General features: G+C 42.1%; 2 protein-coding genes across 2 annotated transcripts; one reads left to right on the top strand and one right to left on the bottom strand.

Annotated features, from left to right (window-relative positions):
• Positions 1-21,776: 21,776 nt before the first annotated feature.
• Positions 21,777-23,004, top strand: LOC115144573 (urotensin-2 receptor). The gene has a single exon (XM_065002302.1). The coding sequence runs from the start codon at positions 21,910-21,912 to the stop codon at positions 23,002-23,004; it is 1,095 nt and encodes a 364-aa protein (XP_064858374.1). The 5' UTR covers positions 21,777-21,909.
• Positions 23,005-27,424: 4,420 nt separating this feature from the next.
• uts2r2 (urotensin-2 receptor 2) lies at positions 27,425-60,454 on the bottom strand. Its single transcript, XM_029684849.2, has 9 exons — positions 60,245-60,454; positions 59,545-59,768; positions 59,003-59,078; positions 58,868-58,910; positions 56,044-56,108; positions 54,492-54,548; positions 50,562-50,715; positions 45,310-45,433; positions 27,425-28,555 (listed from the first exon to the last, which is right to left on the bottom strand). The coding sequence occupies exons 1-9, from the start codon at positions 60,310-60,312 to the stop codon at positions 28,407-28,409; spliced, it is 960 nt and encodes a 319-aa protein (XP_029540709.1). The 5' UTR covers positions 60,313-60,454; the 3' UTR covers positions 27,425-28,406.
• Between the last annotated feature and the right edge of the window lie 494 nt (positions 60,455-60,948).

Consider the following 60,948-nt stretch of genomic DNA (forward strand, 5'->3'; position numbering starts at 1 on the left):
ACTCACTAAGAATTTCCTCCAAAGCCTCTTTCTCAGTATATCTGGATTTTGTCATCTTTTTACCCCCTGTTGGTTAGTTTGCTTGGTTTTTCGATATCATTTAACATCCCTGTTAAGCCATTTTTATCCCAAAGCGATGAAAGAATGGTAAAAATACTATGATGCGTTCTGAGTGAGTCCTTTCACAATGCAGGTAGCAAAGGACCGCATTATGCAAAAGAGCTACTCAAGTCCTAGTTAGTCCCACTTGGGTCATTTGAGGTGACTGTAAATCTTATCTTATTGACACTTTACAAGTAAATGTAATATGTGAAGGGTAAACAGTGTGCTTCATACATTATTTTCTCAGGGCGAACATTACATTTTTTCCAAATCAGAATCCCAGTCACACATTCCAGTCACACATATCTGCTCTTATCATTACCATTTCATAATAGATTTCAAAGCCAATTAGAAGCCAATGCACAGAATCCCCACAAATATTTTGCCAAATGTTTAACAAAATCCAGTAACAAAATACTGTCAGAAAATAGAAAGGAAGAAAGAAAAGCATTTATCCATCCTATTTGCATGATGCCTAATTGATGTAATAAGCGTTTATGAATGGAATTCATGCCCAACAAAACACACAAAATGTCCTGTTCATTTGATTTCATGAGTGTTGGAGGGAAACAAACATGGTTAAATAGATTCCTAATATCTTTCCCCAGGGCTTTTGTTTGCCTATTTGTTTGTGTGTACAAACAAACAAACACGCAACACAGAGACACGTGCGCACACGCGTGCACACACAGAGACACGTGCACACACGCGTGCACACACAGAGACACGTGCACACACGCGTGCTCACATGCAGACACACACTACAAAACAGTAGTGTGAGCTGGGTTCGCTCCTGGAAGCGTACCATGGTTTAGACAGCTTAGGGAGGATAAAGGAGGAAATGATTTTGCCAAATGCGAGTGTTTAGAGAATGTATGAACAGAAGTCTGTTTAGCGAATGAATGCCTGTATCTATATAGATAGATCAATTCATGAACCAACCAATGGACAGAAAAAGTGAAAAATAAAAAGGTCAGTTACACCTCACATGATTAGGGCACCCAACAATGAACCAATCACCATCCAGCATAGCAGGATCGTGAGCCCAATGAACATCTAAATAACCTCTTTCTTATCCCTTCATTCCAGCTAATTTAGCTTATCGCCCTCTGACCTCGTCCCTTTATTATATATAGTGCACACTCCCCCCTCCATAGGGTCATGTTTATCCCTGCACCCTAAATAATGATTAAATGACCTCAGACCACATATCTCTGTTTTGATCATGTTTAACCACCCGTATTCCCCTCTTACACAGCTATTATGCAATATCTTTTAAAAAGACAGCACTTAACCCCACCTTGTAGCTATCCTACCATGACTGTCATACCGTCAGTACAACTGTACTCTGTGTCACATGCATAGGATGGGACTGGAAATATTCTTGCATCACTAATACTAATTATGGAATAAATAAAGGGAATGGGAATATTTCTGCATCACTAATACTAATTATGGAATAAATAAAGGGAATGGGAATATTTCTGCATCACTAATACTAATTATGGAATAAATAAAGGGAATGGGAATATTTCTGCATCACTAATACTAATTATGGAATAAATAAAGGGAATGGGAATATTTCTGCATCACTAATACTAATTATGGAATAAATAAAGGGAATGGGAATATTTCTGCATCACTAATGCTAATTATGGAATAAATAAAGGGAATGGGAATATTTCTGCATCACTAATACTAATTATGGAATAAATAAAGGGAATGGGAATATTTCTGCATCACTAATGCTAATTATGGAATAAATAAAGGGAATGGGAATATTTCTGCATCACTAATGCTAATTATGGAATAAATAAAGGGAATGGGAATATTTCTGCATCACTAATACTAATTATGGAATAAATAAAGGAATGGGAATATTTCTGCATCACTAATGCTAATTATGGAATAAATAAAGGGAATGGGAATATTTCTGCATCACTAATACTAATTATGGAATAAATAAAGGGAATGGGAATATTTCTGCATCACTAATACTAATTATGGAATAAATAAAGGGAATGGGAATATTTCTGCATCACTAATGCTAATTATGGAATAAATAAAGGGAATGGGAATATTTCTGCATCACTAATGCTAATTATGGAATAAATAAAGGGAATGGGAATATTTCTGCATCACGAATACTAATTATGGAATAAATAAAGGGAATGGGAATATTTCTGCATCACTAATACTAATTATGGAATAAATAAAGGGAATGGGAATATTTCTGCATCACTAATACTAATTATGGAATCAATAAAGGGAATGGGAATATTTCTGCATCACTAATGCTAATTATGGAATAAATAAAGGGAATGGGAATATTTCTGCATCACTAATACTAATTATGGAATAAATAAAGGGAATGGGAATATTTCTGCATCCCTGATGCTAATTCCAACCTTCAGGCATTTTGTCTGCATAGTTCTGTAAGAAATGGCACTGTATTTTTCTCAGTACGTCTGTAAGAAGTTGCATCATCTTTCGGTAATGATACACTAAGGTCATGAAAGGTGCGTGGTCTGACGGGAATGGGGTAAAATTATGAAAAGAAAGTACATGCCTGACAAAATTTTTCAATGAAAGCTGGTGTCACAGCAACAAGGTTTTGACCATGACAACCGACCATCATTTTAATCATCTTTAAATCATTTCATTTTAGTCTTAATGACCCATGTTCACCTCTTCATTGGTCACCAGCCCACCAGATCAAGAAGGGGTGTCGTAGCTCTGCCTGTGTAATCTGTTACTGCTTCTTTATCATGGGGGTGGGTGGGATGAAGAGATGGGAATTATTTTGTACCTCACTCCAGTCTCATTGTTATTATCACAGTGTAGGAACCACTGCTTTCTGATTAAACTGTAATTAATGGAGATGACATAAAAAAAATATATTGTGTATCATACTTTTAGAGGCAGAATTACTGTACAAGTAAATGCTTAGCAGGGGCTGGCGTTTGGCTCGACTTGCAGAGATGCCCTTACTTGCCAGCGTCTTGAACTTTGCAACACGCACCACATTAAATGTTCTATTTCTCGGCCAACGTGTGAATAAGTGGAGATTGCGAACGCACGACATGAAGCATGTTTGCAAACTACTGTGAACAAAATCTGATCTACTAGTCAATTATAATTGACAACCAGAAGAGAAAGCCAGAGTGAGCTGTCACTGTTTACTACCATAGCTTCTCACATTGTCAGTTTCCCCCCAGCAGTCAAACAAACAATGTATAGATACAGATCTCAGTATACCACCAGTACACCAGGATTAGGGTTACAAAGCTACCAGTAATTTAACAAAGTTACCGGAATCTTTGGTCATTTTCGTAGTTAACAGTTCATCAATGTTATCTTGGGTAATAAATATTTCAATAACTTTTTGAAATGCATTGCATTCGGATGGTATTCAGACCCCTTGACTTTTTCCACATTTTGTTATTTTACTGACTTATTCTAAAATGGATTACCATGTTTTTTTCCTCATCAATCTACACACAATGCCCCATAATGACAAAGCAAAAACTGGTTTTTAGATATTTTTGCAAATTTACAAAAAATTTAAAAAACATTTACATAAGTATTCAGACCCTTTACTCAGTACATTGTTGAAGCACCTTTGGCAGTGACTACAGCCTCTAGTCTTCTTGGGTATGACGCTATAAGCTTGGCACACCTGTATTTGGGGAGTTTCTCCAATTCTTCTCTGCAGATCCTCTCTGCACAGCTATTTAAAGGTCTCTCCGGAGATGTTAGATTGGGTTTAAATCTAATTGTATTTGTCACATGCGCCGAATACAACAGGTGTAGACCTTATAGTGAAATGCTTACTTACAAGCACTTAAAACCTCTTCAGGATTTGCCCCTTTTTTTCCACTTTCGCCTAAAATTACATACCCAAATCTAACTGCCTGTAGCTCAGGCCCTGAAGCAAGGATATGCATATTCTTGATATCATTTGAAAGGAAGCACTTTGAAGTTTGTGGAAATGTTAAATTAATGTAGGAGAATATAGCACATTAGATCTGGTAAAAGATAATACAAAGAAAAAAACATGTGTTTTTTGTACCATCATCTTTGAAATGCAAGAGAAAGGCCATAATGTGTAATGCCAGCCCACGCGCAATTTAGATTTTGGCCACTAGATGGCAACGTTTTAGACTGATCCAATGAACCATTGCACATCTGTTCAAAATGTTCTATCAAGACTGCCCAAATGTGCCTAATTAGTTTATTAATGCATTTTCAAGTTCATAACTGTGCACTCTCCTCAAACAATAGCATGGTATTATTTCACTGTAATAGCTACTGTAAATTGGACAGTGCCGTTAGATTAACAAGAATTTAAGCTTTCTGCCAATATCAGATATGTCTATGTTCTGGGAAATGTTAGTTCCTGTAGAGGTTTTAAAATCTGTCACTGTTTTAAAGTCACCATTGTCCTCATGTGAAATCTCTGAGCGGTTTCCTTCCTCTTTGGCAACTGAGTTGCTGTATCTTTGTAGTGAATGGGTGTATTGATACACCATCCAAAGTGTAATTAATAATGTCACCATACTCAAAGAGAAATTCAATGTCTGCTTTTACATTTTTACCCATCTACCAATAGGTGCCCTTCGTTGCAAGACATTGAAAAACCCTGCTGATCTTTGTGGTTGAATCTATGTTTGCAATTCACTGCTTGACTGATAGACCTTACAGATAATTGTATTTGTGGGCTACAGAGATGAGGTAGTCATTCAAAATCATGTTACTGTAGCATAAAGTAATGAAAATGCTATTGTGTTATTTGAAAGAATACATTTTAGGGATTCTAATTATACCCTAGACCTTCATAAACATAAAGGATCATTTTTTCAATAACATGTATTATATATTATATATTTATTAGACTGTTAAAATGTTGGAGTCAAATGTTTGGGTCCAACGCGGCCATCCTAGTGTTAAGGGGGTAAATGCAAAACTAACCTTAGATCAGTCCATAGGGGCAGATCCATCCTAAAGTATGATGCAAATAGCTGTGCAAACTGCCTCCAGCCTCCCTGTGAGGAGAATATAATTAGCAGTGGTGTTAATGTGATTGATGTATCCCTGCGAACAGACTGTTCCCCCGGTGTGGACTGTTAAAGTGATTACCTAATACACCTGCTGACCAGGAAGAACATCACCAAGGAGACAGGACCCCGCATGACTCGGGATATAGGGATGGAGAGAGGGAGGGAGGGCTGAGAAGAGAGAGGAGAGAGAGAGTTGACAAGGAGGAATATGAGGTAGATGGTAAGAGAAAGAAAACTAAAGTAGATGAAGAAGAGGAGGAAGTGATAGTGGAAAACAGATTAAGAAAGAGGAACGCGTTATTTGTATGATGAACTTCACAAAGTACAGAAGGAATATATCCAACCCACTGCAGAGCAAATTCATACACACAGAGTACAGTAGAGAAGGATGAAGGCATTTAAACTGTTACGGATACAGTTATCCTGTGTGTGTGTGTATCCTGTGTGTTTCTTTTCTCTCCTTCTCCCCTCACAGGTGAAAACCATCACTCCCCAATCAGTCAACAATCAATCATCAATCAGAAGACACACCTCCTCCTATTTCCTACCCTATCACAGTTCCTTCCCCATGGTTTAAAAACCCCATCATTTGTTTGATCTCTAGCAATCTCTAGCTCAATCTCTAGCTCAATCTCTCTGTAAATGCCATGTCTGTAAATGCCATGTCTGTAGGTCTCTGTGTTTCACTCTCGCTTTGTGTCGTAACCTCTCTTTTGTTTAAGCACCTCATAGCACTTTGTCATCACCTGTGAGTATTGTTTTTGGTTATGGTGTTTGTTTGTTGCTGGTGGGAAAAGGGGAAACCAAGACAAGTCGCCCATGGGCATACACTACCCGTAGGTGAACTTTGTTAAATACACTAGTTAGAACTGGGCGGACCACCCACTGTATTTTTGGTTAGTTAGTTAGCTGTTGTTAAAGTAGGCTAGTCTAGCTTAGGGGTGTTTTTGAATACTTTTTGAATATATTGTTTCTTTCCTTGGGTCCAGCTCAGCCCCTTTTCCTGCTCCCCCCATTACCGTGTGTTTATAAATAAACCTAGAGTTTGACGGTAGATTTCTGTTGTCGTGGTTATTTCGTGCACACTTTTACTTTGTCACCATAATAATTTGCATGAGTTATGTTACGGGTCTCATTACCATCCCCCCTAGACTGTCGGGCCAAAAGGGATTCGTAACAAAACCAACAGCTCATCCACTGTTCAGCAACCACTGCTCGCCGCTATTAAAAGAATCGCCTTCATTCCATCTCCAATTGCATTCATTCCATCTCCATATGTAAGCATTTGAAAAATATAAAATATACATGCTGTACTTGTACTGCTTCACAATGTGGAGCACTTTGAAGCCGGACCTTGTTTGAAGCCGGACCTTGTTTGAAGCCTGACCTTGTTTGAAGCCGGACCTTGTTTGAAGCCGGACCTTGTTTGAAGCCTGACCTTGTTTGAAGCCTGACCTTGTTTAAAGCCTGACCTTGTTTAAAGCCTGACCTTGTTTAAAGCCGGACCTTGTCTGAAGCCGGACCTTGTTTAAAGCCGGACCTTGTTTAAAGCCTGACCTTGTTTGAAGCCTGACCTTGTTTGAAGCCTGACCTTGTTTGAAGCCTGACCTTGTTTAAAGCCGGACCTTGTTTGAAGCCTGACCTTGTTTGAAGCCTGACCTTGTTTGAAGCCTGACCTTGTTTGAAGCCTGACCTTGTTTGAAGCCTGACCTTGTTTGAAGCCTGACCTTGTTTGAAGCCTGACCTTGTTTGAAGCCTGACCTTGTTTGAAGCCTGACCTTGCTCAGTCCTTATCCTCCTCTCCTCCTTCCCAAGCTAACAGTTCAGTCATTAAATGTCAGTTGGTTATTTCAACGCACGGCAGAAACTACTCATTACCCATTGAGACAAGTCTCATGTGGAGTGATTATGCAAAAAATAATCTCACAACTTCCGTTTGTAGAGCTCCCATTATAGGCCCCGACTTGTTTTCGGACTCACAATAGTTTTCTAGTGTTTCAACTTTTCAAAGCCAGCAGCAGCAAATAATACATACTGAGTTTCTAAAAAAAGAGGCAAAAAAGTCACTAGTCACTAAAGTCACGATTTGCTGCCCGAAGCAAAGTGTTCACACGATGTGAGAGGTTGAGTCCTTGTTCAGAAATCCATAGTCTAATCGTCCACTGGAAAGAGATGAATGGTCACCTTAATCATCCAGGCGAATATAACACTTTGTGTGACAGTGATAGTGCTATTGAAAGTTGACAGGCATAATGATTAGATCTAGTCAATTTCACATTAGTTCCACATACTGTGCATCCAGGCTCAGACCAACAGACTCCTAAACAGCTTCTATCCGCTGGCCATAAGACTGTTAAATGGCTAACAACTACAGCTCTCCCTCTCCCAGTCTATTCACACTGACATACCCATCCACAGGTCTCTAACCACTCTGACACACACACACACAAACCTCCACTGTCACACTTACTCACAGACACACACATACTCACATACACACTCATTACTGATGCTACACACTTACACCCACAAACACACACCCTAATGATTATTGATTAGATGTATTACTACCATTATGCTGCTGTTCACTGACTATTGATTGCCATCACCATTACTGTCTATTTATCCTGCTACTGGTCACCATTACTCCTGTTTACATGTATATATTACATTAGTATATTACCATAAGTATTTATATATTCCTGCTACCAGTCATTATCAGCCCTGTTTACATGTATATCCTACTACCTGCACATTGAATAAGGTAATGGCACTGACCTGTATTGTAGCGTATACGCTTGGAGTCAGAAAGCAGGTGCAGAAGGTATGTTTAATGATAAGAAAAGGCAGATAAACAAAACAGGAGAAGTGTACTGAACGTGAACAAAATCAATGCTGCCTGATGACTGACGCCACTGAGGACTAAATAAAGGGAGAGTAATCAAGGTGATAATGAGGTCCAGGTGTGCGTAATGAAGATTGCCAGGACCGGTGGTTAGTAAACCGGCGACGTGGAACGCAGAGCGGGGGAGAGGAGGTAGGTGTGACAGTACTGGCTGGTCCAGGCTCAACAGCGCTCCTCTGGGCACATACGGAGCAGAAATTGACATAGCAGGCAACGTCCTGCTCCAAGGTGGGCCACCAGTACTTTGCGGTTATTGATTGAATGATGCGGGTGATACCTGGGTGTCCAGTGGCAAGGGATGTGTGCGCCCAGGTCAACAACCGACCCCATACGTCTGTGGGAATGTAGGTGCGCTCCGGAGGGTAGGTAGCAGGTGTGGGTACCCTCCAGAGCCTGGCCGGTGTCTACGTCCCAAAGCACGGGGCCAATGATTCGGGAGGGCGGAATAATGGCGCACTCAGGACAGGATCCTCTCCCGAATTGTGAAGACGGGACAGGGCATCGGCTGTGATATCCTTTGAAACTGGGCGATTTGATTCGGTGAAGTTGAATCTGGTGAAGAAATGGGCCCTGTCCGTATGTACTCCAGTTTCCGATGGTCAGTGAAGATGAGAAATGGATCCTTGGCACCCTCCAGCCAGTGTCTCCACTCCTCTAATGCCAAATGGTTTGTGCACATAGGTGACGTTGTTGCCGGTGATGTCTGGTGAGGACCTGCCTTACAACAGGCCTACAAGCCCTCAATCCAGCCTCTCAGCCTATTGCGGACAGTCTGAGCACTGATGGAGGGATTGTGCGTTCCTGGTGTAACTCGGGCAGCTGTTGTTGCCATCCTGTACCTGTCCCGCAGGTGTGATGTTCGGATGTACCGATCCTGTGCAGGTGTTGTTACACGTGGTCTGCCACTGCGAGGATGATCAGCTGTCCGTTCTGTCTCCCTGTAGCGCTGTCTTAGGCATCTCACAGTACGGACATTGCAATTTATTTCCCTGGCCACATCTGCAGTCCTCATGCCACCTTGCAGCATGCCTAAGGCACGTTCACGCAGGTGAGCAGGGACCCTGGGCATCTTTGTTTTGGTGTTTTTCAGAGTCAGTAGAAAGGCCTCTTTAGTGTCCTAAATTTTCATAACTGTGACCTTAATTGCCTACCGTCTGTAAGCTGTTAGTGTCTTAACGACCGTTCCACAGGTGCATGTTCATTAATTGTTTATGGTTCATTGAACAAGCATGGGAAACAGTGTTTAAACCCTTTACAATGAAGATCTGTGAAGTTATTTGGATTTTTACGAATTATCTTTGAAAGACAGGGTCCTGAAAAAGGAACATTTATTTTTTTGCTGAGTTTACTTATGTAAATGTGATATTGTAATGCATTTGCAAAGATTTCGAAAAATCCGTTTTTGCTTTGTCATTATGCGGTATTGTGTGCAGATTGATGACGGAAAAAACGATTGAACCTATTTTAGAATAAGGCTGTAATGTAACAAAATGTGGAAAAAGTGAAGGGGTCTGAATACTTTCTGAATACTTTCTGAATGCTCTGATTAGTTGATAGGACAGGGATCAATGTCACAGACATCTATTACGCTCTTCTGAATCTGCACAAAACAGAAGAGAAAAAAAGAAAAGGGTTAAAAGGTGAGTTAGCGTGTGAACGTGGGTCAAAGAGATGGAACGGAACAAGACTCTAGAGAGAGGGAGTGTGGGTGTGGATTAGAGAGAGGGAGAAAAAGTGTGTGATTAATCTGGTAAAACAACAGTTTCAAATACCACCTCATGGTCCGATCTCATATACCTTTTCAAAGTGTATCATGTAAGACATCTCAGTCTTAATTCTTAATTCCCCCCCTCCAACTCTTCCTTATTGTGTAAACATTTACTTACTACGACTGTGATATGTGGTTGTCTCACCTAGCTACTGTATCTTAAGAGGAATTAACTGACTGTATAAGTCGCTCTTGGATAAGAGTGTCTGCTAAATGACACATTTCTAAATGTATAGCTGATTGATGTCCAATTTCAAATAATCCGCTCCTTTCCCAACTTGGCTCGGAAAAATGAACCATGGCAAATCAATACACTCAATATTGGATTGGAGAGAAACCCATTTCTTTGAGATATACTGTATGGAATATTAATGACACATGCATAACCTTCACAATCCAGTATGCCGTGCTATTTTCCTGGTTGGATAAGGGGTCTCCCAAGGCTGGGTTCCCAGTGTAGCTGTTCTCCATGGTATAAAACGGAGAAGGAAACCCAGAAATAAATATTAGTGGAGGAATGAGAAAGAGGAAGATGGAGAGAGAGAAAGAGTTCTGTCTTGTCTTCCATCACACCTGGTTCCAATTCCATCAATGCCATGTTGTGTATTTAACCCTCTGTTCTCCCCCCATGTCCTTGTCCGTAATTGTTTTATTGTAGTGCTTGTGCACGTTATGCTGGTATTACCGGGTTTTGTTTGACCCATTTATTGTATTGTTCTGTTGACAGTGGTTTATGGATATTAAATGACACCGTTGTAAATCAGTTTCCTCTCTCCTGCGCCTGACTTCTCTGCCTCCAGTACGCACCTCACTACAAAGACATTACAAATGTCCTATTATGTATATATACATTGTTGTAATGATGTGCAAATGGTTCAAGTACAAAAGAGAAAATAAATCAACATAAATATGGGTTGTATTTACAATGGTGTTTGATTTTCACTGGTTGCCCTTTTCTTGAGGCAACAGGTCACAAATCTTGCTGCTGTGATGGCACACAGCGGTATCTCTCTCTCTCTCTCACTCTCTCTCTAACACAAATGTAATTCCTTCATGCGGACAGGATAGAAGAGAGAAGGTCTTCAGGTCCTCTTCAGCTAAGCCCACTGGGCTACAGTATATTGTATGAATCAGAAGGGAGAAGGTCTTCAGGTCCTCTTCAGCTAAGCCCACTGGGCTACAGTATATTGTATGAATCAGAAGGGAGAAGGTCTTCAGGTCCTCTTCAGCTAAGCCCACTGGGCTACAGTATATTGTATGAATCAGAAGGGAGAAGGTCTTCAGGTCCTCTTCAGCTAAGCCCACTGGGCTACAGTATATTGTATGAATCAGAAGGGAGAAGGTCTTCAGGTCCTCTTCAGCTAAGCCCACTGGGCTACAGTATATTGTATGAATCAGAAGGGAGAAGGTCTTCAGGTCCTCTTCAGCTAAGCCCACTGGGCTACAGTATATTGTATGAATCAGAAGGGAGAATAACGCACTTCATGCACTTGCATTTCTTTTCTTCGAAATGTCGCCTTGAAGAATAATGAAATAAATCTATAAACTGTCAGGAACAGGAGATCTTGCATGTGTATGTGTGTACAAAAACAGTGTGTGTGAAAACTATGTGGAGTATGATAAAACGTACAGGAAGCACCTCTACTCTCCTCCTTACTCTCCTTCTCGCCTGAATTCCCAAAACAGCCCTAAGCTATGTCATTGTGCTGTCCTTACATCACCCCTACCATCGGCCCTTCATGTATATCAGGGCGACTCAATTGCAGTTCTGCGGTTGTCAGTCTCTGGGTTTGTACAACTCTGATTTTTCTACACCCCTAAGCAGTGGTTCCCAAACGTTGTATAGTCCCGTACCCCTTCAATCAACCTCCAGCTGCGTACCCCCTCTAGCACCAGGGTCAGCTCACTCTCAAATGTTTTTTTTTTGCCATTGTAAGCCTGCCACAAACACATACGATACATTTATTAAACATAAGAATGAGTGTGAGATTTTGTCACAACCCGGTTCATGAGAAGTGACAAAGAGCTCTTATAGGACCAGGGCACAAATAATAATATGATAATAATCAATCATTTTGCTCTTTATTTAACCATCTTACATATAAGACCTTGTTTGTTCATCGAAAATGGTGAATAACTCACCATAGTTTAATGAGAAAGGTGTGCTTGAAAGGATGCACATAACTCTGCAACACATCTTGACCACCAAAGCCTATTTGATGTCACAAAGCTGTCCAGCACTTATCCTCTCCTGTTGTCCTGGTTTGCAGGACAACAGGAGAGGATAAACGTAACGTACATATACCAGGAACTGTGCCAGGCCCTGCCACGTCTGTTGACTCATCCAGCTGTAAAGCATAGAATACACTGGCTTGTATGCGAAGCAGTAATTGTTTCAAAACATCTCCTGCCATGTCACTGATGCGTCGTGAAACAGTGTTGTTTAATGAAGGAATTGTATGTATAGTTTTTCCCCCAGCATTGTCCCAGCCATATCCACGGCAGCAGGAAGTCCTCCACAATAGTATGGGACTTGCCTGTCTTAGCCATTCGGTAGCTCACCATATAAGACGCTTCTAGCCCCTTCTTATTAATGGTATCTGTTGCTTTTATACATGTCTTACTACTCGAAAGTCGTCTTAATTCTCGCTCAAAAAACTCCCGTGGCTTATTTTTCAAATTGGCTTGTTTTGTTTTCTAAATGTCTCCACAACGTTTCATTGAGTTATGAGACAGTACTTTTTCACATACATGTATAACACACTGTGGCTGAGGAAAGGCACTACTCACAATATAGGTGAACCCCAAATCAATGTAGTTCTCATCATATTGGTGCCTCTTCGATGGTCCAACGTCCCTGTATGTTGTTCGGTGCTTTCCCGGGTAAGGGGGCAGTAGCTCTTCGGCTGCATCAGATTCACAACTGTCAGTGTCAATGCTTGCTGGGCTAACAACAAATGTAGAATTACTGTTGCTAGCATTGGATGTGCTCGTGGAGGCAGAAGAACTTGTGTCATGACAGGTGCCGGTGTAGTACTGCTGGTAGTAGCATTACTACCAGTAGAGCTGGTATGTGTTTCTATGGATGCGGGCCTTACTTTTTTTAAACAATTGATCCATTTTCGAATCATTGGAATGAGCAGCAGCTACGTTTGGCTACACATGGACCGTTAGTGGAATTTCCGTGATAGAGTAACGGTTAATGTGATTGGATGTTAATTATTTGACCAGGCTACCTGTATTTGACTTCGCTGAACCCAAATGTATTTCGCTGAACCCAAAAGTATAGCCCTGTTGGAAAATATAAATGGACTGTTTGAAAATGTGAAGATTTTTAAAATTATTTTTAAACATCACTCACATTTTTTTCTACCTGCTGTAGAATAAAAACATTCTGAATGTTCTTTTCAATCTCTGCAAAAAGCTCCCTAGGTTGAAGAGCTGTTATTTCAAAGGTCATGATTTTCAGTAAGAAGTTTAGACTTTTAAAGGCAGGTGAGAAACTTCCTGGAAAGCCTCAGGTGAGAGAACATGACATGTCCTCCAGCACAGTACAACTAACAGAGTTAAGAATGTACCATAAGCTCTCTCCACCGCTAGTTTGTAATATCGCAGTTGGAGCTTTCCAACTGGTACCTTTTTTGTACAACTCAATCGGTTTGCACGTTGTCAAAGAGGGCGGTCACGTGTGTTGTGAAGCAGAGGATCACTGGTTTGAGCCAGGTATGGGGACAGGGACAGTGGAGGAAGCTAAACTGTTAACAGCACACTAACATCGGTTGCACAAGCGCCTGACATTCAGATTGTAAAAGGCAGGAAGGCAGCCATGCCAGGCCTCTGCCTGTCTGCGTGTTGTGCTCCTGTAACTGGCTAAGCCTGCCTGCTCTCTGGTTTACTGCTAATGATCTTCACAAAGGTTTTCCAACAGGTCGATGGAGATGCTCTCAGCCCACCTAAGAGTAGCTTGCCAAACAGCATGTATTTTTCACATGTTCCACCACAAACTGACATAAACCAATCTCGCAGGTATCAGACAACTCAAGGTCCCGTCTACTATCCATTCAAATCCACATTGACATTATCCCACCACTAGTTGGGCACAATTGGCTTCAAACGCCAAACGTACCACAATACCTGCCATTTCATTTCCAGCAAAATTGGCACTGTATCTCTGTGTGGTACCGGCGTTTGTCTATCATTCACTTTGTGTAGCCAGTTAGCTACACACATTTGTATTTACATTTCAAAATGTTAACTTCAAAGTAGGCTTTGCTGGCAGAATTATATCATGATTATTTATCAATTAAGGTAGGCTTTGTTTAGCAAACTCTGTCATGACGGCACCAAAAACATTGCTAGCACAAAAGAGATATTACACAAAAAAAGATAAATGTTATAGATATTTTTCTTCCAGCCCTCAAAAATTGTCTTCTGATCATTTAAGCATTGACACGGATTCAGAACATCCAAATCCATTGTTTCTCTATGAATAATTGTAATTTAGTAAATACATTCCATAAATAAATCTGGGAAAATAGAACTGAGAACCAGATTTCGGGAAAATACAAAGAGTGCCTATTTGAAAGCTGGGGGGCTCTCATGCTAGAAAAGGTTGGAGACCTCTATCTACACCATGGCTACCTGGTGATTCTGAAAAGGCATTTGCACTTAATAAAAGCTAGAAGGTTAGATATGAGACATTTCAGTGAATTTTAAAACTCACGCACAGTTACGCGTTCCCACACATGCACACGCACACACTCACACATTCTAGGGCTCCTGAGTGGCGCAGCGGTCTAAGGCACTGCATCTCCGTGCTATAGGCATCCCTACTACTACCCTGGTTTGATCCTGGGCTGTATCCCAACCGGCCGTGATTGGGAGTCACATAGGGCGGCGCACAATTGGCCCAGCGTCGTTAGGATTTGGCCGGGGTAGGCCGTCATAAATAAGAATTTGTTCTTAACTGACTTGCCTAGTTAAATAAAGGTCAAATAAAAAACACAGAACATTTATTCTGAGACTGTTATCATTAAGCTGATTTCATCTTCATCTCCCCTCTCTCCCTCCCTATCCTTTTTTCTTACCACTTTAGTAGCGAGAAGCCGTGAGGACTGTGCAAATTTAAATGTAATTATCTCTATTATGAAGATCAGTAAGGTCGCTTAGTCATTTTCCATATTGCATATTAATGGAGGCAGATGTAACAGTGCATTTTGGAAAAAATGGCATACAACCATAGAAAAAGCATCGCGTTAAAATGTAAAAAAAAAAATCAATTAGGTAAATGTTCATTCCAGTCTGACCGCTGCATGTGGTTGATATCAGATCTCCATAACATCCTGATATACAAAAGTATGTGGACACCCCTTCAAATTAGTGGAGGCTGTTATAGCAGCAAAGGGAGACCAACTCCATAATAATGCCCATGACTTTGGAATGAGATGTTTGATGAGTAGGTATTCACGTCATATAGTAAGCCTTTTAGCTACGTCAAAAACTTCAAAGAACACAACAAAAAAACAACACTCAGGTAACCTTGACTCTCTGTCTGACTCATCTCATTTCAACATCTAGATGAATAAATACAAAACAATGCCCACAAACCATGTGTAAGCGAAATACATCTGACAACTCTAGGGGCATAGGAAGATGAAAAGAAAATGCTCGATATGCAGGACACGTGAGTAAACTAGATGAGAACACAGAGGGGGAGTGCAAAGCATGCTCTGTACAAGTCACTGCTCCTCAATATTCCTGAACAGCCAGCTACATGCAGAACTGATAGAGAATCAGAAAATGACAGATCATATACACTGGGTGTAAAACAAAAACGTTAGGAGCACCTTCCTAATATTGAGTTGTACCCCCTTTTGCCCTCAGTACCGCCTCAACTCGTCGGGGCACGGGAAACTGTTGAGCGTGAAAAACCTAGCAACATTGGAGTTCTTGACACACTCAAACCTTACCCAATTGAAGGGCACTAAAATATTTTGTCTTGCCCATTCACTCTCTGAAAGGCACACATACACAATCCATGTCTCTCTCAATTGTCTCAAGGCTTAAACGTTGTTCGTTAACTGGTCTCTTCCCCTTCATCTACACTGATTGAAGTGGATTTAACCAGTGACATCAAGAAAGGATCATAGACTTACCAGGTGAAAGCTATGTCATGGAAAGTTCTGTACACTCAGTGTATAATAGGTATATCACGACTGAGGATATGACCCAGTCAGACTCAAGAGGCAGATAGTATGATTCTCAGAATATTTATTATAACAAAGGGGCCGGCAAAGGGCAGGTCGAGGGCAGGCAGAGGTTCGTAATCCAAGGCAGAGTCAATCAGGGACAGAACGGAAGGCGAGTTCAGGGTCAGGACAGGCAGAAAGAGCAAAACCGGGAAGACTAGAAAATAAAACTTGAGAACATGGAAACACACTGGTAAGACCTGACATAACTAGACGAACTGGCAACAGACAAACAGAAAACACAGGTATAAATACACAGGGGATAATGGGAAAAAATAGGAGACACCTGGTGGGGGGTGGAGACAAGCACAAGACAGGTGAAACATATCAGGGTGAGACACATAGACCTTTAATGTAATTGAACTGTTTTACAGAACATTTCATTGCTTTTTGCTTTTAACCCGATGTGTTAGTATTATGTTCTGTTTCTATTCATTTAAACTCAATAATTGATCTTGGGGTGATTTGTTTTCATGAATATGGTTTTCATATTTTCAAGGCAAACTTCCTCCCAGAGGGGAGAGGCTTTTTCAATTCAACATTCTGTCTTTCTCAAAGAGTGTAACTTTAATTATGCATTTCATGGCCTTTTATTCCATTTTATATCCATCGGATTCATACTTGGTAAACGTTGAGGATACCATTGATCAGACCAGCCAATCTGACTAACAAAAGTCGAACAGTGACTAGTAACTCTTGACTATAATAATGTTTCATCAAGTGTTGAGAACTGATCTTCCTGCCGTTAACAAATAATAATGTTTTGTTGAGCTTGGTTGAAGGAATGTGTACCTAGCGACATTTGCATGTCAAAAGCACATTGTCAACGCTCCCCGGAAGACACTCCTGATGTCATGGGACCAAGAACTAGAAGTTGGGTTCCATTAGTTGGACTGAAGACTCAAGAAGGAACTCTCTTATATGGTACGGGCTGTTTCTTCCTATATTGGACACAGGCTGTCCATGTACAGCTTCTGTCCAGGGGGGATTTGTGGGCTCAGCCCTAATTTATGTGCTCTCTGACACCTGGAGCTGCATGGCAAATGGTCCAGGAACAAAGGACAATGCCCATGGACTAGTCAGCCCTTCCTCCTCTGAGGGGCCGAAATGTATCTCTGTTACAGTATGCAGAGGACTGACTATTGTGGAATAATGCCTTGTGAACTGGCATTGTGGTGTCGTGACAACAATCGCTCCCTCAACGTGAGCAAGAGGGCACAATAGTGTCTCTACTTCCTAAGGCGGCTGATGAAATGTGTCATGCCGCCCTGAGTCCTCTCCAAATACTACCGCTGCATCATCAAGAACATCCTGACCGTTTGATTCACAGCCTGGCACGGGAAATTGCTCCGTAAACAAACGCAAGGCCCTCCAGCGGGTGGTGAAAATGTACTGGGACCGTGCACCCACCCATCTGGGACATCGCCTCGAAACGGTGCCTGATGAAGGCACACAGCATCATCAAGGACCCCACACACCCCAGCCTCTAGCTGTTCTCTCCCTTACTGTCGGGCAGACGGTATCGGAGCATGAGGTCTGATACCAACAGGGTCAGAGAATATTTCTATCTACAAGCTATCAAACTGCTGAACACTTGAACTGGACTGACCACCTGCTCTGATTCTCCACAACTTAGCACACATGCACTCACTCATGCACACCCCCACAGAGACACACACACATACATATACACTCATGCTACACGCACATCACTGCTGCTACCAAACTCTTATTATACTGCTCAGTTTATACACTGCCCCCCCCCCCCTTCCCCAATACATGTGTAAATATTGGACTATAAATTGTGCTTTCCTGTATTATACATACAGTACATTCGGAAAGTATTCAGACCCTTTGGCTTTTTCCACATTTTGTTACGTTACAGTCTTATTCTAAAATGGATTGAATAGTGTTTTTTCCCCTCATCAAACTACACACAATTCTCATAATGACAAAGCAAAAACAGTTTTTTTTTTAAATATGGAAATATTATATTTACAAATGTATTCAGACTCTTTACTCAGTACTTTGTTGAAGTACCTTTGGCAGCAATCACAGCCTCAAGTCTTCTTGGGTATGACGCTACCAGCTTGACACGCCTGTATTTGGGGAGTTTCTCCTATTCTTCTCTGCAGATCCTCTCAAGCTCTGTCAGGTTGGATGAGGAGCGTTGCAGCACAGCTATTTTCAGGTCCTCTTCAGAGATGTTAGATCGAGTTCAAGTCCAGGCTCTGGCTGGGCCACTCAAGGACATTTAGAGACTTCCGAAGTCACTCCTGCGTTGTCTTGTCTGTGTGCTTAGGGTCGTTGTCCTGTTGGAAGGTGAACCTTCGCCCCAGTCTGAGGTCCTGAGCGCTCTGGAGCAGGTTTTCATAAAGGATCTCTCTATACTTTGCTTCGTTCATCTTTGCCTTGATCCTGACTAGTCTCCCAATCCTTGCCATTGAAAAACATCCCCACAGCATGATGCTGCCCCCTCCATGCTTCACCGTAATGATGGTGCCAGGTTTCCTCCAGACATGAAGCTTGGCATTCGGGCCAAAGAGTTCAAACTTGGTTTCATCAGACCACAGAATCCTGTTTCTCATGGTCTGAGAGTCCTTTAGGTTTCTTTTGGCAAACTCCAAGCGGGCTGTCATGTGCCTTTTACTGAGAAGTGGCTTCCGTCTGGCCACTACCATAAAGGCCTGATTAGTGGAGTGCATCAGAGATGTTTGTCCTTATGGAAGGTTCTCGAATCTCCACAGAACTCTAGAGCTCTGTCAGAGTGGCATTCAGGTTCTTGGTCACCTCCCTGACCAAGGTCCTAATCCCTCGATTGTTCAAGACTAGGAAGAGTCTTGGTGGTTCCAAACTTATTTTGGTACCCTTTCTCAGATCTGTGCCTTGACACAGCTCTACAGACAATTCCTATGAACTCATGGCTTGGTATATGATCCGACATACACTGTCATGTCAGAGAATTGGATGTGGAACTGGAGACAAGTGGGAGTGGAGTTGCTAGGCGGGGGATAAATGACGGTCAAAGACAAAAGTACAAAATAAATTCAAAATAAACACAAAAGAAGTTAGTTTGAATGACACTGTGGTTTCAGCTAATGCCTGCTTGCCCGAGGCTGATGCTGTGGAGGTGTTTGTGCCCGTGTACACATGCATATACACACACTCTCATTCAAATGCAGACACGTGCCCATACACGGACACACACACACATACACACATGTAAATAGTGCCATATTGTACATGCACTCCAACATATTCAGTTGGCCTTGCTGTTGTGATTTTTGTTGTCCTTGATGTTTTTTGCTTTGTTGTTTTCTGTTTTCCTTTGTCTTTTTTCTCTTTTGTTCATTTTGTTGGTTGTTGGTGCATTAGGGGATATGTGCTGAGGGGGGGGGGGGGGGTGTCTTGGGGGTTATTTAATTTGATTATGATTTGTTATAGCAAGCCTAAATAAGTTCAGGAGTAAAAATGTGCTACAAGTCACATAATAAATTGCTTGGACTCAATATGTGTGCAATAATAGTGTTTAGCATGATTGTTGAATGACTCTCTGTATCCTACACATACAATTATCTGTAAGGTCCCTCAGTCGAGCAGTGAATTTCAAATACAGATTCAACCACAAAGACCACGGGGGATTTCCAATGCTTCTCAAACAAGGGCAACTACTGGTAGATGACTAAAAATTATATACAGTAGACAGGTGTGTGCCTTTCCAAATCATATCCAATCGATTGAATTTACCACAGGTGGACTCCAATCAAGTTGTAGAAACTTCTCAAGGATGATCAATGGAAACAGGATGCACCTGAACTCAATTTCGAGTCTCATAGCAAAGGGTCTGAATACTTATGTAAATAAGCTATTTCTGTTTTTATAAAAAAATGTTTTTGCTTTGTCATTATGGGGTATTGTGTGTAGATTAATGAGAAATGTTTTTATTGAATCAATTTTAGAATAGGGCTGTAACGTAACAAAATGTAGAAAATGTTAAGGGGTCTGAATACTTTCTGAATGCACTGTATACTGTATTCTAGTCAAGGCTCATCCTATATAACTACTGCTGTACACAACTTTCCTATTCATATACTGTCCCTACTGTCTATACACACCATTATATATATGTGTGTATATACTGTACCAGTCAGAAGTTTGGACACACCTACTCATTCAAGGGTTTTTCTTTATTTTACTATTTTCTACATTGTAGAATAATAGTGAAGACATCAACACTATGAAATAACACATATGGAATCATGTAGTAACCTAAAAAAAAGTGTTCAACAAATCCAAATATGTTTTATATTTGAAATTCTTCAAAGTAGCCACCTTTTGCCTGGATGACAGCTTTGCACACTCTTGGCATTCTCTCAACCAGCTTCATGAGGTAGCCACCAGTTTAAACCGAATGACCATGCTTTACGAGAGAGAGAGAGAGAGAGAGAGAGAGAGACGGAGAGAGACTTATGAAAGTTTTCACCCCCTTGGCATTTTTCCTATTTTGTTGCCTTTACCAGCTGGAATTAAAACTGATTTTGGGGGGGTTTGTATCATTTGACTTACACAACATGTCTGCCACTTTGAAGATGCTAAATATTATTTTTATTGTAAAACAAACAAAACAAAACAAAACAAATAAAACTTGAGTGTGCATAACTATTCACTTCCCTGGGCTTTGACTAGGCCATTCCAAGACATTTAAATGTTTCCCTTTAAACCAGGTGAACCTCCGTCAAAGGGGGTGAATACATATGCACTCACTACTTGAAAAAATTTCAGTCATTTTCTTTCATTTCACTTCACCAATTTTGACTATTTTGTGTATGTGCATTACATGAAATCAACAAAAATGCAACAAAAAAGGAAAAACGCCAAGGGGATGAATACTTTTGCAAGGCACTGTATGCTTCCTATATTCTGTTCCCCTCCCATCTTGCAGACATCTTTTATCTCACATAACACAGTCTCTCTTGGGACTGGAATAAAGACGTTACACCTGTGCTTCTTCAATGGGGCTGTATCTGCACACACCTTTTCCGTAAATTGCTCACTTAATCTATTTCTCAAACCTCAACAACTTCTTTATGCACAAAATCGAGTGAGTGGTATATTATTATATGGCCTGTGCAGCGTCATTAGTCTAAACGTTTTTGAGGAAATGGAAAATATATTTTCACCTCTTAGATTATACAAGGGAATTAAATCGAACGTTTTTTTTGTGCCAGAAGCAGGGACGTTTGATGTTTCCTAATACCTACGCTTGTGTAGGTCCAGGTGAGAAAGATGAATATCACAATACCCTTTTTATGCGTAAAAGTGTCCCGCTCTCTTTCCTTGAAATAATGGGAATTCTACCATTTTTAAATTAACATATTAATCTGTAGGAAATCCATACTCAATCTTTGTTCATTTTTTTGCAGGCAAAGTTTATGTAAGAAACGCACCTCCTTATTTCTCTCAGTCCCTCTTGTTTGGCATGTGACTTATTTTGTCACAGCTCAAAATTAATGAGTTCATGAATAAATTCAGAATTAATTAAATATAGTGTACTATATATAGTGTTATGTTTGTATATGTTATGCAATATCCATGAGAGTGTGACTGGGGAAGAGTTCAGTGACTGACGTCAGGAGAAGCGGAGAAGAGCAGCGGCAGCGCGCGCAGACAGATATCACTAAAGTCAACACACAACCTGCACTGGTGCGCTTCACTGACCAGTGACCAACTAAACCTAGCTGCATCTTTTAGAACTTCTTCACCATAAACAATACATCGGAACAAAAACGGAACGACACCAGAGAGGCTCCACACACAGACAGTGCGATGAACCACAACAAGACTGTTAACCATAATGTCAGTCCGCCAGCTCCAAACAGCGGCTCCGGGAGCAGCGTGGACGAGCTGGTTATCACCTCCACTTTCGGGACCTTGTTGTCGGTCGTCTACATAGTCGGCGTGTCGGGGAACGTGTACACTCTAGTAGTGATGTGTCATTCTATCCGCTTCGCCACCTCCATGTACATCTCCATCATTAACCTAGCGCTAGCGGACCTCTTGTACCTCTCCACAATCCCGTTCGTGGTGTGCACCTACTTCCTCAAGGACTGGTACTTCGGAGATGTGGGCTGCCGCATCCTCCTCAGCCTGGACCTGCTCACCATGCACGCCAGCATATTTACCCTCACTGTGATGTGCACGGAGCGCTACCTGGCCGTCACCAAGCCCCTTGACACGGTACGGCGCTCCAAGAGCTACCGAAAAGCCCTGGCCTGGGGGGTATGGCTGCTCTCTCTGGTCCTCACCTTACCCATGATGGTCATGGTCACAGAGACCACTAAGAGCGCGCCCAACGGGGGGGTGAAGAGGATGTGCGCGCCCACCTGGGCGCCCCGGGCGTATAAGATCTACCTGACTGTTCTGTTTGGCACGAGCATCATGGCACCTGGGTTGATTATCGGCTATTTGTATACGAAGTTAGCCCGGACTTATTTAGAGTCCCAGAAGAACTCGGTCATCAACAAAAGGAACAAGCGCTCCCCGAAGCAGAAAGTCTTGGTAATGATTTTCACTATAGTTCTGGTGTTCTGGGCGTGTTTCCTTCCGTTCTGGATATGGCAACTGTTCCCGTTGTACCACAACAAACCGTTAAGCCTGGCATCTCACACACACACCTGTATTAACTACCTGGTGGCCTGTCTCACCTACAGCAACAGCTGCATTAACCCCTTCCTCTACACCCTCCTCACCAAGAACTACAGGGAATACCTGAAGAACAGACACAAGAGTTTCTACCGCTACACCTCGTCTTTTAAGCAGCGCGCTCCCAGCTTGTATTCCTGCGGGAAGTCGGCCTCCTCCTCGAATCAGTTTGATTTTAACTCGGAGACGCTGGTGATGGGGACTCTGCAGGGACAGTGAGCCCGTGCAAAGAGAGAGTGATTTTGGAACTGCAACAGGTAACAGGTAATCATTATCCCTTTTACGCATCTGTCAAATGCACAAAAGTAGTTTGCTAAGATATGCATTTGTCATATGGCTGGGTATATTATTCTTGTATTATCCTTCCTTCTTCCTATCCCTCAAATTAGATATGACTTGACAGTGTACAGGTCAATCAGGGCTAGTTTCAATTCATGGCAGAGCAATGAATTGTGTAGAGGAGAAACTGGTTTTACTTCTGTTTGACTCCGAGTCTCCTGTGCTATATTCTACTACACTTGTATAATCTATCTGACTCCCACCTGCTGTCTTTCAGTGTTTAGCATCCGTGGCTACAGTGAATGGCAGGTTGACTCTAATAACGACGTCCACTGAATACCACAGCAGGTGGGAGGAAGATTCGCCATGGAGGTGGAAAATATAGCAGACAGATGTGAAAGTTACACAGTAAAAGCATCTCTTCCCTCTGCCCTGGTTTGTCACCGTCTGGATGAGAAGAATGTGTTATCTCAATAGTCAAAAATATACTTTCCTCTCCTTCATTTGTACTGCGGTGAGGAAACTGTATAGGCCTTCCTGTCTTTATCCTCCGAGTGCAGAGTTACTTCCTTCAGTGTAAGCACCTGAGTGATGGTCGCTATCTACTGTCATGTGGTGCTGACGGTCGGAACTTTGGAACACTAGTATGACCGCTGGCCATGGTGCTGAAATCTCTGCTATTAGATTGGCTTGTTTACATCGGGCCTTCTACAAGTGACAGTCACCACAATTCTCATTAATCGTGATCATATATCAGTGTTTCATTGATCATTAATGGAAACCTATCGGTGTGTGATCCATAATTGATCAGACTGGATCAATATCATAGTTTGATACAGATACAATTATCTATTTGTTATTTTGGACAGGAATGTCTGTTCCGGTTGTGCTGTCCTCTTGGCGGCTAATGAACAATCGCTAAATCAGCCCTCATGTTTTATGTAGAGTCTATAACGGTGATTAAGATGGCCTCCTGTGCTGGGCAGAAGCTTGTTTAGTCTAATCTGCTCCAACGGGAACCGTATCAGTGTCACGTCAGACCACCATCTGCCTTCACATCTCCACCTCCTCAAACTCACCTCTCACCCACGCAGATAAAACACAGCCAAATGGCAGGAAATTGGTTTTATACACTTCCTTTCACACACACGCACCCGGGCACACACCAAGTCCCAGGTGGCCTGCGCATATCGGTAACATTGACATTTGCCGGTGAAAAAGCTTAAACGGTGTACCTCGCTCTCTCTCCTAATTAGTCCCAGATAATAATAAATGACTCCAGCAGATAACACCGGAGCCTAGTTGAATATTTCACATTCTCTCTGATGTTCATCATACTCTCAGATTGCATTCTGGGTCTAAAATGGCACACTTCTCCCGATATAGTGTACTACTTTTGACCAGGGCCTATAGGATGCCATTTGGAATGCACAGCTTGTGTGGAGCTGAGCAGAGCCGAGCGGATTCCTATCCCCATCTGTTTTTTTTCAAGGCGGAGGATGGTAAATAGGCAGTTTAAGGAAATTATAACGCAACGCAGCCTCTTCAAGTGTAAACACTGGGATGCGGTTTATCAGCCAATGAAGGCTTGTATTACTCAGAGCACTCCAACAGGCGCTGGGCTATGCCCGTTACGTACGTGGAGCAGGAATGAGAGACAATTGGAGGTTTAACCGTTTGAAGTGTGTTTTAACGAGGGAGGACATGTTAGGAAAATTAGGTGAATGGCACTGGACCTTGACTTTCCATTTGCATCAAGTAACCGCAAGAAAGTCTTCATGTGCCGTTTTTAACTACGGAACTTCTTTAATAGTGAGGAAGCGGAAGACAGTGTTCAGCTAAATCTACCAATTCATTTGATATTTCACAATGGAAAAATGATGTGATCAGAAGAGATCAGCAATGTGGACAACTGATATAGAAGGGTGATCGTGCTAGTAGGTGAGTGTCGCTTTGGAGTTGAGACTTGGTCCTACAAGGTCCTCTTTGAATGGTCAGAACTTGTTCACGGCACTCTTATCTAAAGGAGGTGAGAAAAAAAGTGTGTTTATCAAGCCTGTATTTTCTTGGTATTGATCGGAGTCCCTGTGACGCATTGAACTATTTCTGAAGAAATCTCAAATGATTTTCAATACACACAAACAAGAGTGCCTCGAATCCCACAGGTTTCCTGCGTTTCAACGGTTTTTGTTACCCAAAAGATCGGTCCAACAGCTTTGAATTAAACACTTCCCCTAGTGTGAACCAGAACTCTTATGCACAGCACTCCACCAACACGTGGAACAGACTTTCCACCGTTTCTTGCAGTTTATTTTACGTGTGCTCCATCGTGTGTGTTCCATTCTGTTGTTTCTACCTCCCCTCTCCTAATTTCACACTCTTCCATCCTCCCACCCACTCCTCGTCTCATCCCTTTCTTCTCCTCCTCCTCCTCATCCTTCTCTCCTCAAAGATGAAAGCTGTGCCTGAGGAGCAGATCTAGGTAACACACTTGTACTCACATGCACTTCTGAACAGTTCATTTCTATCCTCACTAAAGATAAGCTATTGGGCTCACTCACAACTAATATTCCCCCTCCAGACAGAACTGAAGGGAGGGATTTAGTTCTGTGTGTAACCGATACTGAAGCTAAAACAAATGAACGGAACATACACAGACTCTAACAAGACTTGTCATGCATTACAATAGCTCAAGGCATGCTGTTCTTGTCAATCATCACTTTATTGATGTTTTCAACATGGCTTCCTGACAACAGACTCGGTTATTAATATGCATCCGATGTCCAAAAAGACTGATCTGATTGAGGGTGAAATAAACTGACCGACATGGAGCTGACTGAGGCTTTAAAGATCAGGTAAAGACATAATAGGATTTCAACTCTGCCAACTCACTGGCATGGATTACAGGGCACACTGGTCCTGTGTGCCAGCCGTCTGATACCCAACCCAACAGATAACAGTCCCTAGGGCTACCTCTCCTCGTGTCCTTTCCTTCGCCAGCACTGGAATAAATAGCACAGGTGAAAGTAATATGGCGATGCCTTATTTTGAATTGGTGTGTACAAAGGAGAAGAAGCCACTTTTGACTATTGTGATGCAACCCCTGCTCCAATATGTCATGTGGTTCCCTCCCACAACCACAGAATCTAACCAACTCAATTGTCATTCTGTGACAAAAGTCAGTTGATAATCAATGCATTGGCAATTGAAATATACACTGAGTGTACAAAACATTATGAACACCTCTTTCCATGAGACTGACCAGGTGAAAGCTGTGATTTCACCTGTTAAATCCACCATCAGTGTAGATGAAGGGGAGGAGACCGGTAAAAGAAGGATTCTGAAGCCTTGAGACAATTGAGACATGGATTGTGTATGTGTGACATTCAGAGGGTGAATGGGCAAGACAAAATATTGCAGTGCCTTTGAACAGGGTATGGGTAGTAGGTGACAGGTGCACCGGTTTGTGTCAAGATGTGCAACGCTGCTGGGGTTTTCACACGGAACAGTTTCCTGTGTGTCAAGTTGGCTGGATGTCCTTTGGGTGGTGGACCATTCTTGATACACATGGGAAACTGTTGAACGTGAAAAACCCAGCAGCGCTGCAGTTCTTTACACACTCAAACCGGTGAGCCTGGCTCATACTACCATACCCCGTTCAAAGGCACTTACTGTAAATATTTTGTCCTGCCCCTTCACCCTCTAAATGGCACACATACACAATCCATGTCTCAATTGTCTCTGGGTTTAAAAATCCTTCTTTAACCAGTCTCCTCCCCTTCATCTAAACTTTTGTCTCGCCCATCCACCCTTTAAATGTGGTAAGCATTGGAGTTAACATGGGCCAGCATCCCTGTGAAACATTTTCAACACCTTGTAGAGTCCATGCCCCGACAAATTGAGGCTGCGCTGAGGGCAACAGGGTGCAACTCAATATTAGGAAGGTGTTCTTAATGTTTTGTACAAAATAAACACTGTACTTGCTGCATGGGGGAACACGCTCATTCATTTTCTACCAATAATATTTTATTTAAAATTGTTTGGGAGTAAGTGGGTAGAGAGGTTAAGAATAAAAATGCATTTGTCACGGTATGGATGCCATGAGCATCCTCCCGATTCGTTTAGGGAAGCAGGCTTCATAAGCAGACGCATGGACCATGTCCTTAGCTAGAAATTGCAAACACCATGTCTTATCCTGAGTATCAGGGCGTAAAATGGCTGAAGGCTCGTACAATGACTTCCTGAGGGGCTTAGTGTGTTTCAGATAGCCAGAGGTGGGGAGGTGATGGCACAACTTTAAGTCGTAAGCCCAATTCTGCACCCCCCCCCCCCTTCAATGATTTTGTTGTCCAAAACTAGGTTACTTCAGGTTCTTTTATTTCTTCCAAATCCCACAGACAATCTTCAAATAATATCCCATTTGATCAAATGCTAAAGCTTGACACATAAAAATACTAATTACTTTTCAACTGTGGGGTTTCTTCTCAGAAGAAAACACATTGTCACATTCCCTATGTAAGTGAGAGTGAAGGGCATGGAAGTGCCCTTTGGTGCTTCGACAGGTTGATACTTTCACATGAGGGAATAGGAAAGTTGTCAAGAGGTGTACAAATACCACTACTCCACCTCTCCAAAGCCCATTTCTCTGAGACCCGTTTGTGCTTTGAGCCATTCAGTTTCTAGTGGGGCAGAAACCATTGGCGCACAAATATTGAAAGAGAAACAAAACAGAGGAATAAACAAGGCAAAGTTGAAATTAGATAGAAATAGAGGGCACAGGCATTTGACCTAGCCTAAGTACCGGTCTCTTTCGCTAACATTCCACACCTTGACACTCTTTGTCATTGCCAAGGAGGAGTGGAATGGTAGCTGAAGAGACTGGTACCCGGACTACATTTGACCCCTTCTGCAACACAATCAGTATAGAGACAACCATGGAATGGAAATGTGACAAAGAAAAGAAAAAAGGCTAAACATTGTATCAAAACAATTTACTTTTAAATCACTTAATTTATATTGTGAAGAACACACTGTGTAGTAAGTGGAATCCTATTGTCAGAAAGCAGTACACCCTGTTTACTTTGGCACTGATAAAACTGATCTTAGACCAGTGTGTATTATCCTTTGTCCTTCTCCTTGCCTCTACCATCAGTGATGTGATCAGCACCACATAGAAAAGTAAAAAGCATTCATTTCTGTTTAAGTATAAGATGCTGATATAGAAAATATTATTTCAGGTGTTGCTGAATTATCAGGGAAAATCACGTATCTGCCCCCTCTTCTCTCCTCACCACCCTTTTCTCTCCCGTCTCTGGGTTGCAGGAGTCCTCCGGGCGACACTGTCACACAGAGGTAATGGGCATGGCGGGGTCTGAAATGGCGTGGGCGGGGTCACAGGTGAAGGAGACTGTGATGGCGTAGCGCGTTCCCCACGAGACCTGCTCTACGCGGTGAAGGTTTTCCGACCCTGAGGAAAAGAACGACACTCGCCCTGGAAGAGAAGAGAAAGAGGGGTCAGAAGATGGGTTGACGTCTCTCTGACCCTGGAGGGGAAGAGATGTTAGGAATGATGGGATCGATATGGGGTGGTGATCATCAGACCTTGGAGGGACCTTTGAGGGAGAGAAGAGAAGATTGGGGGTTAAAAAGAGGGAGAGCACAGAGAATGTACAAGTGTTTAAATCTCGGTGTTGAGGTAAAAAGTGTTGAGTGTTATATCAGAGTGTTGATTCTAGTGGGGTTAACACCAGTGGGATTGAAATGGAAGCTATCTGCAGTGTTATTTGAATCACAGTGGAATCAACACGGCATGGTGTTGTTACTCAACTGTGTGGAGTGAATTTCCGTTAACTCCGAGTGCTTTGTTTGTTGCTGGTGGATTTTCAGAATAGATTGTTTTAACATCTATGTTTCTGCATGAACATTGATTGATGAATTGATCTTATGCTATACAAAGATAAATGACTGAAATTGTTCTAAACTTATCCAATATGTAAGTGGTTGGACTCATTGCACCTATTACTGAGATGGTTTAGGTAGTCTTATTTATCAAGTTCTTTACCATAGCAGTCATTTTGAACGCAGGTTGTAGGTGATACAATTGTTGAATATCCTCCCTTTGGCTGGATTCCAATAGGAATCACAAATCACTTTGGGGCGGCAGGTAGCCTAGTGGTTGGAGCGTTGGGCCAGTAACCAGAAAGGTTGCTAGATCGAATCCCTGACCCGACAAGGTAAAAAAAAAAAAAATTAAATCGTCGTTCTGCCCCTGAACAAGGCAGTTAACCCACTGTTCCTAGGCCATCATTGTAAATAAGAATTTGTTCTTAACTGACTTGCCTAGTTAAATAAAATAAAATAAAAATTTGAAAGCCAGCATATTGTGACTTGCAGGTCTGATGTGGCCCATGAGCCTGGACTTTAAGACCATATCATTAAGGAATACTAGGCCATTACTATTAATTCAAACACATTCACTTAGGCAGTCACTTGGTGAAGGTGTCAGCACTATAAGTTAATTAATGCACAACCATGTCACTGTCACTAACAAACACAGTCATGGGTGGATAACTAACATCCAGTCAAAAGGCACTCTGGGAAATATGCAAATATGGCTTTACACCCTATAGTGTTAAAACACCCAAACAAATTACTGTGACACTACATGGTTATTCACTGAGAAAGTGTAACAAAGACTAATAAAGTGTTACTTTAAGTCAGAATTTGAAACAACCGTGGTTTTAGGGACCCAACACTCTGGGGGTGTTAGTTTAACACTTTTTTTTCTCGGTGAGTCACATATACACACTAAGAAAGTGTTACATTTAACACTGTGGTTGTTAAAAATCTGATTTCAAAATTGCTGTGAGGAAAGAAGGATGGAAGAAGTAGTGAGTTATAAGGGAAGGGAGAGAAATCGAGATAAGGGTTGAGAGGACAAGGAGACATGGGCTAGGTAAAAGATGGTATAGGAAGAGAGTTAGAGAAAGACGCAGCGGAGCCAGATACATACAAAAGAACCGACAAGGTGAGAGCAAGAGAGAGAATGAGAGATAGAGAAGTGAGAGGAAGAGACGAGGTGACACGGCGTAACAGAGAGGAGAGAAAACAATCAAGGGACAGTAACACAGTGGCAGTATGGAGACAGAAGAGCTGGTGCAGAAGTGAGCTCCAAAGCCAACAGACAGAGATGTTATTGAGATATCGGAACAAAACAAATATTAATAGGCAGTCACACAAACTGGTTTAAACCAATGAAGTATACAAACCCTGGATTTCTGATGCTATGCATTGGCCAATAAGAGGCTTTGTAGCCACCGGGCAGCCATGTTGGCACTCCCCAGAAGGAGCAGTCCTCCATAGGAATGAATGGAGTGCAGTGGGGACAGTAACAATAGAACTTTAAATGATACTTTAAGGATAATCTTTTATATATATATATATATATATATACATATATATACACAAAGATTAATGTTTAGCGCACATAATATAATTACAAAATATTATGGTGTCTAATCAAATAAATGTGGCAAAAACAAAATGTTGACATTAATAAATGCATTTCTATAGCTACCAAAATATTTGTTACAACAGTGGGGGTGCCAATATGGAGGTGCGGTGGCTTCAAAGCACCGCCACATAGTGTATATATGAATCATTGGTTGTAACCCCAAGTTCTTTGCCTGACGACTCACCCCGAATGAAATTCCGTTGCTGCTATCGATCGCTACATCCATTCGGTCTGAAACTGCCATCCTAGAAGTCGTTTGTGTGACTTCAAAATGAGGGGCGTTGTGCAAAACAAAACTCATCAGCGATTTGATCGATAAGGATGGGTAGCCAGGCAACCAGGTTCTAGAGTCTAAGGCCAACTTTTTTACTTAGACATGACTGTTGAGATTGGCTAGGTCAGCTAAGAAAAAGTCGCTGCAGGATAAAGTAAAAGGATTCAAAAGCTCCTTAAAAAAAGTATATCCACTTCGACACCATTTCTGCTACACACTGCTGTTCCAATAAGCCTTCAGTATTACGCTCAACTGCAATAGCAACGTGTCTTTCTAGGGCAGATCCCCTCCCCCCCGCCTTTTTTTTCTGTGAGTGTTTTTGTCATACCATTTAAATATAAAGCTGGAGTTGTTGTCTGTTTTTTTATAGAGCATTATCTGTGAGGAAAGTTGTGTGTGATTTATATAAGTCCCCCAGAGGATGGCAGGGGAAATCAGCGTGAGGCGGTAATAGAATTTACACTTTGAAAAACTAGACAATGGGGGAGGGGGGCAGTAAGAAGACAGCTAAACAAAAGATAGAGAGAGCGCTAGTGGAAATGACAAGAGCTATAATAGACAAACGATTGCTTTTCCCTTCACTGAAAAGGAGGGTATTTCAGGTATTAATAAATTAATGGTATTAGTCATAGGTAACGGTAAAGAACACTTCATTGGAGAATAATTCTTCTCGAGCCTGGGAAATGTAAAATATTTGAAACGTTTATTGTGAAAAGGCACTATTGTTGATCATGGGAATGTCAGCTACTACAGTCAAGTTCAAATGTATTGACACCCTTGATAAAGATGAGCAAAAAGACAGAAAAAAGAATACAAATACTGAGCTATATTGTATGCAACAAAAAAAAAGCAAATTATACTATTTTATACTAATAGAATTGCCCAGAGAAAGAGATTTAATATTTTCTACTCAAAAAGATAGGGGTCAAAATTATTGCCCGTGTTTTCAATACCTCACAAGTATAAAGACAGCCTTTTTCTCAAATGTTTTATGAGACCGAAGAACACTTTGGGAGGGATCTTAGGCCATTCCTCCAAAAATAATCTTTCCAGATTCTTGGTTTCCTTTGTCTGAGCTTAAGGACTTCCCTCTTCAATTTAAACCATGTATTCAATGGGGTTCAAGTTCAGAGAGATGGCCATTGCAAAATAATGATTTTGTGTTTAAGTAACCATTTCCTTGTGGATTTTGGGCCTCAGGACCAGCGTGAGGAAAATAACCACATAAAGATCCACCACCATATTTTACAGTAGATATGGGGTTCTCTTCCACCATCTTTCTCACCACTGGTGTGCATGGCCAAAGAGCTCTATTTTCATGTCATCTGACCATTGGTTCAAATCCAAGCACCGGTTTGAATCCAAGTGCCAATTAGGGCTGTTAATGGTGACCGTATTACCACCACACTGATGGTTACGAGTCATGACTGCATTCAAATTCTACGTGACCGTTCAGTAACTAAGCTTCTCCAAAGCTCTGATGCTGTTGATGGTAACTAGGCTTCTCCAAGCTCTGATGCTGTTGATGGTAATCAGGCTTCTCCAAAGCTCTGATGCTGTTGATGGTAATCAGGCTTCTCCAAGCTCTGATGCTGTTGATGGTAATCAGGCTTCTCCAAGCTCTGATGCTGTTGATGGTAATCAGGCTTCTCCAAGCTCTGATGCTGTTGATGGTAATCAGGCTTCTCCAAGCTCTGATGCTGTTGATGGTAATCAGGCTTCTCCAAGCTCTGATGCTGTTGATGGTAATCAGGCTTCTCCAAGCTCTGATGCTGTTGATGGTAACTAGGCTTCTCCAAGCTCTGATGCTGTTGATGGTAACTAGGCTTCTCCAAGCTCTGATGCTGTTGATGGTAACTAGGCTTCTCCAAGCTCTGATGCTGTTGATGGTCATCAGGCTTCTCCAAGCTCTGATGCTGTTGATGGTAATCAGGCTTCTCCAAAGCTCTGATGCTGTTGATGGTAATCAGGCTTCTCCAAGCTCTGATGCTGTTGATGGTAATCAGGCTTCTCCAAAGCTCTGATGCTGTTGATGGTAATTAGTAGCCTACCAAACTGGCTAACTGCCTGGTACTCCACTCTCTATTGTCCCTCTAATCACTCAGACATTAATGCAAATATAATCGAAAATCAAATCAAACACTGAGTGCCCATGAGCTCATGTTGCGCAACATTTCAATAGGCTATGCAATTGCGTGAGAAAGTTGAGATTGCCTGTATTACAAAGAGGATCCCATCCACTTTCTATAGGCTAGGTCTACTATATTTATTTCTCACCTTTTCTAATAGACCATTCCTTCGCTTCACACATTGCTTTACACATTGCTTCGCTTTACAACAGGAGTATAGCCTATCTGGCTAGAATGAAAATGAACCTTGGCAAAAGCATCCTCCATTCGCTATTTAACGTGAACTCACCCCATTCCGTACAAATGTGCGCAACCGCAACATTCAAACGAGGCTGTAAAGAAAACTAATGGGACTGTAGCGACTGTGTTGACTTTAAAATCTGGGGTGTGAACTACGTTTCTATTCAAGTGCTGATCAATATGGTAATGGCTCTATGGTATTGGAGAAGAAAAGAAAAGGACCCTCCGTTACATCTTGACGTGTCATGCCGTAACGTACAGCACGCATAAAGCAACTATTTCTGTCTTACGATCTCTCTCCACCAGGTGTAGCACTTCTCTCACCGTTTAAAAACAAGAAATAGACAGTGACCGGGGTAAGGGGGGGATACCTAGTCATTTTTTGCATCATCACTGCGAGCTATCATGACTCTCAAAGCCGCTGTTACTTCTGAAGATCACTTTAGCACCGCCCTAAAAACCAGATTCAAATTCAGCACAAACATTCAAATAGGTAAGTAAAGAAACATTATATAAACTCTTTAGTGTTTTATTTACATTTTAGAGGCGATAAGTTGGACAGATCGAGTGAAAAAAAGCAGTTTCCCCACACATCTCTCCTTCTCACTATCACGCATTAGTTTCACTTCCCCACCCGCCATTTATAAAAAGACCCGACGGAGCCCATTGCCTTGTTGAATTATGCAGAAACGGGCAGCGTGGAGATCTCGGCATGGATTTTGGTGGAAAGCGGAGAAAATGTGCTTTACATTGGTAATGACATTACAGTTGATGTGGAAGTATTACGTTTTTTGGGGCGTTAAAATAAGGTCAATTGTACAGACCAAGGCGATGTGCAAAAGTGAGTGAGTTTACGTTAAGTGCATAGATGACATGTATTTTTTCCCCTGCCCCTGTTCTGAGACAGATGCATGATTAGTGGTCCATTCTAAATCAAAACCTAATTTCACACATATAATATTTAGTACATGTAAAGACAACATTAAATTAAGAATAGTCTGATGGGTGGCAATATTAGCCTATCACTTGTGAATGATGCCCGATGTGTGCAGTAAGGCAAGAAACAGCACATGCCTTTTCTTTGCGCCTTTTTTAAAATCATAGTCACACACCTCACGTAGCCTAGCCCATAGGCCTATATATTTTGATAAGGCTTGTATCACAACTAAATTGGCCAAATCTACTCCTGTTGACCAGAAGGGGGGTTTGAGGAGGCCCAAGCGAACAGGGATGCAAGTCCACCATTTTGAGCACAGTTACTCCGGCCCGCCATCGCTGACATTCAATGCAAGTGTATTGGTGCTTGCAAAGGACTCCTTGTCCTCCAAGTATCCAATGCTACGAAATCTCTACTGAGCCAACAACAGCTCTCCCTGACCCAGCACAATCCCAAACACTGCAGGATCTGATCACCGCCACCAACCAGACCTCAGATGGGGTGGCTTCCATAACCACCTCCCTCACTGCAGAGACACTCCTCCTGTAGTATGCCCAAGCAGTCAGCTTCCCTGAGGAGCTAAAACCTCTGAAAGCCGGTAAGGAAGTGGCTAAGGACAGCAGTCTTCTCTCACTTGCCCCAGAGTACGGCCAAATACCCGGAATGATCAGCGTTGGAGGGAGGCTGCGCCAAGCATAAGTCTTGGATCCTGATGCTATCCATCCAATTATCCGAGACTCCAGACACCCTCTCACCAGCCTCCTCATAAAGAGTTACGAGAAGCTTCTCCACCGGGCCAGAGAAAGTATATGGGGAGATGAGGTGGAAGTACTAGATACTTGGAGGATGAGGAGCCCTCGCAAGCACCAATAGCGGCCGGAGCAACTGTGCCCAAAATTGGGGACTTGGCCCGTTCTCGCTTGGCCTCTTAGCTGACCATTTCTGGGCCCAATTAATTTGGGATTACTTACCAATCCTACAGCACAGAGGGAAATGGAGGAGGGAAATGGCCAGCCTGGACATTGGCCAAGTAGTAATGATAATGGACCCTTTACTCCCTTGAGCCTCCTGGGTGGTGGGCCATATCACCAAGACCATGCCTGAGACCGATGGTCGTGTTCGATCAGGGGAGATCCAGGTAAAGAACCCGACGTATATCTGTCCATTTGCCCAGATAATTCCTCTCCCTGAGATGACAGAGGACGTGGAGGGGTGAGCTTTATGAGGAGTGTGGAATTCAACAAGATCCCAAGGTGGCTGTGGAAAAGGCCAATGGAGTTGGTAGAATCGCCCTTTAATTCATGGCCGCTTGCGCAGCTGGGCAAGAGTTCTTTAATTAGGTCGGGTGGAAATGTCAGACAGATCTCAACTCATTAAAAGGAGGAAACGGCCACCGCCCCGAACTCGCTGCTTTCTCTCCCCCAACTCCTTCTAATCCAGACATTATGTGTGTTGACAAATCAACATAACAGATTCGGGAGAGCGGACCATCAGATATTGTTTATAGTTATTATCGCGGAGCGCAGATTGCCGAGCACGCTTCAAACCTATTGTGTTATATCAATGGACAATGATCACGGGCGTACAGATCATCACGGCACAATTAAACCATTGATATATGATCAAATGTAACGGAGTGATACAGTATGTACATAAGACAAATCTGGAAGTATGAAATATGAAATGTAATTATTATTTGCAAAATTGATCATCCTGAGATCAAATTGATTGAGATTATAGATTGAGTAATTGATCGATTTATTTGCATTATGATTATGATGAACGGTTATGATCCTAAATGACTCAATCATGCTTCATATTGAACTGAATTGCTGAACTAATTCATTATGTAAATAATGAGAATGATTGTTATTTTGATTTGACTTTGGGATTATGAATTTGATACATGTTGTTCTGTTTCCTTTGTTATGCAGCAAACAAAAAACTAACCATTAAATATACCACTTTGTGGTTAACGTCATTTCTGCTTCAGTCTCCTCAATTCCTCTCAGTCATCTGACCAGTGACCACCTGTTCACCTTCACTATTGTGAGCCATCCTACCTGTCGGCTACACACACAGATTCCAATCATCTTTCAAACTTCTTCAATTTAATCCACTTTACAACCGGTGTATAGCCTAACTGGCAAACATACAGTGCTGTGAAAAAGTATTTTCCTCCTTCCTCATTTCTTATTTTTCTGCACATTTGTCACACTTATATATCACACAAATATTACACAAAGATAACCCAAGTCAACAAAAAAAATCAGTTTTTAAGTGATGATTTTATTTATTAAAGGGAGAACAAATCTATCCGAACCTTCATGGCCCTAAAAAATAAGATATTTATATGCATTATATGCATAACATTCACGTGAAGAAATATCCTAATAGGTTATCAACATTTTAAGATAAACATTCTGATCGGTTGCATCAGCCTAATTGCTTTTAAATGTTGGTTGTTTTGATGCGAGTGGTTGTATTCATTTGGGATCTATTGCATCCCACAACTGTCCCAGAGTATGTTTGGAATATTTATTTATTGCACAGAAGGACAAGTTGACCAATAAAATGTCAACTTTTGTACTATGGGGGATAGTAGATTGACAGAGGCTTTTGCTGTTCGTTAGTCCTATTCATCTTGTTGGCTGACAAAAAGTAGGCTAAATGTGGAGAGTTCTTCTAACAGCTTCAATATGAAACTCGGAATTCGATGAGGGACGCACGCAGCTGCTTCCCGGATGCATTTGTCTTCACTTGTAGCCTACTGCGGAACTGAGATTCCTGCGAGAGGGACCCGATCACCTGACAGGCATTTGCTAATAACAATTGAGATATCTGAGAGAGCCATGTGAGTGAGAGGCGCTTCGGAACACAGCAGCCGGGAGAAGTGAATTCTGATTATTATATTCAGCCCAAGGGCCCAGCGGCCACTTTGGTCGCAAAAGGCTCCGAATTCTAAGCAAATCTTGTCTGCTAAATTAACTAGTGTAGCCCACAGCCATATGGCATAGCCATATCAGGGCCTAACATAAGAGAATGCTATTCTGTCCTTCTGAAAAGTACTACATTTTCTTCATATCATGTTTATTTAGACCAGTCTTAAATAAATAATGGGTTTATTGTGATAGTGTAGGCTATAGTGGATGTGGATTTATTACACTTTATAAATCGAATTTCAAAAGGTCTGCATCAATGGCTTGTAGGCTGTGTGTGGAAGCCAGGAGATACCAAATGTGTTTATATTAAATAGCACTTATTTGCTTGACAATCACTGGCTGACAAAAAAAAAAAGACATGAAAATAGTAATTTGGCCACACAGGCCAGTGGTGGTTTGGCTTAGAAATCAAGGATCTGAAAATATTCTGTATGAAGAAATGGTCAAAGATCTCTCCCAATGTGTTCTCCAATCTCATAAAATATTTTAGAAAAAGGCTCGGTGGTATTGAAAACAAGGTATTGGCATTGAAAACAAGGTATTGGCATTGAAAACAGGGGAGCCGATCATTTTGTCCCCTATCTTTCTGAGAGAAAATGATTTTATAAGTACACATTTTTATTAAAATCTTACTCTGAGCAATTGTATTAGTATAAAATACACGTTGCAAAAAAAAAATGTAAAATACAATATAGCTCAGTATTCGTATTATCGATTGTGTAGTTTTCTTTGCTCATCTTTATCAATGGTGCCAGTAATTTTGGACCTGACTATATATCAAGCCAATGGATTAGTGATACAATAAGAGACGGTAGAAAAATGATCTAATCTGAGACAGCTTTAATCAAATCAATTATAACATGGATAGTTCCAGTCTTGCCTCACAATTGGTCAATGAGTATTCCAACCATTCATGTTCTTCATGACACAGGCACAGTTGAATGAATAGAATTCACATGCCCCTGCTCCTCCTCTAGCTTAGCGGCTTACAGATTTATGGAGCAGTGCCAACATTCAGGAGGATATACAGCAAGTTATCTTTGCATGCATAATCACGTCAGTGAAGCTCAAGCGTGGCCATGCACATTTCTCCATGAGACCAGATACAAAGCTAAGACGCTGCTAGTGAGCAAATCCAATCAGACTCCTATCAGCCAGACTCCAAACCAACCCACTGATATTGCTGTGCCCATGGCCCCACAGGCTATTGTATTTTAGAGGCTATTTAAACCTCGGCTGAGTTTCAGTTGGTAGAGGGGAAGGGAGGGAGAGTTAGGGTTAGTAGCTTTTGCTAGTCTGCCCTGGCTACAAAGGCAGGCCAATTGTGATCTTTTGCCAAATATTTGTCAAAGATCTGATCTGATCTGATTTGTCAAAAGACCAATAACTGGGCAAAATATTAGAATTGGGCTGCCTGTGAAAATGCAGCTATTGAACATGGAGACGGAGAACACTTATCTCTAAGTTAAAGTACATCTCAATAATGTTTGCAGCTCAATAGTGGCTGTAGTGGCATCCACTCCTTAGTTTCCTCTCCTTTATCTACACTCATATGAAAAAACAGGATAGGAGAAAGCAGTGTGGTAGAAAAATAATGGATGAAGCTTAATCAATTCTTTGAAACAGACGTGCAGGGCTAGAACAAAAGCCTGCACACACAGTAGCTCTCCAGGATGTGAGTTGGAGACCATTGATGTAGAGAGAGACGAGGCAAGAAGGGAAGGAGGAAAGGAGGCTACCTCAGACTATTAATAGATGCAGGTGTCTGACTCATCCAGCCCTGTAGACAGTAGAAGCTGCTTAGCCTACAAACTTTACACCACCCACACTCTCATCAGCAGAAAAGCATCCCTATCCTCCAGACAATTAATCTACTCCTCCCACACCACCATAATTAATGATCCACATTGTCACTTTCTTTCTCCCCAAACTGCCAGGTGTGTTATGCATGAATTAGTCATCTGATTTTAAACTGTATATCTCGGAGTCTCATAAATATATTGCCTGGGTTGATTTATGTGCAAACCCCTAGTGTTAATGTAACGAACTCCTGCGTTGTGGATGTAAAGAACCCTTTGTGTCTGTAAATATAAATATTTGTACATATTGATATATCCTTGTATGATCTGATAATAGGAGAACAATGGGGATCGTCTACAGCAGGGGTAGGCTGAATCACATCCGATAGGGCGGCGCATAATTGGCCCAGCATCGTCCGGGTTTGGCCGGTGTAGGCCGCCATTGTAAATAATAATTTGTTCTTAACTGACTTGCCTAGTTAAATAAAAGGTAAAAAAAAATGTTTTTAAGATATTCACCTGGTCACCTGGGGGTCCGCAGCCCGCTTAGGGGTCCACATAGGTACTGCAGGGAGGTCCAAAAATATTTAACACAAAATTATTTAAAAGAAAAATAGTTTTATGTTTTTAGGAATATCGCTAGAAACAACTAAATATTTTTTGATTTCATAAACTACCTACTGTAGAAAATATGAGAATATCTTGCGGCAAGTGCTGCTTGTAACCTTTCTTGACTTTGACATAGATTTTTGCCAACACATGGCTAACCTTTGTTAAACCAGCTTAACAGCTGCTCTGAGCAAAAATGTGTTTGGAGTTACCTTCTAGCTAACAGGCTGTTAAAAATTACACTTCCTCTTCCAACTATAATGTAGAGAGGTCAAAATAATGAAAAACTATCTACCAAATCTATTAATTAATAAAAGTACAAAAAAATATTACTTCTCCTTGCCATTATCATTCACACGAGGTTGGCTAATATATGATGGTGGTCCCTGGGTCACGGTTTGCCTGGGAGGGGGTCCCTGGGCAAGAAACAGTTGAAGACCCCCAGTTGAAGAGCCACAGAGGGACGACTGGGATTCGTGGTCTTAAAAGCACCAATCAGACGAGCCACCTGTATAGAATCCCCCTGGTCCTACAGGCCCATTAATTCCTGTGACTTGACAGACATGCCCTTTTCGCCACTTCCTCCGATCCCTAGATCTGCATCTCTCCTTTCCTTCCTGATCGGTTTCTCCCCTTTCAATCTCTCTCTCCCTCCCTCCCTCTTCCTTCAAAATATTTGTCTCTCTCCCTCTCCCCACTGCTATCACAAACAGCCCTAATTATCTCAGTGTGGGGTTCACCACATCATTAGACCACAGAAGGGGGGTGATCTTCATTCAATGATACAGTGCACACGTCTCTCCCATGTCTCCCACTTGGCTGCAACCTGGAAATAACTTCTCCTGAATAATATCATGAATTATGCCGGAGTTTCTTTCACTCAATCTTCATACTCCAAACCCCAGCGGATCAGTTTTAAGCTCTGCTCCGTCTGCTCTCTCATATAATAATGTAATGTGGCTCAGCAGAGGACTCCGAGGGCTCTGAAAATGGACATGTTATTCCCCGTTTTAAACCATTCAGGCTCACCCTCTCCTTCTTTCTTTTTTCATCACCTGCCTCCCTGTCATATATACAGTACCAGTCAAATGTTAGGACACACCTACTCATTCAAGGGTCATTCTTTATTTTTACTATTTTCTACATAGAAGAAATAACACATATGGAATCATGTAGTAACCAAAAAAAGCACTAAACAAATCCAAATATATTTTATATTTTAAATTCTTCAAAGTAGCTACCCTTTGCCTCGATGACAGATTTGCACACTCTTGACATTCTCTCAACCAGCTTCATGAGGTAGTCACCTGGAATGCATTTCAATTAACAGGTGTGCCTTGTTAATTTGTGGAATTTCTTTCCTCCTCCCAGTTGCCCACTGCACTGAGGCTAGGAAACACTGTCACCACCGATAAATCTACAATTATCGAGAATTTTAATAAGCATTTTTTCTACGGATGGCCTTGCTTTCCACCTGGCTACCCCTACCCCGGTCAACAGCTCTGCACCCCCCACAGCAGCTTGCTCAAGCCTCCCCATTTCTCCTTCACCCAAATCCAGATAGCTGATGTTCTGAAAGAGCTGCAAAATCTGGACCCCTACAAAATCAGCTGGGCTAGACAATCTGGACCCTCTCTTTCGAAAATATTCCACCGAAATTGTTGCAACCCAGATTACTAGCCTGTTCAACCTCTCTTTCGTATTCTCTGAGATCCCCAAAGATTGGAAAGCTGCCGCGGTCATCCCCCTCTTCAAAGGGGGAGACACTCTAGACCCAAACTGTTACAGAATTATATCCATCCTAGCCTGCCTTTCTAAGGTCTTAGAAAGCCAATTTAACAAACATTTCGATTCCCACCGTACCTTCTCCGCTATGCAATCTGGTTTCCGAGCTGGTCATGGGTGCACCTCAGCCATGCTCAATGCCCTAAACGATATCATAATCGCAATCGACCTGGCCAAGGCTTTCGACTCTGTCAATCACTGCATTCTTATCGGCAGACTCAACATCCTTGGTTTCTCAAATGACTGCCTCGCCTGGTTCACCAACTACTTCTCAGATAGAGTTCAGTGTGTCAAATCGAAGGGCCTGTTGTCCGGACCTCTGGCAGTCTTTATGGGGGTGCCACAGTGTTCAATTCTCGGGCCAACTCTTTTCTCTGTCTACATCAATGATGTCGCTCTTGCGGCTGGTGATTCTCTGATCCACCTCTACGCAGACGACAGCATTCTGTATACTTCTGGCCCTTCTTTTAACATTGTGTTAACTAACCTCCAGATGAGCTTCAATGCCATACAATTCTTCCTTGGCCTCCAACGGCTCTTAAATGCAAGTAAAACTAAATGCATGCTCTTCAACCGATCGCTGCCCGCACTTGCCCGTCCGCCCGCCTAGCAACACTACTCTGGACAGTTCTGACTTAGAATATGTGGACAACTACAAATGCCTAGGTGTCTGGTTAGACTGTAAACTCTCCTGTAGGTGATCAGGCTGCTGTGTCATCGGCAAACTTAATGATGGTGTCGTGCCTGGCCGTGCAGTCCTGAGTGAACAGGGAGTACAGGAGGGGGCTGAGCACGCACCCCTGAGGGGCCCATGTGTTGAGGATCAGCGTCGAGGATGTGTTGTTACCTATTCTTTCCACCTGGGGGCGGAGCGTCAGGAAGTCCAGGATCCAGTCTGGTTAGACTGTAAACTCTCCTTCCAGACTCACATTAAGCATATCTAAAATCGGCTTCCTATTTCACAACAAAGCATCCTTCACTCATGCTGCCAAACATACCCTCGTAAAACTGACTATCCTACCGATCCGGGACTTCGGCGATGTCATTTACAAAATAGCATCCAAAACTCTACTCAGCAAATTGGATGCAGTCTATCACAGTAACATCCGTTTCGTCACCAAAGCCCCATATACTACCCACCACTGCGACCTGTATGCTCTCGTTGGCTGGCCCTCGCTTCATATTCGTCGCCAAACCCACTGGCTCCAGGTCATCTATAAGTCCTTGCTAGGTAAAGCCCCGCCTTAGCTCACTGGTCACCATAGCAGCACCCACCCATAGCATGCACTCCAGAAGGTACAGTATATTTCACTGGTCATCCCCAAAGCCAATTTCCCCTTTGGCCGCCTTTCCTTCCAGTTCTCTGCTGCCAATGACTGGAATGAATTGAAGAAAAAAAAAAAGAAAAAAAAAATCACTGAAGCTGGAGACTCATATCTCCCCCTTAAGCATCAGCTATCAGAGCCACTTACAAATCATTGTACCTGTACATAGCCCATCTGTAAATAGCCCATCCAACTACCGCATCCCCATATTGTTATTTATTTATTTTATATATATATATTTTTATATACACAAACACATAATTTATTTGTATTTGTTTTGCTCCTTTGCCCCCCAGTATCTCTACTTGCACATCATCTTCTGCACATCTACCACTCGTGTTAATTTGCGAAATTGTAATTATTTTGCCACTACAGCCCAATTATTGCCTTACCTCCCTAATCTTACCTCATTTGCACACACTGTATATAGTCTTTTCTATTGTGTTATTGACTGTATGTTTGTTTATTTCTTGTGATTGTTTATTCCATGTGTAACTGTGTTGTTGTTTGTGTCACACTGCTTTGCTTTATCTTGGCCTGGTGGCAGTTGTAAATGAGAACTTGTTCTCAACTGGCCTACCTGGTTAAATAAAGGTGAAATAAAATAAAAACCTATTAATGAATGCATTTGAGACAATCAGTTGTGTGACAAGGTAGGGGTGGTATACAGAAGATGGTATTTTACCAAATAGGGCTGTGTCCATATTATGGCAAGAACAGCTCAAATAGGCAAAGAGAAATGACAGTCCATCATTACTTTGAGACATGAAGGTCAGTCAATCCGGAACATTTCAAGAACTTTGAAAGTTTCAAGTGCAGTCGCAAAAAACATCAAGCACTATGATGAAACTGGCTCTCATGAGGACCGTCACAGGAAAGGAAGACCCAGAGTTACCTCTGCTGCAGAGGATGAGTTCATTAGAGTTCCAGTCCTCAGAAATTGCAGCCTAAATAAAAGTAACATACACATCAACATCAACTGCTCAGAGGTGACTGTGTGAAATCAGACCTTCATGGTTGAATTGCTTCCAATGAACCACTACTAAAGGACACCAACTATATAGACTTTCTTGGGTCAAGACACATGAGCAACGGACATTAGACCGTTGGAAATCTGTCCTTTGGTCTGATAAGTCCATGTCTTCGAGAGACGCAGAGTAGGTGAAAGGATGATCTACGCATGTGTGGTTCCCACCGTGAAACATGGAGGAGGAGGTGTGATGGTGCTTTGCTGGTGACACCGTCAGTGATGTATTTAGAATTCAAGGTACACTTAACCAGCATGGCTACCACAGCATTCTGCAACGATACGCCATCCCATCTGGTTTGCACTTAGCGGGACTATCATTTTTCAACAGGACAATGACCCAACACACCTCCAGGCTGTGTAAGGGCTATTTGACCAAAAGGAGAGTGATGGAGTGCTACATCAGATGACCTGGCCTCCACAATCACCCGACTACAGAGTGAAGGAAAATCAGCCAACAAGTGGTCAGCAAGTGGGAACTCCTTCAAGAGTGTTGGAGAAGCTGGTTGAGAGAATGCCAACAGTGTGCAAAGCGGTCGTCAAGGCTACTTTGAAGAATCTAAAATATATTTAAATTTGTTTAACACTTTTTTGGTTACTACGTGATTCCATATGTGTTATTTCATAGTTATGTCTTCACTATTATTCTATAATGTAAAAATTGTAAAAATAAAGAAAAAACATTGAATGAGTAGGCATGTCCAAACATTTGACAGGTACTGTATATTCCCTATTTTAAAAATAAAGGGCTTCGGTCGTGTGCCGAGAAGATTCACAGCAGTCCCTCTTCAAAAGCCTTCACAGTCTTTCCTTCTTTTTTTCTTCCCCATTCTTTCTCTCAGCAGTCACATACAGTCATACGTGTCATTTGCATATCTTCGGTCATGTGTATTCTGAAGGTCTGTCAGATGAAACACTGAACTCACTGTCATGAGACCACAGAACTCAATTCCATGAGACGAGAAAGAAAAATAAAGAAAGAAGAAAAATACATAGTAGGAGGAAAGAGAGAAGGCCACAAAATAGATAGTTTCAGAAACTACAAGAGGCGGATAAATCCATAGCCAGAGAGCCAGAACAGAGAAAAAGTGAGAAAGGGTGAGAGCCCAGAGTCTCATGTGGAGAGGACTGAATATGGACGTCATACACTTCCACTCAACCAGTGGTGTCAAACACAAGGCACAGAGAGATAATATGTAATCCCACCACGTTTCTCTTGAAACTAAACAGTTTACACATAATCACCATACTTTACAATCATCTATAAATAAATGCAGACTATTAATTACCAAGAGGATAAGAGTGAGAGTTAACATGATCAACAGTGTTACCTAATACAGCGACTGACAACAGCATTAGCCGAGGCCCCCCAAGGACGATCACGGCTAATGCTGCAGCATTTACGGCCTTACTTCCACACAGTCACCCATTTACAGGGGATTAGAGCTCATTTAGACTACACATAAACACTACTTTAACCAGAAAGAGAGTGGACACTTAAAAAGCACTGCTAACACTGCTAAACGCTGATTACAATGTACAGCCAAAAGCGATAGTAATAATGTTATAAATAATAATAATAATAAAGAGATAGTTCAAATGAATAGCATTTACAAAGAGTTTTCCACTAGATTTGGAACTGTTTTACATTGTATGGAGACGTACCTGCTCGCGGTTCCACAGTGCGGTTGCCATTGGAGTCCATGAAGATGAACCTGCCTCCGGTGAAGTCTGTTCCGTAGTCAGAAAGGTAGAGCAGAGAGGTGTAGTCAAAGGATCCGTAGGTTACCTGTTATGTTGGTAAACACACAACAGGTTTTTAAATCTCTGCAGACAAAGTATACACTCACTTGTTGGCAGTAATACAGAGTGGGATTCTTTTTTTGTTCATACCAATATGCCTTACATTTTCTCAGCACCAGATGACAATTTGGGAAGTTGTCTTATTCAAGTATTTTTATTCTGCCCTTGAGTTGCGTTCCCATGCAAAACTAGACAGATAGCTAACAACTAAGTCTTCAATAAAACTCCCAAGGCGTGACTTTTCTTGAATGAATATATTGAAAACGTTTATGTTGTGAAACTGCAAAATACAGAAAAGAATATACTTTAGTGTTCAATTCACACCGACATACTGTAGCTGTACATTAAACATTTGAAGTTGCATAAATACAAAGCACGCGCTAAGGTACCATGCATCTGGCATGATGCCAAACCATATAGCTAATTGTTAACCATATGGTAATTGCTCCTTTCATTACTCTAATAATGTATAACCATCTATGTAGAATAACAAAGCATATTACACTAGAAACAGTAACAAAACTACAGTATTGTATATTTTACAATTCGTTTGCATGACGCATGAGCAAAGTAATACAGCTAACGACATACACAAAAGGCATTGCAATTTGTGAGTAAATGCAACCAACATTGATATGTAAGAAACTCTATCAATAACAAGATTATCATCATTAGCTAAATGCTTGAATCGAACTTACAAACAAATATTTTTCCAAGGCTGAAGCGTGACAAGAAATAACTACATTGAAAGACCTGCACCGTAGCGTTGTTTGTAGCTGCTTCTATGCGTGCAAAACAAACTCTGAACTTCCCGTTTGCGTTGTCTTTCTAAGTACCAGAAAGCGCCACTAGGGGGCAAATAACACCATTGAACACAATGAAAATCCAATTTAACCATTGTAATAAAATAATCTGTTACCTTCTAACAGGATGGCAGCACAATTTTCATCAAACAAAATGTCCCGAAAAGGAATAATGCCAGCAAGGGAGATTTAAGGAGCTAAAAATCAATACAATCTAATTGGGTGATGTTTGATTAGACTATATGAAAGATTAACTGTTGCGAGTTGTCATGTCAAGTCTACAATAGTGCTTGTTTAGCCAAGGGGTTTGATGAATAAATACAAAAATCATAATCAATAATAAATATATATATATCCTTTATGTATTAACTAGGTAAGTCAGTTAAGAACAAATGCTTATTTACAATGACGGCCTACCAGGGAACAGTGGGTTAACTGCCTTGTTCAGGGGCAGAATGACTGATTTTTACCTTGCCAGCTCGGGGATTCGATGCAGCAACCTTTTGGTTACTGTCCCAACACTCTAACACTAGGCTAACTGCCGCCCCAAAACACAAATAAAACATCTAAAAACCATCTAAATCAAACCAAATTACATCAGGGACATAACTCAAATGTTCTTCTTCAATTTGGGAACATACTCCCACAATAGTGTTTGAGTCCTCACTGGGTGAGCATGGCCATGGCAAGGTTATCATGCACTGTTTTACATAGCAGTTTTTCCCCTTATATGCATTTAACAGTGGCACACTAGCGCTGCAAAACAATATATAAAAAATATAAAACTTTATTTGGATAGTTCATCTGTAGATGGTCATACTATCAACAAACCAGCTGTTGATAAGCAACTGCTTGCTAAGGTTACGATTAAGGTTAGGTTTAGAATATGGGTTAGGCTAAGGGTTAGGGTTAAGTTGAGGGTTAGGATAAGGGATAGGGCTAGCAGAAATGTTACTGGTAGTCTGTAGAGCATCTACAGATGGACTACCCAAATAAAGTTACCAAAGAATCCTAGGGGAAACTGCATTAGTTTCCCACGTCTTCATGCCAGACATTATGCCGATTCGTCCTGGGCGGTACAGAGAACAGACACGTTGCAGCAGTGTACGAAACCATCTCAGCAGTATGATTGATGGGGTGGAAACCAACCCCAGACACTTAAAACAATTTACATTTAAATGAGGGCCTGGTTGGGCCAATTAATCCTGGTGGAGGGGGAAGGGGCAGGGTGGAGAGGACAGATGGGGGAGAGAGCTGGTGTTTTTGGATTACATTTTCCCAGCTGTCGAGGAACCGAGAGACAGAGGATAAGGTGACATTAATTTATATTGCGGAAGACTCAGAGGAGATATGATGAGCTTTTGGGGCACTGTAAAATAAATCATGATCAGCGATACCCAGAATATCTAATACGCGCACAGGCAGAAGGAGAACACACACACACACACACACACACACACACACACGATGGAGCATCAGCAAATGAACAATGCTCAAAGATACGAGAACACACACATCTTAGCGAACAGATAAGATTCCGACATATCCTTTGGGACCTTTGTCTGTAGTGTTGAATGTGTACAAACATCTCTTACAGTCCTATCAATTGAATAACCCAATGAATTCCAAAAAGTCTGCTTTGCCGAGGTCCACAGTCGAGACATCACAGGAAGATGGAATGGGAGGAATCATAGTCTGGTATGAAATAATCACTTCATTCTATTGCCCTGCTGGCTAAACAATAATGAGATATATTCATGTGTGATCAAAGCTGCATTCAATCTCACAGAAAATACGCAACTTTCAATTAACCATTAACTTACCCTCAAGACTATTTCAAATCACTTTTTGGAGAGAAAAAAATAAAGTTTTACTTGCCCCAAAGTACATCCAATAGGTTTTCCTGTTCCATACTGTACTTTTTATGGAGTCATTGATGTATAACTACTGTACAAAAGTTTCATACTTGAATATGAAATCTGTTTCATAAATATTAAAGGGGATATTTAAACACAGATGGGAGGAAGTGTATGCTTTACACGATTCTGACTACAGTCAGAGGGTCTGCTGTACTGTGAAACAGGAGAAGGGTATATTCATTGCATTTGGTAAGCTAGGAGGCTTCAAAACATCTTGACTACACAACTAAAGTGAGGTGATTAAGACCTTTAAAAACAGGTAAATATTCACAAGGCCGCAGGGCCAGACGGATTACCAGGACGTGTACTTCGAGCATGCGCTGACCAACTGGCAAGTGTCTTCACTGACATTTTCAACCTCTCCCTGTCTGAGTCTAACCAACATGTTTCATGCAGACCACCATAGTCCCTGTGCCCAAGAACACTAAGGTAACCTGTCTAAATGACTACCATGAAATGCTTTGAAAGGATGGTCATGGTTCACATCAACACCATTATCCCAGAAACCCTAGACCCACTCCAACTTGCATACCGCCCTAACAGATCCACCAATGATGCACTCTATTGTACTCCACACTGCCCGGACAAAAGGAACACCTATGTGAGAATGCTATTCTTTGACTACAGCTCAGCATTCAACACCATAGTACCCTCAAAGCTCATCACTAAGCTAAGGACCCTGGGACTAAACACCTCCCTCTTCAACTGGATCCTGGACTTCCTGACGGGCCGCCCCCAGGTGGAAAGGGTAGGTAACAACACATCCGCCACGCTGATCCTCAACACAGGGGCCCCTCAGGGGTGCATGCTCAGCCCCCTCCTGTACTCCCTGTTCACTCATGACTGCACGGCCAGGCCCGACACCATCATTAAGTTTGCCGATGACAACAGTGGTAGGCCTGATCACCGACAATGACAAGACAGCCGATAGGGAGGAGGTCAGAAACCTGGTCGTGTGATGCAAGGACAAGGGTAGTACGTATGGCCCAGTAAATCACTGGGGCTAAGCTTCCTTCCATCCAGGACCTCTATACCAGGCGGTGTAAGAGGAAGGCCCTAAAAATTGTCAAAGACTCCAGCCACCCTAGTCATAGACTTTTCTCTCTGCTACCCCATGACAAGCGGTACCGGAGTCAGTCTAGGTCCAAGAGGCTTCTAAACAGCTTCTAACCCCAAGCCATAAGACTCCTGAAGATCTAATCAAATGGCTACCCAGACTATTTGCATTGCCACCCCCCTCCTAACCGGTGCCCCAGCACATTGATTCTGTCCCTGTACCCCCTGTATATGGTCTCGCTATTGTTATTTTACTGTTACTCTTTAATTACTTGTTACTTATTTCTTATTTTTTAAATGCATTATTGGTAAAGGGCTTGTAAGTAAGCATTTCACTGTAAGGTGTACCTGTTGTATTTGGCGCATGTGACATAACATTTGATTTAATTTAAAGGTAATCTCAGTGCCCCTGTAAAATGTATCACACAGGATAATGCAGAAAGAGGCAAAGTTTAAACGTTTGTGTGTGTATACTCTGTGTATATTTAAGGGATAATCAACGAGAGGCTATGCGTTCTATAGAAAAAAGTTAACGAGGTGGAAGGTATGTTCCGCGATGCGCTAGCGCAGGGATCTGACCTTCCACCTAGTTGCATTATTTTCCAGAGAATGAATTGAGCCCCGAGTTGATTATCCCTTTTATGCTATGGCTATAATTTAACAGATTTGCCACTAGAAATGTGTTCATTTGCTGGTAGAAATGTGTTCAACATCCACTGATGTAGCTAGGAAGTTTACTAGATAGATACAGTAGTTACCGTGGTAACCACACAAACAGACTTGCTAGTTTAGCTAACCAAACCATCAGTCCTGGCTTGCTATTATGAAAATCGAATTCAACAATACCAATACTGTTTTCAATTTGACTGTTGCTTTCAAAAGCAGCTGAAAACACAACATGTAAAAATGAACTATAGCCATTGAATTCAACCGTGCAAATATACCATGCGTTATAGGGAAATAATGCACACTCTAGAATGCCCTTCAAGCCAATCAGAAAGCAGTATTCAACACCATAGCATAAAACATATGACACCTTTCTTGATGTAATATTAGAAACTGGGTGGTTCGAGCCCTGAATGCTGACTGGCCGAAAGCCGTGGTATATCAGACAGTATACCACGGGCATGACAAAACATGTATTTTTATTTTTACTGCTCTAATTACATTGGTAACCATTTTATAATAGCAATAAGGCAGCTTGGGGGGGGTTGTGGTATATTGCTAATATACCACGGGTAAGGACTGTTTCCAGGCACTCCACGTTGTGTCGTGCGTCAGGGGCCTTATTGCTTAATTATATTATGACACCTTATCTTTTATAAAAGAATCTTACCTTGTCTATGTGAGGGTGCCAGTACTCATCATGCTGTGTCTTGGCCAGTGTGCTGTTGATGCGTGAGAAGAAGGTGGGCTTGGTGAGGTACAGAAGAGATGGGTCCAGGTCAAATGTCTCCGCGATCACTGCCTGAATACGACCACGCACCTCCCTGGAGGGTGGAAGTAATCAATCAACCAATTAAACAATTCATCAATCACTCCATTATTAATGAATGAAAATTGAGTCACAGAGGGCATCTTACAATTGCGCTTAACAGTAACTTAGGCCTGTAAATATAATTCACACAGAGAGAGAGACACACACACACACACGATTAATACAAAATATCAAATAGCGATTTTTGGGGGGGGCCAGATATTGCAATTGCGATTACGAAGTGAAAACTTGGTAATTCCATCAGACATGGTTAAAACATCTGTCAGGGTAGAGAACATCACTTCTAAAATGAGATTGTATGAATTAATACATACTGTGCTAACTGAATACAAAACCAAGTGAAAATCTTTTTCAACATTGTTATATATATATATATATATATATGATAAGTGATAGGATTATTACACCTACATATTAACAAGATCTTCAAAATATAGTGTGCTATAAACGCAACACCAATTAATTAACAACATTATTAGATCATATTTCCTATGTTACCATTATGAGTTGTTAAATAGCCTAAGTTAATTATGTATTCAGGCAGCCATGGACTGCAAATGGAATCGGAAGCTTATGATTGTGCAATTATGTATAGGTAGGTTCAACCCTTATTATAATTGAAATTAAAGTCAAAGTGCCTTAAAAACACGACATCTAGCCTACCGATTGCAAGGTGCAAACTGTTTCCAAAACATTAGAGTCTGGTCCAGTCAATCAACGCGATGGCCTTTACCACATTTGCACCATTATCATTATGCACACTTGCTGCTCCTCATTCAGGGTTTGCACTAGTTATCACAGTCACAATTGGATATATCGTAAAAAATGTATGGTCGTCTTTTAAAGTAAGGGTTAGGTATAAAGTAAGGAGTTAAGTTTAGGGTTAAGTTTAAAAATCACATTTTAAAGAAGATAAATTGTAGAAATATGTGGGGTTTATGACTTTGTGTCTGTGGTAACTAGTGATGACCCTAGTTTCATCAGACCAGAGAATCCGGTGGCGCCGCTATGATGGTTATGTGCATAATGGTAGTACCGGCGTCTCCTGATAACAGAGGCAGGCTCAGTCTGTGGCCTTGTACGTGGGCCAAAGCTCATCCCTGCTGCCTGCTCCAAAGGGGGCTGGTAGTGGGTCGGAGCCCTTTTTGTCTTCTCTGATGAGCACTGGACACGTGAGCCAGAGATATGCGAGTCTGACATTACGCGCCTGAAAAGGGCCGATACACCTCTGGACAGAGAGCAACCTGAGAGATCATATGTTTGTCGTGGAAAAGGGTCTCCTTTGTGGAATAGAGTCTCCTCCAACAGGAGCGTGGGGAATCGAGGCAAAACTGCACAGAGTCTGTTCCCCCATCCGCTCCCCCGCGTTGTGTCAAACACGGCGTCGCATCTGGGTCAGCTGGCGGCGCAGGGGTAGCTGGGACAGCAGGAGTGTTGGTTGGAGCCTGGCGCCGGGCTCTGTAATGGACTGTAGACCCTGGTCTCTGAGATGAGGATGACAAGATGGCCGTCAATGCTGTAAGGCTGACGTCGCCAAGGGCAGATGTTTGGCCAGTTGCTTCCTCCCCTCCACCGATTTCCCAATGCGCTCCATCGCCTCCACCACAGCAGCTCCGAAAAGAGCCTTCTTGGAGATAGGTGCGGTGAGCAACTCGTTCCGCTCTAGCTCCTTCATGGCAGTGAGAGAGAGCCACAGGTGCCTGTGAGCCACAGGTGCCGCCAGCACATATTGCAGAGACTTGAGTCAAATGAAGGACAGCGCCAGAAATCCAAGCCACTTAATCCACCTTCCCCGTGAGAGCATCCGTCCCCGTCAATGACTTAGACAGCAACGCTGCAAGGAGTGCCACATTGCTGGTCCTTTGGACTCGGTAGTGTGAGTTTTTATTATAGGGTCAGGAGCCCAGAACAAGATGAACATGGTGTCATTGAGCTTAGGAATCTCCATTGAGAGTGTCTGTTGGAGAGCGGACACTCTTGTGAATGGCAGGAACAATTACAAAAGGGCGTGTGGTGAAGCTATGACGTGTCCCTCTCCATAAAACATATACCTCCTCTCTTCAGAATGCGCTCAGCCGTCTCCAGTCAATTCTTGCCCATTCCTTTTTACATTGTGTTAATCGTTTGCCCTTTGATGGTTTCTTTTGTATGAATTCCACATTACATAGATCCCCAGTAGGCCTAGTAAATGTACCGTTAATCCCTCGTCATTTGGTTACGTAGCTTTCTGTTAATACATGTATTAATTACAGTCATTTTACCATTCTCGGAGTGGAAGAGTTGTTTGCGGAGTTCACTACCTGCTAAAATTGTGAGAAACCAGTTTTGGTTTGTTTCGTAACCATTACGAGTTGTCAATCTTTTCATTGTATTTTCTTTGGAGTGCTCCGCGAGCAATGAGCATGTGTCTGGTTTCTCGGTCTTGAAAACGTTGAGGGAGCGCGTAGGCCTGAGCATGCATGGAAGTAGGCCTACCTACTGTGGCCCAAGTCCACAACTAATACGCTGAGCTTCTGAGTCATTATTTCTTTCACTCACACATTGTAAACGAAGTCTGTTTTTTTAACATCCATCGCAAACGATAGTTCCACAGTATTTGAAAAATCTTTCCAACACTCCCGGCCTCGATAATCACCAAGCCTCTGTGTGAAATAACAAAATATCATGATCTGATGGTCCCATATATCCGGTGGAACGGTCATAAAAAAAACAGCTGTCCGTCCCGAGCTCACTGACACGGAACACTGAGGGCCCGAACTCTCATCGTACTCATGACGACGTAGGGTGACTTGATATCCTACGACAGTTTCATCAACTTCTTTTCGTCTATGGCTCTACAGCATCAAGTCGCGCTAAAAATAACTGGGAGGCTGACTGAAGGGAAGTAGCCTCAATATACACAGAGTGTATAAAACATTAAGAACACCTGCTCTTTCATGACAGACTGACCAGGTGAATCGAGGGGAAAGCTATGGTCCCTTATTGGCGTCACTTGTTAAATTCACTTCAAATCAGTGTAGATGAGAGGTTAAAGAAGGATTTTTAAGCCTCGAGACAATTGAGGCATGGATTGTGTACATGTGCCATTCAGAGGGTGAATGGGCAAGACAAAATATTTTATTGTCTTTGAATGAGGTATGGTAGTAGGTGCCAGGCTCACTGGTTTGTGTCAAGAACTGCAACGCTGCTGGGCTGTTCACACTCAACAATTTCCTGTGTGTATCAAGAATGGTCCACCACCCAAAGGACATCCAACCAGCTTGAAAACTGTGGAAAGAATTGGAGTCAACATGGGCCAGCATCCCTGTGGAACGCTTTCGACACCTTTCAGAATCCATTGGTAATGCAACTCAGTATTAGGAAGGTGTTCCTAATGTTTGCTATACTCAGTGTATAGGGGCACATGTACTCTCATAGTCTGAAGGTGTGTGCATAATTACATTTTCTCAGGCGATGCGGCCTTGGCAGCACGGTAAACCAATAGGGGCGGAGCTCTACCATATAGAACTGCGCGCTCTAAGCAGGGACAGTTGTGATTGGCCAGTATATGCATGCCATGCAGAGTGTGATTGGTCAGCTTCCTCTGTGCATGTAGAGAATGACTGAACGGCATCTAGCGCATCTCATTGGAAGAGGTACCATAGTGTCGTTTTTGTTGTATTAATGGAGTGTTAATGAAAGGAGAATATGGATATTGCACATGTCAATTTAGATCTGAAATTGACGAATCATGCAGCCCTAAAAACACGCACACAAGCACACACCTACCTGTAGAGTCGGAAGTCCTCTTCAGAGAATACATCTGTTATCTGCTCCCCAAAGTACCTGTCAGCCGCGCAGGCATAGAGAGCAGAACAGAACCGGGCCATTAGCATACATTACGGTCCAGCAACACACAGACAGCACAATACACTGCACAATTACCCAAGAGGCCATGACAGAGCAGCTTTCCAAAGAGGGCAGGATAAAAAAGCAGGCGGATTGCAGGAGATGCCACAGTTTCAGAAGACTGATGGAGCGAGTGAGTGAGATTAATGGTTCAGTTAGTAGTGAATGGGCTTTCTCTGTTCGGTTGGTCTTACACTCGGTTGGTCTTACACCAAACTAGGACAAAACTGACAGTGAAGTAATTACATTGGTAGAACTTCACATTTATTTAGCATTGTATCAAAATACCTTTATAGACAGTACATGGATCTGGTAAAGAGCTCAATGGAACTCAACCCAAAAATGTAAATGCCATGGAAACAGGTGGGAGAAAGACACCGTGGAGGAATGATACTGAATCTCCTCATTGCCCCCCAGCAAAACTGTGCCTATACATTTGGGCTACTGTTTATGTGTATTTCACACTATGTTGAGGTAAAACGGATGTCAACCCCAACACATGTTCATGTCATCGTCACCAATCAGCTGCATTGCAGTTAAAAAACGACTTTGACAACCTCCACTGATTTCTGTACTCTAGCTATGCTACCAGCTTAAACGAAACGGGAGTTACCATTTATCAGTCACTTCTTCTAAACCTGAAAAGTAACCACTTCTAAATGTTATGGAGCGAAAACGGCCAAATACTGTATATCCAAATTGGACTTTAGTGACCACATTGTGGGCCTGTTATAATACATCAATCAATACGGATTTTTACAAAGATCCACTTTGTTCAATTAGATGTGTTGAATGTACGCCAATCCGGCGTCCTTCTATTCCATTGACCTCTTTACCGCATATATACCAGTATGTGGATCCATACCGGTATACCCAGGGGTTCTGTGGTTGCCATGGCGCCATGAGGTCGCCTGGGCAGAGAGCTCTGTAAATATTTCTGGAAAGATATGGACTGCGGTTTGAAGAAATGGCAGAGGCTCGCCACATACGGGACTGTTCCAGACTACTGTCGAGGTGTGGTGGTCTTTTCTAGCACTTTTACAGCCACCAAAGTATCAGCCAGGTGATGCACTTTGAGAGTGGATAATCCAGCGTGTCTACAGAGGAGGAGACGGCATGCCTGATTAAGAGCTCTGGGCTTGTCTACTATCTGACTGACATTTCTCCCTGCCTGTCTGTATCATCGATACTCCCTCCGCTCAAGCTGCTGACTGCCTTTCCGAACTGCCTCAAGACATCTGAAGCTGTGGAAGATGACCAACCATGAACTGCCAGATCTATACATTTGTTTCTGTTTTCAAAGTGACTTTGAAATTCTTGTTTGTAATGAAAAGTGCTATTTAATTAGGATCATTAGTATGAATTTAAAAGGGAAAAAGACACTGGATCAGAGAGATAGCGAGAGGAGAGAGAGAACTTCACTCCTCCTCACCTGTAGATGTTGACAAACTGCTTCCCCATCGACAGAGCCCCAGAGTGCAGGTCCAGGATGGAAGCCTGGAGAGGCCAAAGAAAATGAGAATAAGCAAATTATTAGAACTTATTACAGTCTACTTCTCTGCCCTTCATTTGTTATTGTTGTTTATTGGTTTATTCGGATCCCCATTAGCTTTTGCAGAAGCAGCAGCTATTCTTCCTGAGGACCCCAACCAGCCAGCGCACTTCCCCCAGTTCTCTTACTCCGCCAGCATACAAGAGCGAGTCTCCACCATACACACACTGGAGAGACACATACCGCATCAGCTCACACTCGCATTCACACTTATAAAAAAAAAAAACACAAAACATGACAAGTAACAACACACTGATAGACAAGGACAGTCAGACAAGGACAGTCACACTACATTAAAATACAATGAGAGATATACGTATATACATCTAAAAAACAACAATATATATAGGCATGGGTCTGTGTGTCTCCCCTCACAGTTCCTGCCATGACATTTTGTTTGATCGTTGTTGTTTATTAAAGTAATTTGGAGATTTGCTTCCATGGGATCATGCCTCTGTAGAATACTGTGTGTTGCAGTAAATTCGTTTTGGACTTGGGGAGTGTGAAGAGACCCCTGGTGGCATGTCTTGAGGGGTATGTCTGGGTGTCTGAGCTGAATGTTATTTGATTATGCACACAATCTGGAACTTTCATTACAGTCATTTTCATCATAAAAACTAGGAGAAGAAGTTCATTTCTCATCAACCTTCAACCAGGAAAGACTGGCATGCATGTTGCTGTTAGTTATGCATGTGCAGTTAAAGGCAAGGTGTGCTACTCTGTTTTGAGCCAGCTGCAGCTTTGCTAGGTCTTTCTTTGCTGCACTTGACCATGTTACTGGACAGTAATAAAGATGGAACAAGACCAGATCCTGAACAACTAGTACAGTAGATGTGTCAAAAAAAGCAGAACATATTTTTATAATATACATACCCCTCCCCATCCTCACAACAGCTTTGTCAATATGACTTGCCCATGATAATTGACCATCCACTGTTATACATAGGAGTTTAGCTTCCTGAACTTGCTCAATGTTCACATCCTTTATGTACAACTCCAGTTGACGTTTAGGTCTTTAGAGAAAGTTTGTACCAAATACAATGCTATTAGTAGATGTGTTTAAGACCAGTTTATTATTAATCACCCATTCTGATTGAACTGTAATTCCCTATTTAGAATTTCAGTGAGCTCACTGACTTTGGGTGGTGACATGTAGTGTGGAATTATCTGCATACGTAGTCGTTCTAATTTTGTGTAAGACCAGTGGCAAAGCATTTGTAAAAATAGAGAAGAGTAACGGCCCAAGGAAACTGCCCTGGGGGACACCGCACTGTACACATCGGATGTTAAAGAAGCTTCCACTGAATAACACTCTCTGGGTTCTATTGGATAAATAACTCTCCAACCATGTGATAGCAGTTGATGTAAAGCCATAGCATTTACAGCAACGACCTGGGGAATAGTTACCGGGGAGAGGAGGGGGATGAATGAGCCAATTGTAAGCTGGGGATGATTAGGTGGCCATGATAGTTTGAGGGCCAGATTGGAAATTTAGCCAGGACACCGGGGTTAACACCCCTACTCTTACGATAAGTGCCATGGGATCTTTAATGACCTCAGAGAGTCAGGACACCCGTTTAACGTCCCATCCGAAAGACAGAACCCTACACAGAGTAGTGTCCCCAATCACTGCACTGGGGAATTGGAGTATTTTTTTTAGACCAGAGGAAAGAGTGCCTCCTACTGGCCCTCCAACACCACTTCCAACAGCATCTGGTCTCCCATCCAGGGACCAACCCTGCTTAGCTTCAGAAGCAAGCCAGCCGTGGGATACAGCAACATACCATCCTTGGCATTGTATTTTGTCAAACACAATTCTCCCAGCAAACTGATTGGGTGGCTTTTAGAGACAGCAAAGGGTGCTTTACTATTTTTAGGCAGTGGAATTACCTTAGCTTCCTTCCACGCCTGTGGACACACACATTCCTTTAGGCTTTGGTTAAAGATTTAGCAAATAGGGGTGGCAATAGTCTGCTACCATTCTTAATACTTTCCCATCAAGGCTGTCTATACCTGCTGGCCTATCATTATTGATGGATAACAATAGTTCACCTCTATCGCACAAACTTGACCAGATTGAAAACAGCAATCCTTTTCTTTCATATTAGATCTTACATACAAAAATATGATGTTTCACCGTTGTCATTTCACCTCTGAGTTTGCTTGGAAATATCAAAAGGTTTTGTTAGGCTAGACTTTTAGGGTATGGCAGTATCCCAGGACAGATAGTAGCGGTCCCAGCAACTGAGGCTAACCACGTCACGGGATACAAATTAAACAGTTGTGTCAGCTACCCAGGGATACTCTGCTCTCTCTTAGCCAGTAAATAAATCATGTTAATTTTTTTCAGATGTCCCCCGTTTCTTCCACTACAGTATCTTAACAGGCCATAAACAATCATTTATTATGGCTGTGGACCCGATCTACAGGAGGTGGAGGGAAGACTCAATGGCGAGGGGTCAACTAAACAGCCTGGTACAATAGCATTACACACTAATAACTGTATCAGCCTGTCTGAACTTAACTTTGGATGTTGTACCCATAGAATTAGGAATTAGAATTGAATAAGATATCTATGGTTGTACCACCCTGACCTCTAGTGGAGACAGAGGGTTAGCTACAACTGAAATCTGAGCAACAGTCTTCATGCTAGCTTTAGGTCCTGTTTAAGTTCAAATATGCATTACTAAAAGTAGATACTCACCCCTCCATCTGAACCAGCTAGGGCCAGACCCCTCTCTGCCAACCTGCAGGAGTAGAGAAATAAGTTACAGAGAAATGGAAAGAGGGGGGGGTAGGAGCTAGAGACAGAGACGAAAGATAGTATAGAATCCCTCACCGCCTGAGGGCCATGGCCTCCTCCCTGGTCACCGAGTTGTCTGTGACGGCTCGGCCACATGTTTTGGGAGTGCATCCTGGGAAAAAGAGTCTCTCACATCATCTGCAACATCACAGTAGAAACTTCAGCCTACCTCCTGCCTACTTCCTGGATCATGTCATATACTGTTTTTAATGGGATTCAAGATTAAAATTTACTTCGACCCAATGGCTTTTATAAAGGTTTCCAATTACAAAAAAGCAATCTAAAACATTCATGAAAGGCATCAGGTAAAAGTAAACTAATCCACGAATACAAATATAGTATTAAAATGACCATGTTCTCATGAATTTCATTAAAAAAAACTCATTCAAAAATAGTATGGGACATGATCAAGGAAGTAGGCGGTAGTTTCATAGGGTATTCCCCAACTAGGGAAAGGAAGTGTGCAGGCTTTTATTCTAACCATGCACTAACGCATCTAATTCAACTAAACTCTTCATATGGCATGCATCATTTTTAGATTGTGGCTTTAATACAAATATGTGTTGTTTTAAACCCACCTGGGTAGCGTTTGTAGTTCTCATAGTCCTCAGAACAATCCACAGTGTAGACCCTGGTCTGAGCAACCACCTCAGCCTGTCTGACCAGGGTCTCTGTGGTGTAAGGGTCCCCTGAGGCCAGGTAGAGCCAGGTGAGGGTTCCTACCACAGCCAGGGCCACCACCACTATGAGCAGAGAGCCACGGGACACCCGCCATGCAGACGCCTGCCTCAGAGCATTACCCCTGGGAGAGGACAGGAGAGAGGAAGTTTGGTTTGATTGTCCTGCAGTGAAAGGAGAACAGAAAAAAAGGCTTCCCTCTTCCACCCATCTTATTATCACACACACAATATAGATAGATAGATAGATAGATAGATAGATAGATAGATAGATAGATAGATAGATAGATAGATCTGCCGAACGAATAGCCAATAAAACTAATTTTACCTCGGTGCCGAACGGAACCAAAACCTACTGGCTCTCTAGGAAGTTGGGTTAAACAATATAGTACTTTCCTGGGTATATTTTGTCTCAAATTTAGAACAAACCGCACAGACAACCGGTAGAGTAAATTCAAATGTAATTGTATTCAATATTCTGGTGTGTAAGGAACATTTACACGATTTTGCACTCCAATGTTTCAGGATGTGTATATATACCAATTCAACACACCGCCTGTTTAATCAGACTAGCACTGGCCATGCATGTCGTTGACGTTACCTTTTGATCTTTTTCTCAATCCCGTTGGCGTCTGGGACTTTTGGATTTCCTCGCCGTTGTATCGTCATTGTATAATGCAAAGCCTTTTTCAGTGGACATTCATAAAGCTATATAGCTAGCTACTTCTTTTCATGCAGAAATAGTAGTGGATTTCAGATTACCACTACTCGGCATTGCTTCCTGGTCAATGCGTAACAGTCCATCTGGTTGGCTCCTGAAGAATGAAACCTGCGTTTTAATTGGACCACATCACGAAAGTCTATTGCTCTGCAGGCCAAGTCAAAGTCAATCAACTGACTATCAGCACCTCAATCTGTTTACATTGATGGGTGTGTAGTCGCTGGTGCGATGTAGCCTGGGTGCGTTCATCGTTTGCTATGTTGCGCGACGGTTTGTACTGAACAACACGTTTCCCCAAAACGGTGCACACTCTTCAACAACTTTTGAGGTACGTTTGCTCCCGTTTCGTGGGTGTGGTCAAATACGAACTATTATATTGACAAGATAGTCGAGTGACCGCTCTAACAATGCAAATACATGTCCTCAAAGATGGAAGGCAGGCGGGAGGAGAAAAGATCAGGTGGGACCATTCTAGCCAATGAGAGGGCAGATACCACGGACGCAAGACTGCCCTCTCGCATTCAGGATTTTAATTTGATGGCAGATCAAGGTACTGTAAGCATTACTTCAAGAACACGATCCCC

Source organism: Oncorhynchus nerka, linkage group LG16 (assembly GCF_034236695.1).
Source record: "Oncorhynchus nerka isolate Pitt River linkage group LG16, Oner_Uvic_2.0, whole genome shotgun sequence".
Taxonomy (NCBI): Eukaryota; Metazoa; Chordata; class Actinopteri; order Salmoniformes; family Salmonidae; genus Oncorhynchus; species Oncorhynchus nerka.

Coding starts and splice junctions, on each gene's coding strand:
- LOC115144573 (XM_065002302.1), top strand. CDS start 21,910: ATGAACCACAACAAGACTGTTAACCATAATGTCAGTCCGCCAGCTCCA.
- uts2r2 (XM_029684849.2), bottom strand. CDS start 60,312: ATGACGATACAACGGCGAGGAAATCCAAAAGTCCCAGACGCCAACGGG. Junction 58,911..59,002: donor GAGGCCATGGCCCTCAGGCG/GTGAGGGATTCT, acceptor CTACTCCTGCAG/GTTGGCAGAGAGGGGTCTGG. Junction 28,556..45,309: donor CACTGTGGAACCGCGAGCAG/GTACGTCTCCAT, acceptor CTTCTCTTCCAG/GGCGAGTGTCGTTCTTTTCC.